At 40.2% G+C, this 60,948-nt stretch overlaps 4 protein-coding genes and 1 long non-coding RNA gene across 8 annotated transcripts; 1 reads left to right on the top strand and 4 right to left on the bottom strand.

Annotated features, from left to right (window-relative positions):
* The first annotated feature begins 2,206 nt into the window (after nt 1-2,206).
* On the top strand, nt 2,207-10,311 carry LOC116161780 (amidophosphoribosyltransferase-like). Its single transcript, XM_031475245.1, has 7 exons — nt 2,207-2,621; nt 2,671-2,932; nt 8,846-9,092; nt 9,185-9,543; nt 9,593-9,698; nt 9,755-9,991; nt 10,037-10,311. Exons 1-7 carry the CDS (start codon nt 2,494-2,496, stop codon nt 10,183-10,185), a joined length of 1,488 nt encoding a protein of 495 aa, XP_031331105.1. The 5' UTR covers nt 2,207-2,493; the 3' UTR covers nt 10,186-10,311.
* A 2,295-nt stretch (nt 10,312-12,606) lies between these two features.
* Nucleotides 12,607-17,566, bottom strand: LOC116161835 (RILP-like protein homolog). Of its 2 annotated transcripts, XM_031475307.1 has the most exons (6): nt 17,185-17,566; nt 16,872-17,126; nt 13,426-13,799; nt 13,329-13,379; nt 13,180-13,278; nt 12,607-13,125 (listed from the first exon to the last, which is right to left on the bottom strand). In XM_031475307.1, exons 1-6 carry the CDS (start codon nt 17,494-17,496, stop codon nt 13,011-13,013), a joined length of 1,206 nt encoding a protein of 401 aa, XP_031331167.1. In that variant the 5' UTR covers nt 17,497-17,566; the 3' UTR covers nt 12,607-13,010. The 2 variants fall into 2 exon arrangements, with proteins under 2 accessions (XP_031331167.1, XP_031331168.1); XM_031475308.1 differs by lacking the exon at nt 13,329-13,379.
* A 2,875-nt stretch (nt 17,567-20,441) lies between these two features.
* On the bottom strand, nt 20,442-38,274 carry LOC116162524 (D-arabinitol dehydrogenase 1-like). 3 transcript variants are annotated; one of them, XM_031476159.1, is made up of 7 exons: nt 38,137-38,274; nt 26,798-27,045; nt 26,623-26,747; nt 21,342-21,508; nt 21,089-21,286; nt 20,796-20,982; nt 20,442-20,742 (listed from the first exon to the last, which is right to left on the bottom strand). In XM_031476159.1, the coding sequence occupies exons 2-7, from the start codon at nt 26,936-26,938 to the stop codon at nt 20,523-20,525; spliced, it is 1,038 nt and encodes a 345-aa protein (XP_031332019.1). In that variant the 5' UTR covers nt 26,939-27,045; nt 38,137-38,274; the 3' UTR covers nt 20,442-20,522. The 3 variants fall into 3 exon arrangements, with proteins under 3 accessions (XP_031332019.1, XP_031332018.1, XP_031332017.1); XM_031476158.1 differs by lacking the exon at nt 38,137-38,274 and adding an exon at nt 32,006-32,243; XM_031476157.1 differs by lacking the exon at nt 38,137-38,274 and adding an exon at nt 27,548-27,696.
* Nucleotides 22,068-26,616, bottom strand: LOC116162525. Its single transcript, XR_004143554.1, has 2 exons — nt 23,390-26,616; nt 22,068-22,606 (listed from the first exon to the last, which is right to left on the bottom strand). It is a non-coding gene; the product is annotated as an uncharacterized LOC116162525 (long non-coding RNA).
* Nucleotides 38,275-38,355: 81 nt separating the features above from the next.
* LOC116162523 (beta-ureidopropionase) lies at nt 38,356-45,102 on the bottom strand. Its single transcript, XM_031476156.1, has 7 exons — nt 44,951-45,102; nt 44,641-44,900; nt 44,438-44,532; nt 39,012-39,218; nt 38,647-38,964; nt 38,516-38,602; nt 38,356-38,456 (listed from the first exon to the last, which is right to left on the bottom strand). Exons 1-7 carry the CDS (start codon nt 45,052-45,054, stop codon nt 38,373-38,375), a joined length of 1,155 nt encoding a protein of 384 aa, XP_031332016.1. The 5' UTR covers nt 45,055-45,102; the 3' UTR covers nt 38,356-38,372.
* Nucleotides 45,103-60,948: the final 15,846 nt, after the last annotated feature.

A 60,948-nucleotide genomic window follows, 5' to 3' on the forward strand; every position in this document is an offset into this window, starting at 1 on the left:
CCCTCGCGAAATCGGAGTAACTACTACAAACATGCTATGAGTAACCAAAATGGGATCGAGCCATTCCCCAGGTATTACAACACATACATCGGACAAAACTAAGAGATGTCAAATATACCTCGCCGGGCGGGAGGATTACCCAAGACCAGTGGAGACCCTGTAGTCCTGGGCTAAAGTTGTTGGGTTCGGAACGAGTGAAAATGTTAGTGTTAGGTTCACCAAGGCCGTATAAACTTGAATAGCTCGATCCCCTCTAAACAAGCACACTTCCCTCTTGATTACTCACAGTCCCAAATAAGCAAATATAATGAAATGCAATGGAATAATCGAGAGTGACTAAAAAGTACAATACACAAATTAAATATCTACACATGCAAGTATGTACAGCACAGATACAGCCCTACCGACAATGAAACATGATTGCCAATACCAACAAAGGTTACACATTAAAGGTACAAGTGGTTGAATTCAGTAAGTACATAAGAAAAGGGTTACAATCTGCATTCAAGTTACACACATTTATAGATTTATGATATAATAAAGCAACAGCACACAGCAATGATTAAGGTATAACAAAATATTTTCAAGACAAGCTGTACTTTACACTTCAGCCGGTTACAAGACAAAGACCATGAACACACATGTTAAATCCTATTTATTTGACCAACCCAAGCCACGCGGTAATTTGATCTACCAATACCCCTAAAAACCACCCGAAAATCGCCCATTCCCTGCATTTCACGCATTTCTAAGAAAAAAAATGCACTGCAGGTGTTTGGAATTGTAAACACATGTGGTCTTCCAAGAAATTCCATCCGTCTCATCTTCGCTCTCTTTCCCTTTTCTGTAATCCCACCAGATTTCGGTTGGCAGCTTGTGTAACTAACATGATGTATAGGGTGCTTCGTATCGACAATCATATTCACAGGGAGAAAAACCTGGAAAATATTTTTAAGTTTCTGCAATGGCCGCTAGGGGGCGTAACTGCAATCTGGAATTTAAAAAAGTGATTTTTCTGTGAATTCCGCTATATTAACCTAACAAAAAAATGTCCAGTCTTTGAAGTTGACGATAATCTGAACCCTTTTTTGTTTGACAATTTTTCATGTATCTCTAAAAATGAAGCGTTGGGGGGGGGGTATTTAAAGGTTTCCGTAAGGAACACCCTGTATCTTCGAAACGACTGAGCCGATTTTAACAAACTCGGGAATTCACACAAACATCACTTTTTTTATATTCCAGATTGCAGTTACGCCCCATAGCGGTCATTTCAGAAACCTAAAAATATTTTCCAGGTTTTGCTCGTGGCCGTTTTAGTATTACATTTTTTACCGCAAGCCTCTATGATGGACAGGTTCCCAGACACAGTACCTTGCATTCTTAGTTAACCACCCTGTACTATAGGTTCCCCCTCTTCCGGTGATGCCGACGGTACTGACTCGTCGGAGCCAGGAACCACCACACGAGCCAAAAGCTCGTCGACGTCTTTCTCGCGTTGAGGACATCGCGGTAATAATCCCGACACCCCTTCGATAACGAGGGATTGAGCCCCCCGCCTCCCCGTTGCAATGGGACTGGGTCCCGCTGCTCCAGTCTCACTTACTTGGCACAGCCGGAGCACTCCCTGAGCCCACGACTCCTTTGGAGCAGGGCCCGCTTGACCCGAGGTTTTACCCGCGAGCCTGCGCTTCCTGGGCATCGCCTTCTGTGCGCCTGTTCTATTCATCCTTGGGAATCTAGAAGCTGGCTCACTACCAGGGCCCTGCTTTGGAGCCGTCCCCTCTTTCGAGGAGGCTGCCTCGTTACCGGACCCGTTTTGAGGACCCGCGCGGCTTGTTGGCTCGCCCTGGCCAGGAGCCCAGAAAGGATTTGTTAAGATTTACGATCATTCAGGTGTCTGATGAATTCTGACTCGATCACCTCTGTTCATTTTTTGTTTCGCTCGGAAAGGTTAGTGGGCTTGATGGTGGCAGGAGAACAGAATATTTGGCCAACCCTATAATAATTCTGAAAATGTTAGTGTGTGGACAAAACCTTTTGTTGGGATGATAATTTTTATCTTTATGTGCCTAATGATTCGATCATCTGTTCTCGTTCACCTTTTGCTTGGCTTATAAACGGTGGTATCAGGAGAACAGCTCAGTGAGAAGAAACTAAAGAATTTGAAGTAACAGGAGAATAGAAATATTTTTAGAGAACGCCACTGTATGAAGATAACGAGCCGGCACTGGTGGGCGATATCACACCACGTCTGACGTTGCCTTAACGTCACAGCGGGCAGTGAAAAGTGAAAGTCCGTTACTTTCGCAAACAAAAGAAAAACTTATCGCCACGTGTAGCGATGACCTTTTAACTGTTTTCAAACTTCCCCCCATTTCCTACCATTTGAAATTGTAGATGGCGCAATTTCGTGCAAAACCACAACCACGCACGTTGTGCACTTGAAATTGTTGCTTTTGCGACTTATTTCGCAGAAAATCCTCCGAAGCGGAAATGAGCAAAAACGCAACGGGACTAACGCACGAATGTGGCGTTTTTGGCGCCATAGGAACCGAATTTTGGCCCGAGAATGTGGACATCTCACAGATAATCATGATCGGCTTGGAGGCGTTACAGCACAGGTGAGTTGTCGCGAGGGGCCCTTGCCCAATATCGACCGTTCTGTTTCAGGGGGCAGGAGTCGTCGGGCATCGTGACGACGAACGGCACAAGCTTTCACACGCAAAAGGGGATGGGGCTGGTACGGAACGTTTTCAACTCGGAAAACATGAAGAAGTTGCAGGGGAGCATGGGAATTGGTCACACGCGGTACTCGACGAGTTGTGCTTCCGACCAGGTCAACTGTCAGCCGTTTTTCGTTCACTCCATTCACGGGTCGTTGGCAGTAGCGCATAACGGCGAGCTTGTCAATAAGGACGGTTTACGTAAAATGGTGAGCATCTTTGTCGGGAAATATTCGATAAAAAAAACCTATTTGAAATGTAACATCATAAAAGTCAGTTAGTGGTAGTGATTTTGGAATGATCTAAGTACAGGGTGGCCGTTTTCTGCAGATCACATCCATGAAGTTAGCCCCCCTATTTAAATCATTAGGTACTAACATTGAATTTAGAACTATCAGCCCATAGAACAGTTTGTGACCAAATCTGACCCCCCCCCCCCCCAAAAAAAATTTTAGAGCTTTTAATAAATCTTAAAATCGTACAAAGACTCTAGAAACAATTGAAAAAAGCAATTTTGTATTTTGCCTTATCTTTTAAATTTTTTAATATGTGATTGTGTTTTTTATTATTTTTCCATTTGGTAAAATTTGTTTTAATTTGTTTAAACGTTATTTTATATTTCAAAAGGTGAAAAATAGCAAAAAGAAATTTGATTCGGTTCAATGGACCAATACCTTATTACGGTTTTTGTAAGTGAATGCATCGTACAGGTGGTAAAAATGTAACAGTACCTTGTTCTTTGGATCTCTGCATTACCACAAATCTTCCTTTCTTGAAATGTATTTGCTTTTGGGCCGAACATAGCACCGGGGGGTTTGAGGGGTAGCAATACCTCCACCCACTCCACTAACACACAGGTAGATTCAATTACCTTTTTTCGAAAATTACTTTGAGACTTCTTGTGGTGAAAAAAGGTAATTGAATGTACCTGTGTGTGTACCGGGAGGTATTCCATATCCCCTAGACCCCTTGGTGCTATGTTCTCCTCCAAAATCTTCAGTCCTCAAGACACTTGTGATAGTTTATAGAAAATGATCAAATCTTTTTTTATTGGTCAAATCTTTTTTTCTTGAGAAGTATTTGTTTTTGAGTCGAACATAGCACCTGGGGGGGGGGGGTAAAAAGGAAGGTTGTACACTCGGTTGTACACTGCCTTTTTTTGAGCCCCGAAAAAAAAATTGTCTCAGATTGACCCGGAAAAAAAATTTTCTTATAGAATGTGGCCTGTAGAATCCATAATTTCAAACAGTTCCAAGATTGGGCTACTAGTTCAAAAGTTACAGCCCTTTGAATTTTTTTTCGAAATTGGTTTCTAGTCTATAACTTTTGATTGCGAAGTCTGATCGAAAAAGTACGAATTGTTTTGGATTCTACGCACCAAAATTAATAAGAAAAAGTGTTTTCCCGAGAAATTTTGGTGCAGTCGATTTTTGGCTAAAAAGGAAGGTTATACACTGCCTTTTTTTGAGACCCGAAAAAAAAATTGTCTCAGATCGACTCGGAAAAAAAATTTTCTTATAGAATGTGGCCTGTAGAATCCATAATTTCAAACAGTTCCAAGATTGGGCTACTAGTTCAAAAGTTACAGCCCTTTGAATTTTCTTTTCGAAATTGGTTTCTAGTCTATAACTTTTGATTGAGAAGTCTGATCGAAAAAGTACGAATTGTTTTGGATTCTACGCACCAAAATTAATAAGAAAAAGTGTTTTCCCGAGAAATTTTGGTGCAGTCGATTTTTGGTAAAAAAGGAAGGGTATACACTGCCTTTTTTTGAGCCCCGAAAAAAAAATTGTCTCAGATCGACCCGGAAAAAAAATTTTCTTATAGAATGTGGCCTGTAGAATCCATAATTTCAAACAGTTCCAAGATTGGGCTACTAGTTCAAAAGTTACAGCCCTTTGAATTTTCTTTCGAAATTGGTTTCTAGTCTATAACTTTTGATTGAGAAGTTTGAAGAATTTTATGCAGCACTTATTTTTTTTTCTAATTGTTTAATTTGTGATTGTGTTTTTTGTTGTTTTTCCCCCGGTTTTTCCATTTGGTAAAATTTGTTTTTATTTGTTTAAACGTTGTGAAAATGTTTGTTTTAAACGCTATTTTTATATTTGAAAAGGTGAAAAAGAGCGAAAAGAAAAAATTTGATTCGGCTCAATGGACCAATACCTTATTACACTTTTTTGTAAGTGAATATCATCGTACAGGTGGTAAAAATGCAACAGTACCTTGTTCTTTGAATACTCTGCATTACCTCAAATCTTCCTTTCTTGAAAAGTATTTGCTTTTGGGTCGAACATAGCACCGGAGCGTTTGAGGGGTAGCGACCCCCCCCCCCCTCCCAACACACAGGTAGATTGTGTGCTGAGGTAAAAAAAGGTAATTGAATCTACCTGTGTGTTGGAGGGTATTCCATAGCCCCTAGACCTCCGGTGCTATGTTCTCTCCCCAAAAATCTTCAATTCTCAAGGCACTTGTGATAGTTTCTAGAAAACGACAATCAAATCTGTTCTTGAGAAATATTTCTTTTTGGAGCGAAAATTAGCCCCGGTTGGGGGGGGGGTATGGACCCAGTCCACACCCAGATATGTTCAATGACCTTGTTTCGTATACTACTTTTGAGAATTATTGTGGTAAAAACAAGTAATTGAATCTACCTGTGTTGTGTCCTGGAGTTATTCCATACCCTCTACATCCCCTACTGCTATGCCCCCCCCCCCCCCATCTTCAGTCCTCAAGGCAGTTGTGTTACTTCATAGAAAATGATGAAATCTTTTTTTCTTGACAAGTATTCGTTTTTGAGTCGAACAACATAGCACTGGGTGGGGGCTATTCCAATACCCCCCAGTACACATACAGGTAGCTTCAATTACCTTTTTTCGAAAACTAGTTTGAGTGCGTGTGGAAAAAAAAAAGGTAATTGAATCTACCTGTGTTGTGTACTGGGGAGTATTCCATAATCCCCACACCCCTGGTGCTATGTTCCCTCCCAACATCCTCAGTCCTGAAGGCACTAACCGAAAAGCTGATCCCATACCACAGTTTGTGACCAAATCTAGACTTGCAGCCAACTAGCGGCAGTTGATCATTAAATGACACTGTGATTTTTTTATTTTGTCGGTCACACAGTAGATGGCAGCATTAATTATTTTTGACCACAGTGTAGATAGTGATTTTGAGCATCCTGGTGTTTCTCTTTCTATTGTTGGCTGTCTGAAGTTAGCTCCTCATTAATTTTCATTAGTGTTCTGACACCCCCCCCCCCCCCTCAAATACAATTTTAGAGCTCTTAATAAATCTTAAAATGACTAGAATTATTTAAACAATTGATTTTATATATTTAATAAAAAGTTTGAAGAATTTTATGGAGCACCCTTTACATACAACATTATTTTGACATTATGCGCATTGGACCAACAAGCAATTTTGTATTTTGACATATTTTTTTTCATTTTTTCTAATTTTTTAATTTGTGAATTTTTTATTGTTTTTCCTTTGGGTAAAATTTGGTTTTATTTCTTTAAGCGTTGTGAAAATGTTTGCTTCAAACGCCATTTCTGTATTTGAAAAGGTGAAAAAGAGCGAAAAGAAATTTGATTCGGCTCAATGGACCAATAAGTGAATGCATCGTACAGGTGGTATAACAGTAACCTTGTTGTTTGGATCACTGCATTACCTCAAATCTTCCTTTCTTGAAATGCATTTACTTTTGGGCCGAACATAGCATTGCGGAGTAGCACTCCCCCTCCCCCAACACAGGTAGATTCAATTACATTTTTTCGAAGATTACTTTGAGAGTACTTGTGGTGAAAACAGTTAACTGAATGTACCTGTGCAACCTTGGGGGTATTCCATACTCCTAGATCCCCCCCCCCCCCGGTGCTATGTTCTCCCACAAAACAATTACAAGATTATGTCGTTTTGAAGACTACTTTTGAGAGTGCTTGTTGTAAAAACAGGTAACTTGGAGGTATTACAGACCCCCTGCTGCTATGCCCCCCCCCCCTCTCCATCTTCAGTCCTCAAGACACTTTTGATTGTTTATAGAAAAGGACAATCAAATCTATCTTTCTTGAGAAGTATTCGTTTTTGTGCCGAAAATAGCACGGGGGAGGGGGAGGGGGTATGGACCCAGTCCACGCACACGTAGGTTTAATTACCTTGTTTTGTTGACTACTTTTGATAATTACTGGGGTAAAAGCAGGTAATTGAATCTACCTGTGTTGTGTCCATACCCTCCACACCTCCTGCTGCTAAGCCCCCCCCCCCTCGCTGTCCAAATGTTCAGTCGTCAAGACGCTTGTAGTAGTTTATAGAAAATGATAATCACATCTTTTTTTCGTGAGAAGTATTCGTTTTTAAGTCCAACATATAGCACCTTGGGGGGGGGGGGGGATTCTAATATCCCCAGTACACAGGTAGATTCAGTTGTCATTTTTTGGAAACTAGTTTCTGAGTGCTTGTGGTGAAAAATGGTAATTGAATCTACCTGTGTTGTGTACTGTGTGTACTGGGGAGTATTTCATAATCCCCAGACCCCCCCCCCCCCGGTGCTATAAATCCTCAATCCTGGAGGCACTTGTGATTGACAATCAAATATTCTTTCTGGAGAAGTACTCGTTTTTGGGTCGTACATAGAACCGAGGGGTATGGAGTACCCCCCCCCCCCCCCCGCCCACACACAGGTAGGTTCAATTACCTTGTTTGGAAGCGCGCTTGTGGGGAAAAAAAGTAATTGAATCAACCTAATGGCCCCCCCCCCCGTGCTGTTTTCCCCCATAACCTCCTTCATTCAGAAAGCAATTCTAGTTATGCGCACCCCTAACTGCTGCGAATTCCTGAAGTGACAACCCCACTGGTCGAATAACTTTTTCAACTTTTTACGGTAACTGTCCTCCCCCCAGGAATGCGATACAAATGTTTGCTCAATGGAACCAAGACGGTACTCCTTTTAGCCGAAGCGGTCTACTCCTGGCTTTTAACGTTTATTTGCCAGAATGCGTTTTGTACAGAAAACTAAAACGGCAGGGGGGGGGGAGGCGCGAGCAATTTTCTTCTTTATCACATATTCTCATCTACTCTACGGCACGATCGTTTTACAAAATCGGAACGTAGAATCTAAATTCCACTCCCCTAGACGGAGCTATTCGGTGAGCATCCGTCGCCGCGCGATCGGTGGTCCACCCGCCAGCGCACTCCTAAGCACATTTTCACCGTACGCCTCTCTGATTAACCGTGAAGCGCGGAGGGGGGGGGCTTGATATCCGGCGCGTTCGAAGCGTCTTGTTCAATATCTCCACACTCTCAACGCGTCCTATTGTTCCATAGGGAAAATCCGTTTCACACCTGAAAAGCGCATTTTTTCTCGAGAAATACCCCCACCTTTCGTACTTTTAAAGTCGAGATACAAACCACTCATTACCACGAGAGTAGCTCTAGGGTCTTCATTGATTACAAGGAAGGAGAAAAAGTTACTGAACATTTTCCAGGAAATACAGTTACTTACTTTTTTTCTTTCCACTTGTACGACGTCAGGGAATTTTATAATCGTGATTTTACAGTAACATTTAAAATATTGTGCCACCGTCTTTCACGGAAATGAGTGTATTTATTAAGGCTGTTATGTAACGGAGCCCGACATTCACATCAGGGTTGCACGGGCGAAGAATATACATGTCTGAGCTCAGGCGCCCGCTATTTTAGCCAGGATAATAATACATAGGGGTGTGTTTAGAACTCAGGAGCCCGCTTTTGGCTCAAACATAACCTATTTGATTATATAATAATAATAATACAAGGGTACGATAGTTGCACACTGAGTAGGGTTTCGAGGCCCATCACATAACAGTATTCAAATAACATAAATAGTCACAAGTCAAAAAATAAATCACATTTGGTACATACGCAAAATAAGATGGTGGAAAATTCCACTGGAAACAAACCCCGTATAAAACAAAAACCGCCGACTCATCACACAAGCCAATCACAAAAGTCGTACTTGAATTCCAAAGCCACCTTTCTACAAGTAGAACGCTGCCATGTGGAAATAATATCTTTACATGAGAACACATTACGTATGTGTCATTTATAGCAACCAAACAAAAGAAAAAACCAATATTATATTCCAGGTACTCGGAAGAGGAGTAGGCCTCTCGACCCATTCCGACAGCGAACTGATAACGCAAGCTCTATGTCTAAATCCACCCGAGGGCGAGATAAACGGTCCCAACTGGCCCGGACGCATCAAGCACCTCATGCAGCTCTCCCCTCTGAGCTACTCGATCGTCATCATGCTCAAGGACCGCATTTACGTCGTAAGGGACCCTTACGGCAACCGACCCTTGTGTCTTGGAAAAATTTTGCCCATTAGCGATCGTAAGTGCACCTTTCGGCTGGAGTGAGACGCCGAGGTCTTGCTCCGATTGATTCCTTTCCCCTGTCCCCCCACTTACCTCTGTCGCTTTCAGGAGTGAACGGCTTCAACGACACGCAGGCGGAAGGTTGGGCCGTAGCGTCGGAATCGTGCGCGTTCCTCACCCACATTCGCTACGTGCGCGAGGTCTACCCGGGCGAGATCATCGAAATGACGAGGGCCGGCATCAAGACGATCGACATTATCGACCGGCCCGAAGGTAAGGCGCCCGCGTTCTGCATCTTCGAGTACGTGTATTTCGCGCGACCGAACAGCATATTCGAGGGCCAGGAGGTGTACAGCGTGCGAGCGCAGTGCGGTCGCCAGCTGGCGATCGAGAACCCAGTCGACGCCGACATCGTCGGGTCGGTGCCGGAGTCCGGGAATGCGGCCGCCCACGGATTCGCCAAACAGGTTTGTCTTTAACCCACAGTGAGTTGACGTTAGCAATTCTCTCCTCTAGTCCAACATACCTTTCGGGGAGTTACTTACAAAAAACACGTACGTCGGTCGAAGTTTCATACAGCCCACGACCCGTCTGCGACAGTTGAACGTCTCCTTGAAATTCAGTGATTATTTTCACTATCCGAACGGGAGCGGTCAACTGATCGTCTTTTTTTTGCAGGTCCAATCGGCGTGAACGTGGCCGGTAAACGTCTGATACTCATCGACGACTCGATCGTCCGAGGAAACACGATCGGCCCGATCATTAAGCTACTGCGCAAGGCGGGCGCGACCGAGGTGCACATCCGAGTCGCCAGCCCCCCGCTTCAGCACCCATGCTATATGGGCATAAACATTCCGACGAAGGAGGAGTTGATCGCCAACTCGCTGGACTCGACCGATCTCGCGTCGCACGTCGGTGAGTATTGGCGTGGGCCAGCATGCGGTAACGATGACGCTTTAGGGGCGGACAGCTTGGAGTACTTAAGCGTCGACGGTTTGGTAAAGGCCGTCCAGCGAAACGCCAAAATGGAAAATAACAAAATCGGTCACTGTACCGCCTGCTTGACCGGGGAGTACCCGGACGGTATATCGTCCAAGGAAGACTGGTGAGGAGGTGCCTTAGATTACGAATCGTCAGTATTTTTTGATAGTGCGTAAGTAAACGACAGTATTTTTTACGTGTAGTTGAACTACATTTTTCACAGTTGAGAGTAAAATGTTTTATAAAACCTGAAACTTTTTTTCCCTTTTCTGCTTGTCTCCAGTTTTCGCTCGAGGGTGGTTTTAACCGCCGTAATTTGAGCTTAAACTTTTTTACAGTTTCTTACAGGTACAGAGAGTCATCTCAATCCTAAACTGTCACTTACCTCAAGAAGACTAACTACATTTTTCCATGTTGGTTGATGTAGTCCTTTAATGAGGTAGGTTAAGTGGAAGAGCAGCCTTAATGAATAAAGGCATCTTATTATTGTTATTATTATTATTAAAGTGTTTTATAAAACTTGAAACCTTTGTTTTTCTACATATTACAACCCTTTGTCTTCGAACCGCTCTCTGTGGTCGGCTTAAAGTTTTTAGGTGCAAAAATCCGATGAATCAAGAGAAATGGAAGGAAATGGAGCGTGCGTAGAGGATTTAAACCGAATATGTCTGTAAAACCATTTATAAGCAAATAAAGAAATGAAATAAAGTTTACGTGTATTATTAAAGATTGATGCCTACCCTCTTCCTTATATGACTACCTTTTTAAATAGTTGAGTCTCGTGTCGCATCGCAGATTCTGCAATGTCGGATTTTAGTGGTGTAACATTCTAACGTTCAGACGACTCAATTTGTTGCTTGTAAAATAATGTTAAATAAAACAATTTTTTTACCACCTCAATTATTAATCATGCCCTTTTTTTAAGAAAGTGGATAAAAATCAAATAACTCAAAAATATATTAAATAAATTTCGACAAAACCATTTTACATTTACTAATTTGACCTTGGTTCATTCGAGATTCCGATTTGTTTGCCCTTAAGGGTACGGTAATGAGTTGAACATACAAATACAAGAAAAATGCGATTACCTTATTTTCCGGCATCGAAATCTGCATTTGAATCAAGAAAGGCTGCTTGTCTTTTCTCGGAAATGTCAAAATTACACACTTACGCTATCTAATTGAAATCGAATTTGGTAATGATAATTAATTAACTGCGAGGAAATTATGAAATTTGACGGCTTACGATTCAAATTCGCGGTGATTTTACGATTTCCGCTGTCTGTAATGCGCGCTTTGTTCCCTTTTCGATTTAGATTCTTTTCTTGCGAATGCGCGCAACCGTTTTACAGCGGATTTCCTTTACTGGCTCGACTGATTCACCACTCGAAGCTAATCGCCTCGCGGTTTAACTATGACGCAAAATATTACTATCTTCCTATAGTTTCTTTAAGTTTTTTTGACTGCGCACACGATGCTCGCAAGGTCTAACGCGTAATACTCCACTTAATTCCCCACCAACTTCAACAAATACGCCCCAAAATGGCTGCTAATCCGTCCCACCAATAGAATCCCTCTTCACCAACTGTTTATGGTATGAATTGGGCATTTCGACCGAGCCACGTTCGCTCGGCATTGGTATGAACTCTCTTTTGTAACCGGAAATGTATACCGACCCCAAATTTCGGGCGAACGGTTGACGTTATTGGTATGAGCTCTGTGCTTTGTGACCGGAACCGTATGACGCTCTACAATTTTGGGCGAGCTGTTGACTTATGCCCCCCTTGATTAATCAGATAAATTGTTCGCAATGCCCTAAAATATTTACGGTGTGAAAATCAGAAATGCTACCGATGCTGCGTAGTAGAAGTTTCAAAGGTTAACGATTTGTAAAGTTCAATGGTTGGCCGCCGTTCAAAGTCCAAAGGTTGGTCGTCAAAGTTTGCTCGCCATTCAAAGTCCAAAGGTTGGTTGCCGTTCAAAGTCTGCAAACTTTCCTTGCAGTTCATAGTGCATAGTTGGTTCAAAGTCCAAGAATTCTCTACCGTTCAAACGTTGCTTATCAAGATTAGCATAATTAGAATGACCTTGAAATCGTAGAAATCCATCTTTAATAAATGTGAGATCCCTTCTGAATATGTTATACATATACGCAGATGCGCTGTATATTTTAATGTCATTGAACTGACCTTCAAAACGATCATTTGGATTAAACAAGAATGAATTAACCTTTGAACTTTGATCTAACTCCTTAATTTAACCTCCAGTTGAGAAACAGAGCGGTGACGGACCTTTGATCTAATTTTCTAAACCACAGCGAAAGGAGGGGCAAAAAACTTCGAACGGTAAGGGACTTTTTGGATTTTAAACGGCGCGCAACTTTTGGACTTTGAACGGAGACCAACCTTTGAACTTTGAACGATGAGAAAACTGTGTACTTTGAACGGTAGTTGTAGATGCCTGCGCTTCACAGATGTGTTACACATTATCAATTACTAAATCTGTAACTATTTATTTTTTTTCCTTCTGCCATGTAATAACAATATTAAATAATATCTAAATTTTAATGTTCAAAATTTACAACGGATGTAAATGTAATTAAACGACAAATAATTTGATACCCTATCATGTAACTTAATTACTTTTACAACCTATAGATCTAACCTATTTTACATCCCTAGGTACATAATACAAATATTTTATACTTTGGCACGGGCCTGTACATAAGTTGTGCACAAACAAAATTGTTACGTATAAATTAAAAAAATGAGTACTTCTGCGACTTTGATACAACAAAAAAAATGGCGTCTTTCAGATCGTGCAGCATGACTTTTATCCATATCACAGAAACAATACGAGACTTTTTTTTGTGAGAAAAATTTAACGGGGAAGATCACAAACGTTGTAGGTTACCCGACAAATCGATATTCATGAACACGCTCAGCGTCGCCTCTCTAGACAGGTATCGGCTCGTCAGTAGCGGAAAGAGCCATCTTTGTGAGCGTGGAAAGACTACGCCGAGGAAAACTGCTCCCGCCGCCGCCGCCCTCGGAAAATAACTTCCGAAAACTGCCGACATAAGAAAACGCTTAGAAAATGATCCGATACCGGTCGAGCACTTACAACTTTCGGATTCCCGACTCGGACGTCGTTCGCTTCCAGGGGGCGTCTTCGGGCTCGTACGGCAGCGGACCTTGGACCGGGGCGTCCTCGTCGAGCGGCCTGAAATGGCGAGCTACAGAAATGGTTCGAGTAAGCTAAGCGCGTATTACGTTAACGGTTCCGGGATGGGTTTAACGGGAGCTTCTACTAACTTAAATTTGCTAAAAGAAAAATAAGAAAAAAACGAAAAACGGGCGAATGGCTTACGATTCGGTGGCGTTCTTCGGACGGTACGTCTCCAGCTCGTCCTCCAGGTCGCTGACGCGCGCCTTGAGCTCGTTGCGCTCGTGAAGGATGTCCTTGAGCTCGGCCGTAGTGAAGCGCGGCCGGTTCGGATCGTCCAGGTCGTACACCGCCTTGTTGCTCGGGTAGGAAACGTCGGACTTGGCGAGGTCCTCGTTCTCCTTCTCGGCGAGGCCCAATCGCTGCCGGAGCGCGGTGATGTCGCGCTGTTGATCCTGCAGCTGCACGAGGAAGTCGGCGCGCTCGTCGCACAGCGTTCGCACCTGGTTTTGCAGCGTCTTGTGCTTGCGGCGCAGTTCTCTGCCGCTATTTGTAAGTCGGTCCACTTGGGAGCGCATCTGTAATTGAATTATGGAGACTTGGGGAATTCTAAATCTGACAAGTTTGTCATTTTCAAATTTTGGGTACCGCTGTCGCCAATATAGATTTTTTTAATAATTTGCTAAAAATTTTTGGAACTCCTTGAATTTTGTAATTTTTTTTAAATTTTCTAGAATTGTTTTACTTCTACAATTTCTTTAGAATTTTCTAGAATTTTTTTTAATTTCCTAGAATTGTTTTATAATCTGCTACAATTCCTTTAGAATTTTTTAATTTTCTAGAATTTTTTGAACTTTTCTTGAACTTTGTAATTTTTTTAAGTTTTCTAGAATTGTTTTAACATCCTCTACAATTTCCCTAGAATTTTTTTAATTTTCTAGAATTTTTGTTAATTTCTAGAATTTTTGGAACTTTTCATGAATTTTCTAGCATTTTTTAATATTTTCTAGAATTGTGCTAAAATCGTTTAACATTTTTTAGAATTATTTTAAGTTTTCTAGAATTGCTTGGAACTTTTCTAGCATTTTTTAATTCTCTATAATTGTTTTAAGTTTTCTAAATTTTTTTGGAACTTTTCTAGATTTTTTCCGAACACATACGCACGCACAATTATTATTTTATACAATTCTGACTTTTCTAGAATGTACTAGTTTGAAGTCGTAAATCCCGAGGGGAAATAACAGTAGAATTTTTGTGTACAACTGTACTAGCGTTTGTAGAATTTTTTTAGAATTTCCTACGATTTCTTTAGAATTTTAATGTATACAAAATGGAATATCCACATCTGTGTAGATTTGAGAGTTTATAAAAATATTCTCTTTGCGTTTATCTGAAAATGCGCATATTTATCTGTAAATTGCTAATTTTGCCATGATTGATAAGAAACATTTGGGACAACTCCTAAAAATTTTCTAGGAATATCCACATTTGTTCAGGAATTTAGATGTGAATTCTAGGTTTATCTTTCTCTACCGCTGTATATAGATACATTTGAAAGTTTATAAAAATATTCTCTTCGCGTTTATCTGGGAATTCGTATATTTATCTGTGAATTTTTAACTTTGCCATGATTGGTCAGAAACATTTGGGACAATTCCTAAAATTTTCTAGGAATATCCACATTAGAGTTATCTTTCTCTACTGTTGTCTGTAGATACATTAGAGAATTTATAAAAATATTCTCTTCGCGTTTACCTGGGAATTCTTCTACAATTTCTTTAGAATTTTTTTAATTTTCTAAAATTTTTTGGAACTTTTCTTGAATTTTGTAACATCTAAAATTTCTTTAGAATTTTTTAAATTTTATAGAATTGTTTTAGAATCTGCTACAATTTCTTTACAATTTTCTAGAATTTATTTTAATTTTCTAGAATTTTTTGGAACTTTTCATGAAATTTCTAGAATTTTTTGGAACTTTTCTGGAATGTTCTAGATTTTTCCGTAAATTACTAGCATTTGTATAATTTTTTTAGAATCTTATACGATTTCTTTAGAATTTTTTAGAACTCCTTTTAGAATTTTAGTGTATACAAAATTTGAAATAGCTTATTCCTCGGGAATATCCACATCTGTGTAGACTTGAGGATTTATAAAAATATTCTCTTCGCGTTTACGTGGGAATTCGCAATATTTACCTGTGAATTTCTAACTTTACAACATTTGGGACAATTCCTACAAATTTTGTAGAAATATCCACATCTGTTGCGGAATTGAGGTGTGAATTTAAGGTTTATCTTTCTCTACCGCTGTATATAGATACATTTGAAAGTTTATAAAAATATTCCCTTCGCGTTTATCTGGGAATTCGCATATTTATTGTGAATTTCTAACTTTGCAACCTTTGGGACAATTTCTACCCATTTTGTAGGAATATCCACATCTGTTGCGGAATTTAGGTGTGAATTTAAGGTTTATCTTTCTCTACCGCTGTATATAGATACATTTGAAAGTTTATAAAAATATTCCCTTCGCGTTTATCTGGGAATTCGCATATTTATCTGTGAATTTCTAACTTTGCCATGATTGGCAAGAAACATTTGGAACAATTCCTAAACATTTTCTAGGAATATCCACATTAGAGTTATCTTTCTCTACTGTTGTCTAGATACATTAGAGAATTTATAAAAATATTCTCCTCGCGTTTAGCTGGAAATTCGTATATTTATATGTGAATTTCTAAGTTTGCATTTGGGACAATTCCTAAAAATTTTCTAGGAATATCCACATTAGAGTTATCTTTCTCTACTGTTGTCTGTAGATACATTAGAGGATTTATAAAAATATTCTCTTCGCGTTTATCTGGGAATTCCTATATATATATGTGAATTTCTAAGTTTTCATTTGGGACAATTCCTAAAAATTGTCTAGGAATATCCACATTAGGATTATCTTTCTCTACCGTTATCTGTAGATACATTTGAAAGTTTATAAAAATATTCCCTTCGCGTTTATCTGGGAATTGGCATATTTATCTGTGAATTTCTAACTTTCCAACATTTGGGACAATTTGTACCAATTTTGTAGGAATATCCACATCTGTTGCAGAATTGGGACACTTCTTTAAAAGTTTTCTAGGAATATCCACATTTATTTAGGAATGGAGATGTGAATTTTAAGTTTACCTTTCTCTACTGTTATCTGTAAATACATTTGAGAGTTTATGTTCGCTTTACATTTATCTGGATATTCATATATCTATCCCTCAACTTCCAATTGTACCATGGTTTGAGAAAATTCCTGTATTTCTGGAGATTGTCCTCTACACCTATCCGAATTTTATGTATAAGTATCTACTATTATTTATAGATACATTTGAAACTACTGTGGGAATATCCACTCATCTGGTATATTCTAAAATTTAAAAGATTTGTTGAGGAATATGAGGTTTTATTCAGGAATATCAATCTGGTAATGGAGAATGTGCAGGCTTCTGGGAGGACTCTTGAAATTTTTCAGGGAGTAAAGCACCGTGCCCTTATCTTGACATTTGTGGATGGTGGAATTGGTATATTCCGAAATTAAAAAGATCTAAGTTTTTCTGGGAATATCCCCATTTAAATGGGAATACTTGGATACAATGTTCTAATCACCTTTTCCATATCACCACACTTTTCCTGCAGCAGCTTCTCCTTGACCCGAATTTCGTCCCTCTGCTTCTCGAGGGTGAGCTGCAGCTTCTGCAGCATATCGCTGTTGTTGACGATCTCGGTGGGCGAGACCCGCTCGGCCACCTGCGAGGTGCCCCTCACCTTTGCCAACTTCCGGTTCTCGTCCTGCAGACGGGAGACCAAAGCGAGCAGCTCCTTCGACTCGGCCCTCCACTGCTCCTCGATGGCCTCCAGCTCCTGCAAAGTGCCTCCGTCATTAACGACACACCCCCCGCCCCCCTCTTGCAGCGTTTACCTTCTCGAACTTCTGCCTGTACTCTGCCTTCTCGATCTTGTCGTTCTCCAATTGGGATATCTTCGACTTCAGCTCCAAAAGCTCGCTGTTCTCGCGCTCGTTGTTCACCGCGAGGTTCTCGAGGAGCTCCAACGCGCTGATCACCTTCGGCATGAGCGACGTGACGGCATCGGCACCGTAAAGGTCGATGATTTTCTCGCATTCCTTGCCGATATCGGACGCGATGTCGTAGACGTCGACTACGGTTACGTCGTCGATTAGATCGTTCGTTTCCTCCATTTTACGATGAACTTGACGATATTTTCTCGGCATCTAAAATGACTCACTGGCACAATTTTTTAAACGAAAATGTTCAAAGGTGTCATTCTTATTGATTACAGACATCGGGTACATTGCAACTACCACGTTGGGTTATGTGAACTACTTCTACATTGCAATGTAACTACGATTGTACACTTGAACTACTTTTAGGAAACTTGTTTCAGGAGTGCATAACATATCCGATGATGCTTTACACTGATAAACAAACCGATACAACGGGGTATACAGATTTTGGTTAGGTTGCAAGATTCTAAGACCTTCCGTGCGAGAGTTATCGTGTACATGTCGACGGACGGACGGAGAAACAATGTCAAGAAGGACCTCTTAACAAACAGAAAACATTATGGTCAAACACGTGTACCCTGATACCTCCTTGCACTTTCGCAATCCTGATTAAGTGAATTTTAAGAAAAGATAAGTCGGTAGGACGTTTTTTAACCTCTTTATATTCCTGCGATCCTGATACATAGAAGTAGCATAATCCAATAATTTGTTTACGATTTCTGGAAGGAACCTTCGCACCAGGAAATCATAATTCGACAACTTTTTGTTGTGATCTTGATACAAGAATTTTTGAACAACTTGACCCACCTTATATCTAAATATGTTCTCCTGATACACATTCATTTCAGTATCACATAAAGTCAAGGAGAATAAAGCGGAAAAATTATAGTTAGACACGTAGGCTGTTATGCTCTTGTGATACCTCTTTGCACTTCTATGCTCCTGATTAATAATTTTCAGACAAATAGTCGGAAAATTTGGTGTCGGTGGAAGGTTTTTACACTGCTAAGGGAACGTAATACTGTAGGAAGTGTATCACTGACTTTTCTTACGCTTCTGTAATCCTGAAACAAAAAAGGATCACGGGTATGTAGACCGCATATCAGAGCGACACCGAACAATTTCCGTCAGGGAAACATAAGATGATTTTTGCATGCCGCATAATTTTTAGAAGAAGAATTTGTATCGGGGGAACATAATACGCTTGCGCTGCAGTGCAGTGACCTTGTTCCTTTGTGATGCTGTGACCTAAGTTTGGACATCAACGTTTGAATCAGGAGCGCATAACACGGTGTAAGGTGTCTAACAATCATTTTTTCTCTGTACCTCCCGTTTCTGTTATCCAACCATTTTTAGAATGATTTCTGTCAGAAGAACTACGTAATAGATGGTATCATCACTCACTTGCTTCAGTTATTTTTTGAAAAAAGTTTGAGAAATCTAAAAAAATTGTGAATGTTTGTATCAAGAGAACATAACACGAGGTAAGGTGTGGAAAGTCATTTTTAGCCTTTATAACTTTTCGTTTCTGTGATCTAACAGATCCAATTTGCTTTGAATTGCTACAACTTTGATAAAATAATTTTTGAAAGGAACGTTAGGCGACCGTTTTTACTCTTACACCTCTTTGGAGTTTCTGTGACCCTGATGCAACGCGAAAAGCTTTTGTCGGAGAACTTAATACGGAGCGTAATCCAGTAGCAGGTCGATTACCAATAAAGTCGTTTCTTCTTTTTGCGTTTCTATGACACTGAAGTGTTCAAGAAAAAATTGTTATCGGGAGAACATAATTAGGTAAAAGGTGTTTGAAGATATTTTTGTCTATTACACCTTTGCTGCTATTGAAACACAAAATCTTCAAGAATTAGTATCAGGGGAACATAACCCGGCGGATGCTGTTTCTCACTGCTCGTGTTACTGTGACCTTTCTACCTAAATATCTCTTCCTGGTACACAATTCACTTCAAAACACTTATGTATCAGTATCACAAGAATAAAGGAAAAAATTATAGTCAATAGCCTAGTGATACCTCCTGCTCCTTGCGCTTCTATCACCCTGATTAATAATTATTAGGAAAACATAAGAGGACAGAATAGCTCCTTGTTGTTTGTACGAATCTGAAACAATAATTTTTACACTAAGAACGTGTATTAGGGGAACATAATACGGTTGTAACAATAAATTTTCTTTTACGCCTCTGTGATCCTGTTACAAGGAACAATTAGGATCAGGAAAGCATAGGACGTTCGGACAATCATTTTTTTCGTTGAACAAATATGGCCCCAGAATTGGTATCAGGAGAACTTGTAACGAGATTTTCTACCTATTTTTGCGTTGCTATGACTTAACTAAAATAATCTCTGGAAGGAATATTTGTATCAGGAGGGCAGAATATACGGTGGAAGGTGTGAGAATTTCTCGTGTACATCTCTTCGTGTTTCTGTAATTCTGATGCAATAATCGTTGCAAGAAAAATTTGTGCCAGGAAAACATAAGACATGGTGTTTGATCACAGATTGCTGTGGCATTTTGAGTTTCTGCGCCTCTGATTATTGTTGGACGGGAAACCTCTGTCGGAGAACGTAATATGGCGGAAGGTGTTTAACAAAATTTTTTTCATTATACCTGTTTGCTTTTCTGTGATCCTGATGCAGAATAATTTGCTTCGCCAAAATCCATCTTGCGTTGCTGTGAACGTGATAAAATAATTTTTGAATTGGATCGGGAGAAAATATACAGGGCGCGTCAAAAGCTAGATTTGAATACCAATGGAGCAGTATTTTTAAAAGGCATTTTCGAATTCTCTGTCAAATGCTACGCGTAATAAAAATAATTCAGAAATGGATTTAAAAAAACTGATTTAAAAAATCAACTACAACAAATGAATATTCATTGGTGTATTTTGTCCAGCTTTAAAAAAATCTTTGGTATTTTAAAGAAATATGACAACATGTAATACGCGTCACAACTACTGGCATCACTGTAATAGGAAAAGGGATGAGTTTCCTTTTAGAGTTAGGAAAAGACAAATTGAAAATTTTCAAAAATATTTACTTAATATAGGCACAATGGACAAAATATAATTTTGTCAAAAATTTAGCGACTAAAATCTATGTACAAATTGAACTAACGACTACCGAACACAAATAAAGTGTTTAAAAATATTTGATTAACGCTACAAATACTTTTGAAGGAAAACAATTTCTACTGAACTTAAAACGATTTAAATGGATCACAGTTTGAATACCGCTTTCGCAATGGCCCCCTTTTTCAATTCCTCTATCGCCTGCTTGTACTCTTTCAGCTGGAACGTCTTCACGCCCAAATTCTCGAACTTGAGATACCTGTCGCTTAGCGACTCGAGGAAACCGAGCGATTTCGGAAAACTGAACGGATTCACGTTGACGCCGACTATTCGGATTTCCTTCTTGTAGATTTCGAAGGGAGAAATACTGCGGAAAAGCGCGTTAGCGGAGTTTCCGGCGACGCGTGCGCGGTGACCTACCTGATTTTCGCGTGGGGCGGGGCTACGCCGAAAATGCACAGGGTTCCGCCGGCGTTTAGCAAGGAGAAGGCGTGCTCGATGGCCGGCGCCGAGCCGGTGCAGTCGATGACGACGTCGAACAGGTAGTCGGCGTCCTTCTCGTGGCGCTGTTTCAGCTCGTCGGGTGTTATGCACTGAAAACCTGTACCTGTAAGGGACAAATCTGTTAGATGAATTTCAAGCGGCAGCACCAGAAGTGGAAAGTAATGAATTAAACGAAAAAATGAAGAAAGTATGAAAAGGAAGAAACTCACCCAGCTTCTGCAATAACTCGCGTCTCAACCCATTCGGCTCGGAAACCGTAACCCTCCTGTGCCCTTGCAAATGTAGTAAAGCTACCCATAAATTACCGATGATACCCGCACCGGTCACTAAAACTTTATCACCCATGGTAATCGGCGAGATCAAGTCCCATCCGTGTGAAAGGCACGAGATTGGTTCGGTTAAGGCGGCTGAAATGAGACATGTACTATCGTGCGTCTCTCTCTCTCGCCGGTCGCAAATTACCGTGCTCCAACGTAATGTGTTCGGTTAGCTTGTGGACCTGTTTCTCGGGAACGAGGACGTACTCGGCCCAGCCGCCGTCCTTGTAGATGCCGATTGTGTTGTTGATTCCGCCGCTTTTGCAGTAATGTGGATCGCCTGAGTGGCAAAAATGGCAAATTCCGCAACCACTAGAAATTGGGATTATTAAAATTAGCTGTTGCGCTATGAACGAGAAGAAAGGGGGGCCCCAGTTTTAAAAAAAAACCTGAAAATTTGGTCAGCCCCCCTTCAACACTTTTTTTAGTAACTCAAATTTGATCACGTGCCCAAAATTGCCACTTTCCACCCTGTATTGCAATTTTTAAATAAATTGTTCAAGTGGGAGCCGTCTTATTCCGCAATTAAGATGATCACAAAAATTGAAATTCAAAAAATACGTTTCTGAGTGATCTATAGCAGTTTTTAAAAAAAAAGTGAAAATTTGGTCAGCCCCCCCTCAACACTTTTTTAGTAACTCAAATTTGCCACTTTCCACCCTGTATTGCAATTTTAAAGAAATTGTTCAAGTGGGAGCCGTCTTATTCCGCAATTAAGATGATCACAAAAATTGAAATTCAAGAAAGACGCTTCTGAGTCTGCTCTTTAGCAGTTTTTTTTTTAAAAAAAAGTGAAAATTCGGTCAGCCCCCTCTCAACACTTTTTTTAGTAACTCAAATTTGATCACGTGCCCAAAATTGCCACAAATTGTTCGAGTGGGAGTCGTTTTATTCCGCAATTAAGATGATCACAAACATTAAAATTCAAAAAAGACGTTTCTGAGTCTGCTTAAGAGCAGCTTTTTTAAAAAAAACGTGAAAAATTGGTCAGCCCCCCCCCCCTCCACCCTCAACACTTTTTAGTAACCCAAATTTGACCACGTGCCCAAACTTGACACTTTCTACCGCTGTATTGCAATTTTTAAAGAAATTGTTCAAGTGGGAGCCGTCTTATTCCGCAATTAAGATGATCACAAAAATTGAAATTCAAAAAATACGTTTCTGAGTGATCTATAGCAGTTTTAAAAAAAAAAAGTGAAAATTTGGTCAGCCCCCCCTCAACACTTTTTTAGTAACTCAAATTTGCCACTTTCCACCCTGTATTGCAATTTTAAAGAAATTGTTCAAGTGGGAGCCGTCTTATTCCGCAATTAAGATGATCACAAAAATTGAAATTCAAGAAAGACGCTTCTGAGTCTGCTCTTTAGCAGTTTTTTTTTTAAAAAAAAGTGAAAATTCGGTCAGCCCCCTCTCAACACTTTTTTTAGTAACTCAAATTTGATCACGTGCCCAAAATTGCCACAAATTGTTCGAGTGGGAGTCGTTTTATTCCGCAATTAAGATGATCACAAACATTAAAATTCAAAAAAGACGTTTCTGAGTCTGCTTAAGAGCAGCTTTTTTAAAAAAAACGTGAAAAATTGGTCAGCCCCCCCCCCCTCCACCCTCAACACTTTTTAGTAACCCAAATTTGACCACGTGCCCAAACTTGACACTTTCTACCGCTGTATTGCAATTTTTAAAGAAATTGTTCAAGTGGGAGCCGTCTTATTCCGCAATTAAGATGATCACAAAAATTGAAATTCAAAAAATACGTTTCTGAGTGATCTATAGCAGTTTTTAAAAAAAAAGTGAAAATTTGGTCAGCCCCCCCTCAACACTTTTTTAGTAACTCAAATTTGCCACTTTCCACCCTGTATTGCAATTTTAAAGAAATTGTTCAAGTGGGAGCCGTCTTATTCCGCAATTAAGATGATCACAAAAATTGAAATTCAAAAAATACGTTTCTGAGTGCTCTATAGCAGTTTTTTAAAAAAAAAAAAGTGAAAATTTGGTCAGCCCCCCCTCAACACTTTTTTAGTAACTCAAATTTGCCACTTTCCACACTGTATTGCAATTTTAAAGAAATTGTTCAAGTGGGAGCCGTCTTATTCCGCAATCATATGATCACATACATTGAAATTCAAAAAAGAAGTTTCCGGGTCTGCTTTAGAGCAGTTTTTAAAAAAAACGTGAAAATTTAGTCAGCCTTACCTCAACACTTTTTTTAGTAACTCAAATTTGATCACGTGCCCAAAATTGCCACAAATTGTTCGAGTGGGAGTCGTTTTATTCCGCAATTAAGATGATCACAAACATTAAAATTCAAAAAAGACGTTTCTGAGTCTGCTTAAGAGCAGCTTTTTTAAAAAAAAACGTGAAAAATTGGTCAGCCCCCCCCCCCCCAACACTTTTTTTAGTAACCCAAATTTGACCACGTGCCCAAACTTGACACTTTCTACCGTTGTATTGCAATTTTTAAAGAAATTGTTCAAGTGGGAGCCGTCTTATTCCGCAATTAAGATGATCACAAAAATTGAAATTCAAAAAAGACGTTTCTGAGTCTGCTTTAGAGAAGTTTTTTTCAAAAAAAAACGTGAAAATTTGGTCAGTCCCCCCTCAACACTTTTTTAGTAACTCAAATTTGATCACGTGCCCAAACCTGACACTTTCTACCGCTGTATTGCAATTTTTAAAGAAATTATTCGAGTGGGAGTCGTTTTATTCCGCAATTAAGATGATCACAAACATTAAAATTCAAAAAAGACGTTTCTGAGTCTGCTTAAGAGCAGCTTTTTTAAAAAAAAACGTGAAGAATTGGTCATCCCCCCCATCAACACTTTTTTTAGTAACTCAAATTTGACCACGTGCCCAAAATTGCCACTTTCCACCCTGTATTGCAATTTTTGAAGAAATTGTTCAAGTGAGAGTCGTCTTATTCCGAAATTAAGCTGATCACATAAATTGAAATTAAAAAAAGACGTTTCTGAGTCAGCTTTAGAGCGGTTTTTTTTTTAAAAAAAACGTGAAAATTTGGTCACCAGTTTTTATAGTTACTCAAATTTAATCACGTGCCCAAAATTGCCACTTTCTACCACTGTATTGCAATTTTTAAAGAAATTGTTCCGAAATTGTTCCGAAATTATTCCGAAATTAAGCTGATCACATAAATTGAAATTCAAAAAAGGCTTTTCTGAGTTTGCTTTAGAGGACGCTCAACACTTCTTTTTTCAAAAAAACATGAAAATTTGGTTTGATTGCAATTTTACAAGAAATCGTTCAAGTTGGGGTCGTTGTGTGTGTTAAGAAATTAAGATGCACATGAAATGAAATTTCAAAAAGACGCATTGAGGCGGCGTTGGAAAACAACTTTTTTTTTTAAAAAAAAAACACAAATTTGGTCACGAGCTCAATATTGGATTAAAAAAGGTGCAGTTTTCTACCATCAGATCTAGTGTCACGCGCGTTGCCTACAACAGACTTGGTTCTTTGGTCTTTTTAACTTGCATTTTTTTTTAAAATAGTTGATTTATTAAGAAATTAATCGGATTTTGAGACTACTTCAGAAGACTACTTAAAAAGCACTTTTTTGATAACTCAAATTTGATCACTTGCCCTATTTTCTTTCAAGAAAGATGCAATTTTATAGCCTACCTACAAACAAGACTCGATCTTTTAGATTTGCAATTTTTTTTACATCGTTGAAGTACTCGTTTCCGTATTAAGAAGAGAGACTGATTACATTCATCGCAATTCAAAAAAGACGTTTCTGATGCTGCTTTAGAAAACATTCCATTTTTTTTAATTAAAAAAAAACATTGAACTTTGGACAGCATCACCTGGACACTTCGTAATAATTTAAAATTGATCTTAATAATGCAATTTTCTGCCACCAGGTGTAGCGTGTCGTGTGTTGAACAGGCACGGTTCAACTTTTTTATCAAAAAATCATGAAAATTTGTTCAACACTTTATTTAACGACCCAAATTTGATCACGTGCTGCAACCCCACCCAGGCTGAAACCCCGCCCACTAAATAAAGACCAAAAATAATAAATAATAATAATACATTGGAGTCATATTAAGAAATCAAGCCGACGAGATTAATCGAAATAAAACAAAAGACGTATCTGAGCTTGCTTTAATTTTTAACTTTTTTTTAAACCGGTTCACGTGTTCAATACTGAATCAAAAAATCGAAAATTAAGTTGATCGCTTCGAAATTCAAAGAAAGACTGCTTCAGAAGAAATTCACCTTTTTTTTAAAAAACATGGAAAACTTGGTACTACCTCAACACTTTTTTGACAACTCAAATTTGATCAATAACCAATATTTGATAGAAAGATTTCATTTTCTAGCACTAGGTGTAGTGTGTCATGTGTGTTGCCTACAAACAGACTAAATCTTAAGAGTTGCAATTTTCCGTATTAATAAATGCAACATTTTTAATTAAAAAACATGAAAATTGGCCTACTTAAAGATAAAGAACAAAAATAGAAAATAATAAAATTGGAAAAAAGTACAATTTTCTACAACCAGCTGTAGTGTGTAATGCGTGTTGCCTACCAACAGCTCCAACCTCTATAATTAATTATTGTAATTGTTTTAAGTTAGAATCGTTGCATTAAACATTAAACGTTCCCACGTTGACATTCAAAAAAGCATTTCTGGGGCTGCTTTAGAAAACATTCAATTTTTTCCCAAAAAACCATGAAAATTTGGTCAGCGCTGTCTTGACACTTTTTTAATACCCTAAAATTAAGCAATTAATTGAAATTCAAAAAAGATGTGTCCGTGACAACACTTTTCTTTCAAGCAATTAAAATTTCGCCACCACCACCTTATTTTAGTAACTCAAATTTGATCACGGGCTCAATATTAGATCAAAAAAGGGGCAATTTTCTACAACTGGGTAGGTACCAACATGTTTGCGTTTTTCTGGAAAAAACCTAAAAATTGAAATCATGGTAAAAATTAATGACTGTCAAAGAACAGCACATTGCAAATAAGAGAATACAATTTTATGTATACAGGGTGGCCGCCTTTTTGCGTAGCTCGCGTGGAAATCTTGATGGGTTAAATTGGAATCGTAAAATGAATTTTCTTTATTAAACCCTATCTATGGGTCCCATTATGTTTTAACTAAAACAATATATACTTATTTATTTAATTAAGAGAGTGCCTTGTAAACAAAAGATGATAATTGTTGTCAAATGCTATTTAATTAGTCGCTTATTTTTCGCGTTTTAATTAGTACTACATTAAACAATTCACAGCCGTTTTTTGTTTCCAAAGCACTCTTGAATATTAAACATTTTAATTAAGCCGCAATAAACAATTATGGTTGTTTTAACTCAAAAATTTTTTTTGGGAAAATCCAAGTGACGACCGTACTTGGTGTAAAAAACAAAGAAATTCGCGCTATGTGTGCTGCCTACCGTACTTACTTATTAGGATCAACTGCCACATTGTCGCCTTTGGCAAACTGAAAAACTTCCGCGCCTACATCAACCACGACGCCGGAAAATTCGTGGCCCAACGTAAATCCGTTGGGGTTACACGGAAAGTGGCCCTGAAAGCGACCAAGTCAGGCGAAAAACGCACCCCCAACGTTCAACTTACCTCGATGATGTGCAAATCCGTACCGCAGATGCCCGAATAGGCGACCTTAACCAAGATCTGGGTGGGCTCCTTTATTTGCGGTACGGGCTTGTTGACCAATTCCAATTTCTTCTCCCCCAAACTGAACTGTATGGCTTCCATTATTTAGGCCGAGCGGAATTTACCTGCGATAATCACTGGACCCCGGTGCCAACAACCGAGACACTTAAAGAATGACTGTACAAATCGTCGTCCTCTTCAGTGGAGTGCTAGAACAAACAAAAAAATGTCACAACCGAACTGATAGCAAGACCGATGGAAATTTTCCAAAGCCTTATAATGGACATTAAATTGGTGCAGTCCTTGGAGGAAGAAGAAAATTTACAATCACCATAAATGGTAAAAAAAAACCTGTTCTACTTGTGCGGCGCGCAATTGAAGCCCCACATTTTGGGTCAGTGAGGAACGCATAGGCGAAAAGAAGGGGCCGTTATCCTTACCCTTGAGGCGCACCCTGCGCGATTGCCACAAATTTAACCTTGGCATGTGTTCTAATTGCTGGCGTTTTATGAATTCGCGATAGTCGACAATTAAATTTGGTCGTTAACATACATCCGGTTACGTAACGCACAGAATTTCGCCCCCTGCGAGAGGAACGCGCGCGCGAGCGCCATTTTGGATCAATTTTAATCGGGATCGATAGCGATTTCCTTCCGTTTCGCCACATTGATAATGAATTTTAGATCGAATAAAGTGAGTGCATGCGCTTACCTGGACTAGAGATCGTGGAACACGTAGCAAACTGGCGTCGGTCTCAGAGAAATTTTTTATTTATACGCCGCGAAAAGTGGGGGGACACACCTTCGGAATGGACGAATCGGAGTGGCGCGACGGGTAAAAAAAACCACAAAACAATCGAGAACTCAAATCCAAGAATGCTGACGTCACAGGTCTGCAGCTGCCAGTTTACGTCACGCGGCAATAATTAAGGGGACACACCCTCGCGCCGCCACCAGTCGAATTCCTTTTAGCGCGTTGACGTAATTACGGTCGCTCTCGTGATTTGAAGATCCCGTGGGCGCCCCGCAATGACGCGTGGCGGCGTCCTGTTGAAATCGCGCCGATTGGCAATTTAGTTCAAAGCGATTAATGTAAAAGGTATGGGTCGGTGACCTACAAATACAGCGAACGTCGCGGAAATGTTGGGCAATCGCCCCCGGCCCCCCCAAAAAATAATAGTGGCGACCTTTGAAACTGGGTACACCGCGGTGACGTTGCAGGGGTGTGTGCGTGAAAGGTGTGAAAACGTCACCTCGCCGTCCGCCCAGTATTAAGTTTTTGTTCGTGTCGCCGCGGGAGTTGGGTTTCTCTCTAAATTTACTTCTCATCCACGTGCAGTTTTTTTTTAGTCAAAATTTACTTCGATAAAATCGAAAACGCATCGAATGCAACTGACGCAATAATTGCATCATGCAACATTGGCAACACCGCTCGCGTCCAATTAAAACCCTGGATTTGTGGGCTATTAAGAAATTGTTACGTAAAGTCGCATTTTTTTGTATATTCAACATGAATTTGCAATTTTTAGACAACTGCTGATCTCAACTGCTTATTTTGCCAGTTGTTCGTCATTTCGTGACCGAAACGCGATTTTGTAAAGTCACGCATATTAGAATATGTCGCGAAACAGAATGAAATCTTCCCTACGCGTTTTTCTTAAATCTTTACCCACGCGAAAGTTCATTGGGCACTTTTAGAACTCATTGGAGGTCGTTTGGAACTCTAATGAGAACTGAGAAGTCCATGCGCCTTTTCCCTTACAAAACGAAGACCTCCCCACGTCTTTTTCTTGAAGCTTTCTCCACGCAAAAGTTCATTGAGCACTTTTAGAACTCATTGGAGGTCGCATGGAATTCTAATTAGAACTGAGAAGTTCATGCGCTTTTTCCCTTACAGAACGAAGACCTCCCTACGTCTTTTTCTTGAAGCTTTCTCCACGGAAAAGTTCATTGGGCACTTTTAGAACTCATTGGAGGTCGCATGGAATTCTAATTAGAACTGAGAAGTTCATGCGCTTTTTCCCTTACTAAACGAAGACCTCCCCACGTCTTTTTCTTGAAGCTTTCTCCACGGAAAAGTTCATTGGGCACTTTTATAACTCATTGGAGGTCGCATGTAAGTCTAATTAGAACTGAGAAGTTCATGCGCCTTTTCCCTTACAGAACGAAGTCCTCCCTACGTCTTTTCCTTGAAACTGTCTCCACGCAAAAGTTCATTGGGCACTTTTAGAACTCATTAAGTGGCATGGAACCCTGATGAGAACTGAGAAGTTCATGCGCTTTTTCCCTTACAGAACGAAGACCGCCCTGCGTCTTTTTCTTGAAACTTTCTCCACGCAAAAGTGCATTGGGCACTTTTAGAACTCATTGGAGGTCGAATGGAACTCTAATGAGAACTGAGAAGTTCATGCGCTTTTTCCCTTACAGAACGAAGACCTCTCTACGTCTTTTTCTTGAAGCTTTCTCCGCGCTAAAGTTCATTGGGCACTTTCAGAACTCATTGGAGGTCGCATGGAACTCTAATGAGAACTGAGAAGTTCATGCGCTTTTTCCCTTACTGAACGAAGACCTCCCTACGTCTTTTTCTTGAAGATTTCTCCACGCAAAAGTTCATTGGGCACTTTTAGAACTCATTGGAGGTCGCATGGAAATCTAATGAGAACTGAGAAGTTCATGCACTTTTTCCCTTACAGAACGAAGACCTCCCTACGTCTTTTTCTTGAAGCTTTCTCCACGGAAAAGTTCATTGGGCACTTTTAGAACTCATTGGAGGTCGCATGGAATTCGAATGAGAGCTGAGAAGTTCATTCGCTTTTTCCCTTACAGAACGAAGACCTCCCTACGTCTTTTTCTTGAAGCTTTTTCCACGGAAAAGTTCATTGGGCACTTTTAGAACTCATTGGAGGTCGCATGGAACTCTAATGAAAACTGAGAAGTTCATGCACTTTTTCCCTTACAGAACGAAGACCCCCCTACGTCTTTTTCTTGAAGCTTTCTCCACGCAAAAGTTCATTGGGCACTTTTAGAACTCATTGAAGGTCGCATGGAACTCTAATGAGAACGGAGAAGTTCATGCGCTCTTTCCCTTACAGAACGAAGAGCCCCCTACGCCTTTTTCTTGAAGCTTTCTCCACGCAAAAGTTCATTGGGCACTTTTAGAACTGATTGGAGATCGCATGGAACTATAATTAGAACTGAGAAGTTCATGCGCTTTTTCCCTTACAGAACGAAGACCTCCCTACGTCTTTTTCTTGAAGCTTTCTCCGCGCTAAAGTGCATTGGGCACTTTTAGAACTCATTGGAGGTCGCATGGAACTCTAATGAGAACTGAGAAGCTCATGCGCTTTTTTCGTTACAGAACGAAGACCTCCCTACGTCTTTTTCTTGAAGCTTCTCCACGCAAAAGTTCATTGGGCACCTTTAGCACTCATTGGAGCTCGCAAGGAGCTCTAATGAGACCTGAGAAGTTCTAGCGCTTTTTCCCTTACAGAACAAAGACCTCCCTAGGCCTTTTTCTTGGAGCGTTCTCCACGCAAAAGTTCATTGGGCACTTTTAGGACTCTTTGGAGGTCGCATGGAACTCTAATTAGAACTGAGAAATTCATGCACTTTTCCCCCTACAGAACGAAGACCTCCCTACGTCTCTTTCTTGAAGCTTTCTCCACGCTAAAGTTCATTGGGCACTTTTAGAACTCATTGGAGGTCGCATGGAACTCTAATTAGAACTGAGAAATTCATGCACTTTTCCCCCTACAGAACGAAGACCTCCCTACGTCTCTTTCTTGAAGCTTTCTCCACGCTAAAGTTCATTGGGCACTTTTAGAACTCATTGGAGGTCGCATGGAACTCTAATTAGAACTGAGAAATTCATGCACTTTTCCCCCTACAGAACGAAGACCTCCCTACGTCTCTTTCTTGAAGCTTTCTCCACGCTAAAGTTCATTGGGCACTTTTAGAACTCATTGGAGGTCGCATGGAACTCTAATTAGAACTGAGAAATTCATGCACTTTTCCCCCTACAGAACGAAGACCTCCCTACGTCTCTTTCTTGAAGCTTTCTCCACGCAAAAGTTCATTTGGCACTTTTAGAACTCATTGGAGGTCGCATGGAACTCTAATCAGAACTGAGAAGTTCATGCGCTTTTTCCCTTACAGAACGAAGATCTCCCTAGGTCTTTTTCTTGAAGCTTTCTCCATGGAAAAGTTCATTGGGCACTTTTAGAACTCATGGGGGTCGCATGGGACTCTGATGAGAACTGAGAAGTTCATGCGCTTTTTCCCTTAAAGAACGAAGACCTCCTTACGTCTTTTTCTTTAAGCTTTCTCCACGGAAAAGTTCATTGGGCACTTTAGAACTCATTGGAGGTCGCATGGAACTCTAATGAGAACTGAGAAGTTCGTGCGCTTTTTCCCTTACAGAACGAAGACCTCCCTACGTCTCTTTCTTGAAGCTTTCTCCACGCAAAAGTTCATTGGGTACTTTTAGAACTTATTGGAGGTCGCATGGAACCCTAATGAGAACTTAGAAGTTCATGCGTTTTTTCCCTTACAAAACGAAGACCTCTCCACGTCTTTTTCTTGAAGCTTTCTCCACGGAAAAGTTCATTGGGCACTTTTAGAACTCATTGGAGGTCGCATGGAACTCGAATGAGAACTGACCTTTGGATGGATAAAACGTCCAGAAAAAGATGTAGGGAGGTTTTCGTTCTGTACAGAAAAAAATGTTGGGAGAAGTTACCCACAAAGGGAAAATGCAATATTTCAGAGAATTTCTCTAACGGCAGTGTTCCCGATGGATTTTGGCGAGTTCTAAAATGTATAATTATACATTAACACTTCAGAAATGCAAGGAGATCTCTGGCCGCAAAGTTTTTGCATCTTTTTCTTGTGGGGGTGCTCGTTTATTGCGACGACCCGTACGTACGCAATAAAACTTAATTGCCAGGAAGCCCCCCGAGTGTATTACATAAGGCAATCTAAATTTGCAATTACAGCAGCACTGCTTCAAAAGGGCTTCCAGGGCAAGTTAATTGAAATTTATTCGGATGATGCGTTTCGCTCAACATGGCCTCCGCTACACCGGCGCCCTCTGGGGGGTCGCTTCGTTCCGCGCAACGTACCAATCAATAACTAAGCTAATAAATAAATATTTACGTTTAGGTGCGCTTACCTGGGGGTCGTCGCCGCACGGGTCTATTTCACAATCGGCCTTCTTTTAGATTTCACCGCGACGAGGTCACTGACTGCGAAACCTACCCGCCCCACAAATTTTTTTGGTGACCAGCTCGGGGGCGACTTCGTCTAATACTGTCGGCCGTGAGGGATGAACGAATTTAACAACCCCCACACACGCGCGCGCCTGCAAATTTGACCGTGAGGTGAATGGAAACTTTAAAGACCAATGGCGTCACACTGCAAATACGCTTAATAGCTTCAGGTGCGCCCTTGTCCGATTTACGACTTATCATTGAATTGATAACACAATTGACGTCATCGCATTGTCACCTGATTTTGGACTTCCTTTAAAAAATCGCGGGACGTGATGCGACTTTATGATACCCGGCACCGGGGATTTACCAACCGGGGTCTAATGGTACTTATGCAACTCAGAAATTTACAAATTTGCGGTCAATTTGAAGGTCGCTAATAACAATACATTTTTATTGTTGTTGATTGTATATTTTATGGAAAATAGGTGCAAACAATGATTAGATTTAAGTGCCACCTTGACATTGCCACTTGAAAAACGTTATGTTATATTTTTAAACACACCAGCTCGTTGTATGTGTAAATTGTGCAAATGATCAGTTCTCGACCTCTGGGTAACTTTGGTTCTGTGCTCCTGGTACAAAAAATTTCATTGCCGAAGGTTGCGGTAATCGGACTCTTATATAATCGCGCTTCTTATACAATAATCGTTTCTGAAAAATATCTTGCACTCTGCTCTCCTAGTATAATCAACAGTTCTTCGGAACAATTTGAGAAGACTTTGGTCCTAGTAACTTGCACTTCTAGTTCGTTTTCGGAAAACGTTATGCTATGGTCTAAAATTGAATCAATTTCTGTTCTCCTGCTACAGTTTATTTCATGCAATCAGGAAAATACAATTTTAATAAACGTAGGATCGCGGATGTTTAACTGTTAGCTGATATACTTCTGCTATAGTAAAACAATTTCGGAATATCAAAGGCGCATAGGAATTATTTTCAATTCTGTGCTCCTGATACAAGAAACGATTTTTCGAAAAAATCACTAAAACCACATAATTTTGTTGAACTATAAAAGGTAAATGCAAAAGATCGCCTTACAGTCTCTATTTCACAAAGTGCGATAAGTATCAGGAGCGCAAATTAATGAAAATATACCTCATGCTCTCCGGATACACACACTGACTCAAAATTATTTGATTGTAATTATATAAGAGGCATGGGCGTGTTTTGGGTTTTAGATGAATTAAAAATTGTGATGTTCTCCTGATACCAATAAATTAGAGACATTTCAAGAGCTTCGGAGCTCCCATTGGAGAAAATCTGCTATCCTGATAAGGGAACCCGTTCCAGCCTTTTGCTGAGGACCCATTTGGTTCAAGTAGCAAGAGCGACGTTAGGTCGGAAGGTACACTCCTAGTCACCTGATGCACAATCCCTTATCAGAATTTATTGTATCAGAGTAACAGGCGCAGTTAAATGGATGTACTATTCTCCTGATACATTAAAACGCAAGTGTTATTCTCAAGATCAAGGAACTGCCATTGGAATAGAAGGAGCTACCATCGTCGGAAAGAAACTTCCAGTTGCCATACTCACCAGGGGCGCAAATGGATTGACATATACCGCATACTCTCCTGATACTCTTAACTGCGTCATAATTTATGAGAAGCGCAGGCATGTTGGAAGCTTTGAATGGATTAAAACATCTGCTCGTGTCATGTTCTCCCAATATAACACTTCATCCGGTATCAGGCGCTTCGAAAAGCACCTTAAAAGTTACGATAAGGAGCAGGATCGCAAATGGATTGGATTAGACCGTATAGCCTTATACCTACTCTCCTTATACATAAACTATCGAAACTAATTTAGTGTATCAGGAACACAGGCATGTTTGAACTTTTACCAATTGTGATATTCTCCTGATAACAACACATTAAGAAGTAATATTACAGAAAGAGAGCTGCCAACTGCAAGAAAATTAAATAATTAGGAAGTGTACCCGCTCAATCAGGAACGCATATGGATTGGCGTATAGGTGATCTCTTAATACACAGACTGTATCAAAATTAGTTTGTCGTATATTAGAAGCGCAGCTTTGATTGAAGCTTTTAATGGATAAAAAATCTCCTAATAGTAACACAAAATCAACACGTAACAGGAGCTCAGATGGATCGCAACATTCCTTTTCATGATTTATACTCTCCTGATATACAAACTCTAGTTTTAAATTGATTATATATACACCTGCTCGGCCTGTAGAATCCATAATTTCAAACAGTTCCAAGATTGGGCTACTAGTTCAAAAGTTACAGCCCTTTGAATTTTTTTCCTCTAGTCTATAACTTTTGATTGAGAAGTCTGATCGAGAAAGTACGAATTGTTTTGGATTCTAAGCACCAAAATTAATTGTTTTCCCGAGAAATTTCGGTGCAGTCGATTTTTGGCTAGAAAGGAAGTATACACTGCCTTTTTGGAGGCCCGAAAAAAAAAATTGTCTCAGATCGACCCGGAAAAAAAATTTTCTTATAGAATGCGGCCTGTAGAATCCATAATTTCAAACAGTTCCAAAATTGGGCTACTGGTTCAAAAGTTACAGCCCTTTGAATTTTTTTCCGAAATTGGTTTCTGGTCTATAACTTTTGATTGAGAAGTCTGATCGAAAAAGTACGAATTCTTTGGATTCTACGCACCAAAATTAATAAGAAAAACTGTTTTCCCGAGAAATTTTGGTGCAGTCGATTTTTGGCTAAAAAGGAAGTTTATACACTGCCTTTTTTGGAGGCCCGAAAAAAAAATTGTCTCAGAACGACCCGGAAAAAAAATTTTCTTATAGAATGTAGCCTGTAGAATCCATAATTTCAAACAGTTCCAAGATTGGGCTACTAGTTCAAAAGTTACAGCCCTTTGAATTTTTTTCCGAAATTAGTTTCTAGTCTATAACTTTTGATTGAGAAGTCTGATCGAGAAAGTACGAATTGTTTTGGATTCTAAGCACCAAAATTAATAAGAAAAAGTGTTTTCCCGAGAAATTTTGGTGCAGTCGATTTTTGGCTAAAAAGGAAGGTTATACACTGCCTTTTTTGGAGGCAAGAAAAAAAATTGTCTCAGATCGACCCGGAAAAAAATTTTTCTTATGGAATGTGGCCTGTAGAATCCATAATTTCAAACAATTCCAAGATTGGGCTACTAGTTCAAAAGTTACAGCCCTCTTCAATCGTCTTTCAAGATTTTTTTGAGAACATCTCAAATTGCTCTCAAGATTCTTTCAAAAATCTATTATTCGTCGTTGAAATCATTTAAAATTATCTCAAAATCTACTCGTGAATTTCTCATTGTCGTTCAAGAACCGTCTAAAAATGCCCTTAACCCGCCTTTCAAGATTATGTTAATGAAATACTTCTTTTAACAATCATTCGTCGTTCAACATTAGTAAAAGGGGTTCAACGCCCCCCTCCCCTCTTTATTCGCGAATTAATTCGTGGGGCCAATCAAGATTAATTAAATTGATTTGCGGTTTCGGTCACGTGGTATTTCTCAGGCAGCAGTATGAAAGTCAAATCCTGCTTTAGGAGTTCGTAGTACCGGTCTGGGAGGCTATCTTCCAGTATCCGAAGATCCAGATTTCCCGAAGTCTACCATGAAAGTGGTAGGGGAACTAAGTTTTCAAGTCTTCGTTCGCTGGGGAGTATTTGTTTACCTCCCCCCCCTCCCCCCGGTTATTTTGAGCAGGTGTATATAATCAATTTAAAACTAGAGTTTGTGTATCAGGAGAGTATGAATCATGAAAAGGAATGTTGCGATTTGAGTTCCTGTTATGTGTTGATATTAGGAGATTTTTAGCTATTCAAAGCTTCAATCAAAGCTGCGTATTAGATTATCATGTATACGCCAATCCATATGCACTCCTGATAGAGCGGGTACACTTCCTAATTATTTAATTTTCTTGCAGTTAGCAGCTCCTTACTTTTCGTAGCTCTTTTATTACTCACTTTTTAATGGGTTGTTATCAGGAGAATATCACAATTGGTCAAAGTTCAAACAGGCAATATACAATAAATTAGTTTCGATAGTTTATGTATAAGGAGAGTAGGTTTAATCCAATCCATTTGCGATCGTGCTCCTTATCGTAACTTTTGAGGTGCTTTTCGAAGCGCCTGATACCGGATGAAGTGTTATATTAGGAGAACATGACACGAGCAGATGTTTTAATCCATTCAAAGCTTCCATCATGCCTGCGCTTCTCATAAATGATAAAGCAGTTTGAGTATCAGGAGAGTATGCGGTGTATGCCAATCCATTTGCGCTCCCGATGAGTATGGTAACTTTTGAAGTTTCTTTCCGAGGATGGTAGCTCCTTCTATTCCAACGGCAGCTCCTTGCTCTTGAGAATAACACTTGCGTTTTAATGTATCAGGAGAAAGTACAATTTTTAATCCATTTAACTACGCCTGTTATTCTGATACAATAAATTCTGATGTGCATCAGGTGACTAGGAGTGTACCTTCCGCCCTAACGTCGCCCCTGTCACTTGTACTACAAATTGCCGTGTGTGTAGCAGGAGAGTATTAAGGTATATCCTAATTCTGAACCAAATGTGTCCCCAGTAAAAGGCTGGATCGGGTTCCCTTATCAGGAACAATTTTTAATCCATTTAAAACCCAAAAGACGCCTGTTCCTCTTATTTCCCAAAAAATGTAACAATAGCACTCACGTGATAATATTCGAGACAAGGTCATTGGGAGGGGGGGGATACCTTCCAGTATTGGGCGATTCGATTGCATTACATTTTCCGAAGTCTACCATGAAAGTGCCAGGAGGAGTAGGGAAAAAGTTTTCGGGTCTTCGTACACTGGGGAGTATTCAATCCGGGAGAGGGACATTTGGGTGACGTAATGTAATGTCTGTGATGGTACGCTGATATCAGTGACAAGGAACAAGAAAAGTCGACATTGATCCGCCTTATCTTAGATACAAACCGCGCGAAAAATTAGCTAAGATAAGAACCCATTCTACTTTAGCCAAGATAAGAACTAGTTTTTTAAGTGAACGGATTATTTCGGAAATTGCAAGGTTCATTTGTTTTTCAAATGCGTCTGGAAATCACTTCCCTTCTACTTTCTAATCTCTGTTAGTATTCGGCTGTCTACAGACGCGTTAACATTTACCGTACTAATTTAAATCTGTTTTATTTGCACCCTTAGTATGCAGTCGAGCGAATCAAATTAAAAACCGCGAAATAAATTAATCGATCGAATCAAAAGTTCAAATTTCACGAAATTATTCCCAGAAATAAGTCCCCGAAGACATTATCGGTCACCTGACCGAAACCGCGCATCAATTTAATGAGCTTGATGATCCCTCGAATTAAATTAATCCCGCAAATTAAACCGAAAATCAAATCCAAGATGGCCGAGAAAGTGTCCCTCTACTACTAACGTTTTCTTAATATCATCTCAAATGCTAAAATTGGATCCTGAATTATGTTTAAGATCGTAGTCTTCCAGTACCAAAAAACAATAAGGGGCCTTTTTCTGATCCACGAGCAACCCCTAACCAAAAATTGGAATGTCAAAGTACGAGCACGAGGAACTGACGTATACATTTAAAACGTGCTATTTAATTAAGGCTTAAATCGCTGACATGTTTACCGTAAATGTAAATAGAGACATTAAAAAACAAGCGCTTTGTTTAAATTACCAAGCGACTGGCTTTGATTAAAATTTAATTGACTTCAAGTGTTAGACATTTACGTTTGATTGGCCATCTCCGTTCTATTATTAAGCAATTTGGAAAGGAAGCGTACGAAGAGAAACTTCGCTTAGCGACAAGACCCAAAATTACTCCCCCACCCCAACCCCGCGAAATTAAAAATTACGCTACTATTTGATTACACCTCGTAACCTACGCTAATTCGGCGAACAATGCACGCTTTGACCTTGAACGTTCTGCCAAAAAAAATGAGGCGCAATAATTTTTTATCTAATCGGGATGGTTTACGTCTGGGCGCTTCGGATCTCCAATTCCCACGTTCCCTTACCAGACGATGAATAAGCAATCGCGCGAAATCAAAATTAAATCATTTGGTACTTACTCCTCGACGATTCCGCCCCTGCTCGAATGCACTAAACTAAATAATGTGTTCCACGGGAACTCGGGAACTGAAGACTTTATCTTGGCCGTGAAAACGACTGGAGTGCAATTCGGTCGGTTTCGTCCTCGCACTCTCCGTCATTGTTCTACCGTCTGATTAGAAAGAGAACAACGCGTTGGTGCTGAACACGTCGAAAATGACAGGTTAAAAATAGACAAGTCAAGTTGATGTAGGTTTTATTTTCGTATGACCTGGGGTACAAAGTCCAATTTTGTGGCCTCGCTTAGGGTGGAAGCGTAGAGGTCGAGGCGTTGGGTTAACTGAAAGAGAGCAAAAATTTGTTACTTGCCCCCGTCCGTAGGGGTGGAGGTCGACGCACCTGAATGCCCCAGTGGTCTCTGACTTGCCGGCAGAGGTTCAAGTCGAGCTCCGTCACGAGGAGACCGTTGCGCAGACGGGAGAGGCCCTAAAATTAGGTTTAGAGGTGGTGGTGCTGTGAGTTGGTCTTACCGGTGTCCGAACTCCGTTGGGGGCCGTCACGTAGCTGGACCCGTAAAAGTTGCCGAAATCGGTGTGCGGCTCCCCACCGTCGCCAGAAGTGAAGGGGTGGGGGAATGTTTCGGTACCGACCCGATTGACCGCGACCGAAAAGTAACCGTTCGCGATCGCCGCATTGCGCGCCTCGATGCCCCACAGGTGCTCGCTCAACTCTCCGACGGTCGCAGATGGATTAAAGACGATCTCCGCCCCGTTCAACCCGAACGCCAGCCAATTGAGGGGGTGGTGTCTTCCGTAGCAAATGTTAATGGCGATTTTGCCAAACTCGGTCTGTGGATTTACTCGATTTTTACTGCGGCAACACTGTAACGCCGTACCTGGAAAACGGGATGGCCGGTGTTGCCCTCCATGTAGTAGGCCGATTCGTTAAAGTCCCCCACGCGTGGGATGTGGTTCTTCCGGTGCTTCCCGAGCACGTCGCCATGATTGTCGATGACAACCGCCGTGTTCCACAGAACGTCGCCGTGGATTTCGTCTCTTTCCAATATTGGCGATATTATGACCATATTGTGCTGCTTTGCCAGCTGTAGAGGACAAGACCAAAACGCATTATTTCTCAAGCCTCAAGATACCCACGTCTTCTGAAGATCATCACCAAATAGTCTAGACCTAGAGATTCGATCAAGCCCTTCAATATGGAATTGGAGTTAATAGGTTAGAATGTATACGCGTTGGCTTTGTATCTCGGGTATCGTGGGTTCGAATCCCAACGCCAATAAAAAAAATTATCCAACAATCACGTGACCGATGGATCCAAGATGGTGCCCATCAAAATGGCGGATTTAAAATGGTGAGTAACAAAATGGCGGACTGATCTAAGATGGCGCCCAACAGTATGGCGGGTCTAAAATCGCGGACCACGCTCATTGGTTGTGAAAGGGGCTGGGCTCTAAAAGCTTCACCACGTATCCCATGGGCCGAGGGGAGAGGTGTAGGGGGTCGCGCTCGTCTCAGATTGGTTGTGACCTCACTTTCGGGGACAGGCTCGTCTCTGATTGACTGTGGCGTCACTTCCTGGTTCAGAACGAACATTAGTCTTCTGGTTCTGAAACCATCTCAAAAGTGCTCTAAGGTTTAGGATCAGTTCTTGAATTTTTCATTCGTTCTATTTCCATACCTCGCGAACTTCTCGCTATTACGTTCTAGCACCAAAACGTTTAAACAACTCGTATGATAATTTTAAAAACAGGACCATTGGGTGCTGGGAGGGGGGGGGGGCACGCAGACGTCGCAGGGGTATAGGATACCCTGGCCTATATATAAGAAAGATTGGATTAGATGGCGATCTCTTAAAACAGAATCATGAAATTGCTGCAGGCTACAAACGTTTTGAAAGAGAACCAAAGCATCGAAAGTGGCGGGGGGCGGGGGAGGGGGGACGAAGAAGAACAGTAAACAGAATCATGAAAGAGATGATTAGAATAAAAGACAAAGACGAGCGTAACAGAGGCGAGAACGGGAGGACGCGAACGAAGAGGAAAAGAAGAAAAATTGAAAACGATGAAGCAGGGGGCACTTAAAAATACGAAGTGGAAGAACACAAATGGTACAAAAAAAAGAAGAAGAAGCGATGGAGAAAGAAGAACAAACGAAAAAAGATGGCGAGATAAGTGAAAAGAAAAGATATACAGGAAAAGGAAGAAGAGGAAAAGATAAAACAGAAGAGATGATGTGAAGGGGAAGACGAACAAAGAAGAGAAAACATGAAAAAGAAAAAGAAAACGGTGCGAGATGAAAGTGAGGTTAGAAGGGAGAATTCAAATGGGAGTAGGGAGGAAGAGAAAGGGGAGTATGAAAAAGGCAAGATGATCAGGAAACGAAAAAGAATAATACAGAATATGAAGAAGCAGAGGAAAATAAAGCAGAGGAAGATGAAGAACAATACTAACTATTATAAAAGTAATGCCGAGAAAAAGGAAGCAAACGGAAATGGCAAGATCAGGACAATGGCGAGGAGCGAGACAAGGAAGTAAAGAAAGAAACGGGTAAGGGGAAGGAAGAATAGGGAGGGAATCAGATTCAAAAGGGAAAAGGGAATAGAAAAAGAAGCGAGGAAGAAATAGAAAATAAAACAGTAAAATGCAAGGTAAGGTTGGGAGGAAGAGGAAAATAGGAACGGAATCAGACTGGGAAGAGGGTAAGGCAGGATTTAGAAATAGTAAGAGAACAAGATGACGAGGAATAAGAAAGAAAGAATGAAGAGGGAGTGGGGAAAATGCTTTTGTTGTATACTGATAAAAGTGCCAATTTATTAATTGAGCGTCAGACTCAAATTAAGCGCTGCTGAACAACATTTATGCGCAATTGGAGCAAAATTTGGCAACATGGCTAAATTTAGAGTCATGGAAAAAATTGTTTTGGACGCATAGAACGCAAAGTAAGCGCTGCTGAACAAAGTTTATGCGCAATTTGAACAAAATTTCACTGACATGGCTAAATTCAGAACCATAAAGTTTAAATCACAATTTTTTATTGTAGAACGCAAATTAAGCGCTTTTAAACAACATGGTTGAGCTATTGGAACAAAATTTGGCAACATGGCTAAATTCAGAGCCATGAAAAGCAATTGTTTTGGACACATAGGACGCAAATTATGCGCTGCCGAACAAAATTTATACGCAATTGGAACAAAATTGCGCCGATATGGCCAAGTGAGAGAAATAAACTAAAAGCACAATTGATTTGGACGCAAATTAAGCGCTGTTGGACAACGTTTATGCGCAATTGGAACAAAATTTGGCAACATGGCTAAATTCAGAGCCATGAAAAGCAATTGTTTTGGACACATAGGACGCAAATTATGCGCTGCCGAACAAAATTTATACGCAATTGGAACAAAATTGCGCCGATATGGCCAAGTGAGAGAAATAAACTAAAAGCACAATTGATTTGGCGCAACATGACTAAATTTGGCAGCATGACTAAATTCAGACCCATGAAAAGCAGTTGTTTTGGACACACAGGACGCAAATTATGCGCTGTTGAACAAAATTTATGCGCAATTGGAACAAAATTGCGCCGATATGGCCAAGTGAGAGAAATACACTAAAAGCACAATTGATTTGGACGCATAGGACGCAAATTAAGCGCTGTTGGACAAAGTTTATGCGCAGTTGGAACAAAATTTGGCAGCATGACTAAATTCAGACCCATGAAAAGCAGTTGTTTTAGACACACAGGACGCAAATTATGGGCTGTTGAACAAAATTTATGCGCAATTGGAACAAAATTGCGCCGATATGGCCAAGTTGAGTAGAATAAACTAAAAGCACAATTGTTTTCGACACATAGGACGCAAATTAAGCGCTGTTGGATAAGTTTATGCGCAATTGGAACAAAATTTGGCAACATGGCTAAATTCAGAGCCATGAAAAGCAATTGTTTTGGACACATAGGACGCAAATTATGCGCTACTGAACAAAATTTATGCGCAATTGGAACAAAATTTCGCCGATATGGCCAAGTGAGAGAAATACACTAAAAGCACAATTGATTTGGACGCATAGGACGCAAATTAAGCGCTGTTGGACAAAGTTTATGCGCAGTTGGAACAAAATTTGGCAACATGACTAAATTCAGAGCCATGAAAAGCAGTTGTTTTGGACACACAGGACGCAAATTATGCGCTGTTGAACAAAATTTATGCGCAATTGGAACAAAATTGCGCCGATATGGCCAAGTTGAGTAGAATAAACTAAAAGCACAATTGTTTTCGACACATAGGACGCAAATTAAGCGCTGTTGGATAAGTTTACGCGCAATTGGAACAAAATTTGGCAACATGGCTAAATTCAGAGCCATGAAAAGCAGTTGTTTTGGACACATAGGACGCAAATTATGCGCTGCTGAACAAAATTTATGCGCAATTGGCACACAATTTTGTTCACGTGGGTAAATTTAGAGCCATGAACTTTAGAAACAATTTTTATGGGTGCATAGAACGCAAATAAAGCGCTGTTGGACAAAGTTTATGCGCAGTTGGAACAAAATTTGGCAACATGACTAAATTCAGACTCATGAAAAGCAGTTGTTTTGGACACACAGGACGCAAATTATGCGCTGTTGAACAAAATTTATGCGCAATTGGAACAAAATTGCGCCGATATGGCCAAGTTGAGTAGAATAAACTAAAAGCATAATTGTTTTCGACACATAGGACGCAAATTAAGCGCTGTTGGATAAGTTTATGCGCAATTGGAACAAAATTTGGCAACATGGCTAAATTCAGAGCCATGAAAAGCAATTGTTTTGGACACATAGGACGCAAATTATGCGCTGTTGAACAAAATTTATGCGCAATTGGCACACAATTTTGTTCACGTGGGTAAATTTAGAGCCACGAACTTTAGAAACAATTTTTATGGGTGCATAGAACGCAAATTAAGCTCTGCTGGACAAAGTTTATGCGCAATTAGAACAAAATTTCACCGACATGGCTAAATTCAGAGCCATAAAGTTTAAATCACAATTTTTTATTGTAGGACGCAAATTAAGCGCTTTTAAACAACATGGTTGAGCTATTGGAACAAAATTTGGCAACATGGCTAAATTCAGAGCCATGAAAAGCAATTGTTTTGGACACATAGGACGCAAATTATGCGCTGTTGAACAAAATTTATGCGCAATTGGCACACAATTTTGTTCACGTGGGTAAATTTAGAGCCACGAACTTTAGAAACAATTTTTATGGGTGCATAGAACGCAAATTAAGCTCTGCTGGACAAAGTTTATGCGCAATTAGAACAAAATTTCACCGACATGGCTAAATTCAGAGCCATAAAGTTTAAATCACAATTTTTTATTGTAGGACGCAAATTAAGCGCTTTTAAACAACATGGTTGAGCTATTGGAACAAAATTTGGCAACATGGCTAAATTCAGAGCCATGAAAAGCAATTGTTTTGGACACATAGGACGCAAATTATGCGCTGCCGAACAAAATTTATGCGCAATTGGAACAAAATTGCGCCGATATGGTCAAGTTGAGAGAAATAAACTAAAAGCACAATTGCTTTGGACGCATAGGACGTAAAATAAGCGCTGTTGGACAAAGTTTATGCGCAGTTGGAACAAACTTTGGCAACATGGCTAAATTCAGAGCCATAAAAAACAATTGTTTTGGACGCATCGGACGCAAATTATGCGCTGTTGAACAAAATTACGGGCAATTGGAACAAAATTGCGCCGATATGGCCAAGTTGAGAGGAATAAACTAAAATCACAATTGTTTTCGACGCAAATTAAGCGCTGTTGGATAAGTTTATGCGCAATTGGAACAAAATTTGGCAACATGGCTAAATTCAGAGCCATGAAAAAAACAATTGTTTGGGACACATAGGATGCAAATTATGCGCTGCTGAACAAAAATTTGTTCGATATTCTCGTGAAATTTTTGAAAATCATGGAGTATATGACCAAAATGAATAATAAATTGCGAATGACGCCAAAAGACGCACAAAATCATTTCGCAAATTAAACTCGGTGTAGTCGACAAATTAAAGTAGATTGACTTTAAGTGGCACGAACAAAAAATCTGCGTTTATTTGATCAAGCGAGCGTCAGAAAGTGACGGGGACGGCGAGCGAAAAAATGGGCTCGTTACCGTTACGTCATCATCGCAAATTATGTAATGAAATAATGACCACGTGCTCGCCCAATTTCGTTTAATGAATCTCGAGGTCGTATCCATTGCTTTCCAATTGAGTTAGAACGCCGAACCTCCACCAGGCGTGTGCGGATCTTACCGTTTGCAAAAACTTGGTCGTCGGTCCCTCCTCCGCCGACTCGGCGTACTCGCACCAGGGCTCCTTTTCCCTCGTGCAAAACGCGAAAGGCATATCTGCAATAACGTTTCACAATATTCACCTTCACATACCTTTTGGAAAAGGCCCAAATGCGCCTTGCCAACAATTTTGGGTAAATATAGCGAAGGAGTTGCTCAACTTACTCCAAGCCTCTTGGAAGCAGAAGACGTTCACTTCCGCCTTAGATGCAACTGCGATCGCGACCTTCGCCATTTGGAACAGGGCGGAACGCTGCTCGGCGATCGGGGCCGTCGTCGCCATCGGGAGCTTGTTTTGAAAGGCGCCCACTCGCACCACACGCGGAGGACGTACCTGCTCCTTTTTCCCCGGAAAACCATACCCCGCGATTTCCATTCCGGCCCTTTCGGCTACATCGCGCACTTCGCCCGGGAGCTCGATTATCCTGGGGGGACCACAGACTTACAACGCGAACAACCCCTCGCCGCCTTTTACCTGCACCCCTTTCCATAGAGCACCCCTTTTATCTTCGCCTGGTCGTCTAAGGACAATTTGCCCAAAATCTCGTCGATATTATTAAATTCGGTCGACGAGGCCATCTTAAAACGTGTGCGGATCAAAGTTCGTTTCTAAACTATCATGGGAATACCATAGGCGTAGATAAAGTTATAAATAAATTATACAATTTTTCATAATATTTTGCGTTACATTTGAAATACTTGGAGCGCTTGGCAAATGCATATTGTTTCATAATAGACGTATGTGAGTGTCGACTCTATTTCTGTCACAAAGCGTACGCTTATTATGACTGCAATTGGGAAGTACAGAACTGCTTCATCTATTTTTGTCACGCCAATAACGTCCTCCAAGACAATACATTGCGATGTAACATTTATGTTACATTGTTACGTAACTCAGTTGGAAAAGACTTTGAGATTGTCTGAGTAGTTTACACCTTTTTTGCACTTATTCTAATCATACAGAGTGATTATTTAAAGAGATAACATCGTTACATTACGGTTACGTAACACAATAGGTTCTTTAAAGAAATTTCTTTAACCCATTCCTCAAGAAATTTACCAAGATACATCTCAGAATATTCCGAGACATGTGTTGAGAGATCCTTCGAAAGATATCTTAAGAGATTTTTACAGACATGTTACTCAAAGGATTCTTCAAAACAGGCTTTACGTTCTTTTTTTTAATTTTTTACGAATTATAGGCTTTTTGGAAATTTGCAAATTTTCAAAAATTGCCTAACCTCCCCATCTCAATCTCAGTACTGGGAGTGCAAAATTCGACTAACGAAATAGGAGAGCTTCGTAGTTTGAGTACCAAGTGCTCCAACCGTCTCGAAACGAGTTGACATGAAATTACCCGCTTTTTGTTCCTCAAGGGTATGGAGCACCCTCCAGTGAACGAAAGTTTTTATGTCAGTTTGTGTAGGTAAATAAAGATTGACTATTTCATTTACCTGGGGGGTATTCCAGACCCTCCGGTTCTACATTCTTCCCCAAAATATTTCGTACCCTTAGCAATAACACAAGAATTTTTCGAAAGTCTTAGGATTGAATGTTTTGATGGTGAACGTATCACCGGGGGGTCTGGGGGGTATGGAATACCCCCCAGTGCACGAAAATCTTTGTCAGTTGGTGTAGGTAAATAAAGATTGACTATTTCATTTACCTGGGGGGTATTCGATACCCCCCCCCACCCCCCGGTTCTACATTCTTCCCCAAATTATTTCGTACCCTTAGCAATAACACAAGAATTTTTCGAAAGTCTTAGGATTGAATGTTTTGATGGTGAACGTATCACCGGGGGGTCTGGGGGGTATGGAATACCCCCCAGTGCCATACCCCCCAGTGCACGAAAATCTTTGTCAGTTGGTGTAGGTAAATAAAGATTGACTATTTCATTTACCTGGGGGGTATCGAATACCCCCCAGACTCCCCGGTTCTACATTCTTCCCCAAAATATTTCGTACCCTTAGCAATTACACCATAATTTTTCCAAAGAGTCTTAGGGTTGAACGTTTTGGTGGTGAACGTATCACCGGGGGGTCTGGGGGGTATGGAATACCCCCCAGTGAACGAAAGTCTTTATGCCAGTTTGTGTAGGTAAATAAAGATTGACTATTTCATTTACCTGGGGGGTATTCCATACCCCCCAGACCCCCCGGTTCTGCATTCTTCCCCAAAATATTTCGTACCCTTAGCAATTACACCATAATTTTTCGAAAAGTCTTAGGGTTGAACGTTTTGGTGTTGAACGTATCACGGGGGGTCTGGGGGGTATGGAAGACCCCCCAGTGAACGAAAGTCTTTATGCCAGTTTGTGTAGGTAAATAAAGATTGACTATTTCATTTACCTGGGGGGTATTGGCCAGACCCCCCGGTTCTGCATTCTTCCCCAAAATATTTCGTACCCTTAGCCATTACACCATAATTCTTCGAAAAAGTCTTAGGGTTGAACGTTTTGATGGTGAACGTATCACGGAGGGTCTGGGGGGTATGGAATACCCCTCAGTGAACGAAAATCTTTATGTCAGTTTGTGTAGGTAAATAAAGATTGACTATTTCATTTACCTCCGGTTCTACATTCTTCCCCAAAATATTTCGTACCCTTAGCAATTACACCATAATTTTTCGAAAGAGTCTTAGGGTTGAACGTTTTGCTGGTGAACGTATCACCGGGGGTCTGGGGGGTATGGAAGACCCCCCAGTGAACGAAAGTCTTTATGCCAGTTTGTGTAGGTAAATAAAGATTGACTATTTCATTTACCTGGGGGGTATTCCATACCCCCAGACCCCCCGGTTCTGCATTCTTCCCCAAAATATTTCGTACCCTTAGCAATTACACCATAATTTTTCGAAATAGTCTTAGGGTTGAACGTTTTGATGGTGAACGTATCACCGGGGGGTCTGGAATACCCCCCAGTGAACGAAAGTCTTTATGTCAGTTTGTGTAGGTAAATAAAGATTGACTATTTTATTTACCTGGGGGGTATTCCATACCCCCCAGACCCCCCGGTTCTACTTTCTTCCCCAAAATATTTCATACCCTTAGCAATTACACAAGAAATTTTCGAAAGTCTTAGGATTGAATGTCTTGATGGTGAACGTATCACCGGGGGGTCTGGGTGGTATGGAATACCCCCCAGTGAACGAAAGTCTTTATGCCAGTTTGTGTAGGTAAATAAAGATTGACTATTTCATTTACCTGGGGGGTATTCCATACCCCCCAGACCCCCCGGTTCTACATTCTTCCCCAAAATATTTCGTACCCTTAGCAATTACACCATAATTTTTCGAAAGAGTCTTAGGGTTGAACGTTTTGCTGGTGAACGTATCACGGGGGGTCTGGGGGGTATGGAATACCCCTCAGTGAACGAAAATCTTTATGCCAGTTTGTGTAGGTAAATAAAGATTGACTATTTCATTTACCTGGGGGGTATTCCAGACCCCCCGGTTCTACATTCTTCCCCAAAATATTTCGTACCCTTAGCAATTACACAAGAATTTTTCGAAAGTCTTAGGATTGAATGTTTTGATGGTGAACGTATCACCGGGGGGTCTGGGGGGTGTGGAATACCCCCCAGTGAACGAAAGTCTTTATGTCAGTTTGTGTAGGTAAATAAAGATTGACTATTTTATTTACCTGGGGGGTATTCCATATCCCCCAGACCCCCCGGTTCTACTTTCTTCCCCAAAATATTTCGTACCTTTAGCAATTACACAAAAATTTTTCGAAAGAGTCTTAGGGTTGAATGTTTTGATGGTGAACGTATCACCGGGGAGTATGGGGAGTATATAATACCCCCCAGTGAACGAAAATCTTTATGTCAGTTGGTGTAGATAAATAAAGATTGACTATTTCATTTACCTGGGGGATATTTCATACCCCCCAGACCCCCCGGTTCTACTTTCTTCCCCAAAATATTTCGTACCTTTAGCAATTACACAAAAATTTTTCGAAAGAGTCTTAGGGTTGAACGTTTTGGTGGTGAACGTATCTCTGGGGGGTATGGAATACCCCCCAGTGAACGAAAGTCTTTATGTCAGTTTGTGTAGGTAAATAAAGATTGACTATTTTATTTACCTGGGAGGTATTCCATACCCCCCGGTTCTACTTTCTTCCCCAAAATATTTCGTACCCTTAGCAATTACACAAGAATTTTTCGAAAGTCTTAGGATTGAATGTTTTGATGGTGAACGTATAACCGGGGGGTCTGGGGGGTTTGGAATACCCCCCAGTGAACGAAAGTCTTTATGTCAGTTTGTGTAGGTAAATAAAGATTGACTATTTTATTTACCTGGGGGGTATTCCATACCCCCCAGACCCCCCGGTTCTACTTTCTTCCCCAAAATATTTCGTACCGTTAGCAATTACACAAGAATTTTTCGAAAGTCTTAGGATTGAATGTTTTGATGCTGAACGTATCACCGGGGGGTCTGGGGGGTATGGAATACCCCCCAGTGCACGAAAATCTTTGTCAGTTGGTGTAGGTAAATAAAGATTGACTATTTCATTTACCTGGGGGGTATTCCATACCCCCCAGACCCCCCGGTTCTACATTCTACCCCAAATTATTTCGTACCCTTAGCAATTACACAAGAATTTTTCGAAAGTCTTAGGATTGAATGTTTTGATGGTGAACGTATCACCGGGGGGTCTGTGGGGTATGGAATACCCCCCAGTGAACGAAAATCTTTATGTCAGTTGGTGAAGGTAAATAAAGATTGACTATTTCATTTACCTGGGGGATATTCCATACCCCCCAGACCCCCCGGTTCTACATTCTTCCCCAAAATATTTCGTACCCTTAGCAATTACACCATAATTTTTCGAAATAGTCTTAGGGTTGAACGTTTTGATGGTGAACGTATCACGGAGGGTCTGGGGGGTATGGAATACCCCTCAGTGAACGAAAATCTTTATGTCAGTTTGTGTAGGTAAATAAAGATTGACTATTTCATTTACCTCCGGTTCTACATTCTTCCCCAAAATATTTCGTACCCTTACCAATTACACCATAATTTTTCGAAAGAGTCTTAGGGTTGAACGTTTTGCTGGTGAACGTATCACGGGGGGTCTGGGGACTATGGAATACCCCTCAGTGAACGAAAATCTTTATGCCAGTTTGTGTAGGTAAATAAAGATTGACTATTTCATTTACCTGGGGGGTATTCCATACCCCCCAAACCCCCCGGTTCTACATTCTTCCCCAAAATATTGCGTACCCTTAGCAATTACACCATAATTTTTCGAAATAGTCTTAGGGTTGAACGTTTTGATGGTGAACGTATCACCGGGGGGTCTGGAATACCCCCCAGTGAACGAAAGTCTTTATGTCAGTTTGTGTAGGTAAATAAAGATTGACTATTTCATTTACCTGGGGGGAAATTCCTCAAAATATGCGTCAAGGGTCCTTTTAAATATCGCTGTTAGAAGAATTTTTCAAAACGTTTTTTTAGGTTTTTTTGAATTTTTAGGAGACCCCCAAAAGAGCTTTTTAAGAATTCTTCGAGATATTTTTCAGATGCTTTCTTTAAAGACCCTTCAAAAAAATTCTTTTAGAGATCCGTAAGAAATTCGTCAAAGATTTTTAAGAGACCTTTCAAACCGGTGATGTACAAAGGAAACATTTCCTAGATGCTTTTTTCAATTTTTAGATCCTTCAAAAGAACTCTTTAAGGGGTTTTTTAAATATTCAGGGGACTCTTAAAAAAATTCCTGTAAGAGATCCGGAAACAATTCTTCGCCGATAAGAAGTTTTTCTTCTCCATACTCTTCAAGAGAGTTTTTAAGGTCCCTTTCAGAATATCATTTGAGAAACTGTCATGAGGCTTTTGAGTATTTCATGAATTTGTTTTATCCTTGACGTTCCACAGATTCCTCCCTTTCCTTCAACTTTTTGGGTTCGCTAGATTTTGCTCAGATGCTTCAAGTTCAGCAAACTTGTCAAACTCTTAAGTTATTTAAAATATTCAAAATCTCTAAATTCCTCCAGTTTTTGAAATTAGTGTTAGAATCATCATCAGAATCAATCACTTTTCGATTCTTCAGTTTCTTCAAATTATCCATGAGATTTTTTGGATTCTCTCAGTCGAATTCTTTTCATTTTCGAGATCCATAAGATCCGTAATATTTTTTGAGTGCTTCATTTTTTTAATTCGGCACAGTAATACCGTGATTGTGACTCGTGTCCTTCAACAAAACCACTTTTTGCCACATTCTGATTTTTTGTTATTTTCCAGCTTGGGAAAAACAATGACCAAATATTAAACAGGCATCTAAGGTTAATTAAAAAAGGGAAATTAAGTTTATTTACTCGACACAATCAACTGGCAGATAATTGGTCGTGTAAAGGAAAATCACTACGTGCGAAAACGAGGTTAATGTTATTGCATTGATAAGAACAGTTACAGCTAGGTACACATGCGACATTGGAACACTAGATAAATTGTTATTATCTGGGTAAACACACTAACTTTAGCGCTACTAATTGCATAATGTAATGTAACTGTAACGATAATCTTAAAGACGTGACTTGAACTTTTGGGGGAAATCAATCCTGAGTGTTCTGCAACCAATACTACATTTGTGTGCTTAGTTTGGCCTACGTGGACGTGAGCTAGTGGCTACCGATTTTGGAATTAATAAAAAAATGTCAAAAGTATAATCGTCCCCCGCAACAGGTACTTACACCCTCGTTCGGGCCTGACGATTGCCACAACAGCACCAGGCGATTTTAACGGTCAGTTCCGATAACCTGGCACAACTCGTAACTGTGGCCGATAATTCCCGATCTTCTAGATGGAAGACCGCCATTACAACCCCTTTCAGACTATTCCAGTTCCCGATTATGCGAAAACTTTCCAGTACAATTCCTAATCAACCGATGGAACTTGGTCTAAAATGGAAGATAAGAAGATCAAGAAAAGACGCAAAGACGAAAAGAGATACGGTGATGGACAAGAAACACGGTGGAGCTGTATAGAGGGAGACTATAGGAACAAGGAGAAGAAATAGAAGGGAATAATATAAAGGACAGAATTTAAAAAGCAGTAACTTAAAACGAGGAGGAGGGAGTGAGAAAAGAAAGGAGTGGTGGGACAAAGAGTGTACGGAAGAGAGAAATGATGGAGAAGACGGGAAATAGAGAACAGAAAATGTAAAGAAAAAAAGATGGAAAAACAGAGAGAATACGAAGAGAAAACCAGGGAAAGAAAAAGAGAACAAGTGGGAGGGAAATACAATTAGAGGAATGGAAACAACTGTTTGTTAAAAATGGAAGAGAAGAGGATGTTGGAGGAACCACAAATGGGCTTCAGAAAAGGGAGGGGTACGATCGACTGCATATACAGGGTGATTCCTATAGTACCTGCCACCGTTTGGGAGCGTATAGGGGGTGCCTAGGGGAGTATTTTGATATGGGACACTTGGGGTCGGAAATCTAAAATAAGGGCGCCAGAACCAAATTTATCTTCTGGAATTTCACGCCTGTATGTAGGCAACCCAACCGACGACGTTTCGCGCGGAGCGATGCAGAGCAAGTTAGCGCGAGGAAGCGACATGGGAGGGAAGGAGGGAAAACGACAGTCAAAAGCAATAACGTTTACAAGTGTTCAATGTGGCCACCGTTGTTCTCAATGCACTTCCTACATCTAGCCAACTATTATTATACTATTGCCATAGTGTTTATTCACTTGATACGCGTCGTTGCAGACGGGATTTCGTGGGTTTCAACAAAATTCTGATCAAGTGTCAGCCACACATCGCCGCCTGAGATCGCTCCGTGTGCACCGCCGGCCGGTTGGGTTGCCTACCTACAGGCCGAAATTCCAGAAGGTAAATTTGGCTCTGGCACCCTTATTTTAGATTTCCGACCCCAAGTGTCCTATATCAAAATACTCCCCTACGCACCACCTACACGCTCCCAAACGGTGGCAGGTACTATAGGAATCACCCTGTATGTAGGTATTGCACCGATTAGTGGAAAAGGAATTGGGAAAAAAGGGCGGAAACGGAGATGGAAAAATTGACAAGAAGTTAAAGGACAGAATCAAGGAACTATATGGAGAGACATGAATGCCCAACTTTATTTCATCGCCACTTAAGAGACATGGAAAAGGTATAAAGAGAGAGCTAAGGTGGAGGGATCGTAGTGGGAGAGAAGAAAGATATGATCTCTGGCATACGCGGACGACCCAGTGAGAACACATGAAGGAATAACGGGAAGAATAGACAGGTATTGGGAAAGGAAAGTTAACATTGATGAGGTATGGGAAGGGAGGTGGAAGGAAAATGGTAAAAAGAATTTAAATAGGGTACCATATGCAAAGTAACAGTGAGGCACGTACGCAGATAAGAGAATTAAGGAAAAAGGGGCCGGTGGTGATGTGGGGAATTGGAGAGAGGGTGTTCAAGAATGTTTTTAGAACCAGAAAGTACCTGTTCGGTTTGAAAACTAAACCATAGGCGTGTATGAAATTAACTATCACTCGGCACTCACAATTTAAAAGTATTGAAGGGGTGGCAACCCTGCCTAGAGGGTTAAAAGCAGGGGTGTCAATTTTGAAGTAAAAGATGTCCCCTCGTCCAATCAAAATCGACGTGATTGGTGAAAATCCAAGGTGCCAAACCGAATTTGGATGATGAAACCTTCAAATTTAAATGAGAATTAGATTTGATATTTCCTTCGAGTTATTCCGTCTGTTTCGTTACCTCGAAACCCTAAAATGTTTCGTCAATACTAATCCCCTTATGATTAATTAAAGAACGCCAACAAAATGGCTTCTCGTTAACAGAGACGGCGATCTTTAATCGTTAATTCGTTTGATTAATTCCCGCCCTACGAATCAAATCGGAGCCAGAGCACTAAATTATTCCAAAATGCTACCAACATACTGCAGTTTCCACGATGCGTGTAATCAAATCGTCCTAATTAAGATAAGACCGGAATATGATTTAAATCCCCGACATACGGTCTGCAGACACCCGGAGTCCATTAAGACAAACATGCTCTATAGGCATTAGAAGATGCAAAAGAACAGTCTTCCATTCCACTGAGTGCTCGCTTATCTTACAATTCCGAACTACCAACTTTACAACAAAAAACTAGATTCAAATTTAGAGCTACCGTTACATCATCAGATTCTCCTGATACACAACTTGTTCAGTTTAAGCGATAATCGATTCATTGCTCTCGAAGGTCGAGTCTCTCTTTCGCCATCAAACATCGCATCGATGATGTTGGCCACTCCTATTTTCTACGTCCTGAGCTCCTTCTATCACTCATCTACGCGAGAAGTGACACCCAACGTGGGGCTCATATTTTGAAAAACGTCGTCTATCACTAGATCAAAATCAAAGATGCACCCCGAAGAAGACGCGGACACTTCTGTTATTCGGATCTCCGAGGCCATTCTCAAAGAACTCCTGAAACCGATCCAGCAGACGAAGCCCACCTCCGGAGGGTCATTTACGAAATGCTTCAACGGATTCGAGAGGTCCAGGGATTCATCGGCATATAAGGACTGCGTATGTCCGACGAAAACGCTCTACGTGGGCTCACCATTCTGCTGGAGGACCACGACTCCACCTGGTGGCAGGGAGTGTAGAAGTCCACCATCTCCTGGAAGGATGCCACTCTTCTACTGGGCAAGACGTTTGGCCCAAACAAACCGGCGCACCAGATCTTCCGAGACCTCTTCCAAACGGAACAAGGCGAAGCTGCCAAGACGGAATTATTTACCGTACCATACTCGCAACGATCACATGTTTACGGACTCCCCCATGGCCGCATCCGCAAAAAGGTGTTACGAACATCCTTCGCGGAACTACTCGAAGAACTTCGTAAGGTCGAAGGGGACGACACCACGACGTCGACCAGCAACCCAGAACCCAGACTGTACAAAAACCGCAACACGCCCCAAAGAAACCACACTGTGCCTGGTACTGCAAATACCTAGCCTACACGGACTCGGACGAGTGCCGAAAACGTAAGCGCACAGAAGACCTGCACGTTATTTGCACTTCCCCGAAAATCTATTACCTATTACCCGTTGAAAACGTTAAGTTAGCCCCCCCCTTTTTAAAAATTTTTTTATGGCTTAACCGTAATGGCGCTAGCTTTAATTCAAGTGGCGCAATTGAGCGCATAACCAAATGTATCAGGTGACCTAGTTACAAGGGACAAAATACGTACTGGGGGGGGGGGGCTACGTTCACTTGGCCCCCCCAAATGTTTTTTCGGATTTCTAAAAAACGATAATGGCGCAAGAGTTATTATCGGTGGCGCATATGAGCGCATTCATTTCAAAATAATACGACTATGAAATCTCTCAGTGGGGGGGCCAAGTTAACGGACCCGAAAACAATGCGTAATTTATCAGGCTTATTAGGATTAATTATACCAAAATGAGGTAAATACCAGACTTTGAATTGATCTCCACATATCTCACTGTTGTTCAATTTTCGTATATACTTCTTTTTCACCAGTTCATCGAATTTCTGACAATGTCTTCTGCCATACTGTTCATTTTTGTCCATTTTTCTTTCAGTGCAAATAAGTCTTCTCACTTGCTTCCGGAAAGTACTACATTTTCATCTCTCCAGAAGAGTCCGGTTTCAATTCTTCCTCCTGATCTTGTCATGGTTCTATCTATTATAGACTGAGCGACCATTTCTTCTTTGGACATTGCTTTTTCAAGCTTATATACTCCAGACGAGTCTATTTGCCATTGTTGTTTAACTAAGTCATGTAAAACATCCAAGTCATCCTTATCTTCACTACTCATGTGACATACGTGACTAGTAGTATGCTTGTTTGAAAATGTGTTAGCAGTCTGGCTTACATTTCCATGAAGTACCCTTCCCAGCAGTGTCTTGCTTAAGGCAGGGCCATTCCAAGGTCCAGAAATAATCCTTTTGTTAACTAGTAGGGGCCAATTGTCCTGTCCGAAGGTGCTACCTTAGGTTTTGCATTTGTCATAGACAAAACCACATTACCTAAGTAACGAAATCTTTCCATCATTTCTGAACTATTAATGGATTGAGCAGGTAGGGAGTCCCCAACTGTTAGTAACTGTTGTGTCGTATGAACGAGCCCATTATTATTATTTATTCTTCCACAATTACATTGGTATAACTATTATAAATTATGGGGGTAATAACCAACCATAACTTACTTTTTGTATTTGAGATATTTACCTATATACATAAACTTTTTTAAAAAAATATTATTAACTCGGTAAAAAAGAAAAATCAAATTTACATATCAAATATACTTTAGATTTTAATTTAAAAATTTCCGTACAATGTGACATGTTTGTAGTAAGACAGATCTTTGTATTAAAGTAAATAATTTTGGGTTTAAATTTAATTGTATTAGATGTTTTTTAAAATTGCACGATACTATACCAGTAGCAGACATTACAATTGGTATATAATATTGACTTTATTGAAATTCCAAACTGCCATCATTTCAATTGCTAAAGCTTCATACTTTTTAGCGCATTTCAAAATAAAAAAAAATGCGCTATTGTGGCCACTTTGTCCGTCCGTCCGTCCGCTCGTTTTGAGACGCTACTAGTTTTTTATCTTAAGAGCTATTGTTCTACTTTTTTCACTATTTGGTTCGTTATGGTGTCGAGTCTTGTACCAAGGAAGGAATTTTTTCTGTACCGCTTACAAAAAAAGTTATTGTAAAAAAAACAAAAAACCGTTTTTTACATGTTCCATAATTTTACACTTTTGCCGTTTATTAACGATTCTAGAGATCGTTTATAATTTTGCATTGCTGTCTGTCGTCTGCCTGTTGGTCTGTCCGTCTGTTCCTTTGTCTGTCTGTCCCTCTATCTGTCCGTGTGAACGATAACTTTGTTGAGAAATGTCCGATCGCTTTTACATCTCCGTTAGTTATGAACTGAATTGCATGAAATTCAATATGGGCATAGCCTTAGCCATATAATACGCAATGCCAAAAGTTGAGTCGAATCGATTCCAAATTCACAGTGCCCTTTTCGCATCTCGACCATTTATAAACCGAATTGCAAACTTTTTTTCTTATAAAAGTATTTTAATGAAATTTTATACATAGCCACTTGAAATAAAAGCAAATTTAACGCCAATTTCAAAATTTGGTTTTATGCATGCGCAGTGCCAACTTTCTTATTTATGGAGGGATTTAAATGAAATTTGATACATAGCCACTTGGAACAATAGACAATCTAACGTTAGCTTCAAAATTTAGGTTTGCGCATGCGCAGTTCCAACTTTCTTATTTAGAAAAGCATTGAAATGAAATTCTTCTTATAAACTGAAATTGAAGTAGGACATCAAAATGGATTGCATATTATGCAACGCTATCTTTCATATTTGTGGCCGGATTTTTACAATTTTAACAAAAGTTGCATCTTACAAATAGGAAATCAATGCAAGTTGAAATGCGCTTTATGTAAATCGTTTACGATTACTTTTTAACTTGTTAGTTTTTTCCTTTTGAGTGGATTCAGTGGAACAGCAACATCTATGATTCTATGATGACAATGCGTTTTTCAATTTTATTGATAATAACAATATCAGGTCCCCGCAGGGGGTTTGGTTTCCAAACTTTGGGGAGTTGCGACCCCACGGACCCGAGCAAAACGGAAGAGGCTAGTCCACCCTCTTTTCGTAGTTCCTGATCGTCAAACTTGTAGATGGGACAGACTTTAGTAAAGTCTCTCCATTTTTAAAAGCGAAAACTTGATATGGTATCGTTGGTGAACTGAAACAAATAAAAAAGATTAGAGATGGACTGCTTATTGAGCAGCTGTTACAAAGGACAACTAAGTTAGGTCAATTTAATGTAAATGTAATCGCTCACACTACACCAAACCAATCTCGAGGAGTGTGGTGTGTCGTGATCTATTGAATTGTACCCTCGAGGAAATAAAGGAAGAGATGGCGAGTGAAGGAGTCATAGATGTTAGGCGTATTAAGACCAGAATCAATGGTAGACACTGCTACTCATATACTGACTTTTAATAGACCCAAAACACCTGAAAAGGTTAAAGCAGGATTTTATCGTTTAGCAGTACGTCTATATATCCCGGCTCCAATGAGATGTTTTAGATGTCAGCAGTTTGGACATACTGCTGTCAGATGTTCAAATAAGCAGATGTGTATGCGGGAAAGATATGCATGAAGGCAAGTCATGCGACCCACCCATAAAATGTGTGAACTGTAATGGAAACCACAATGCTAGGTATAAAGACTGCCCTGTATATAAACAAGAAGTGGTCATACAGGAAATTAAAGCGAAGGAAAACATATCGTAGATTGAAGCAAAGAAGGTAGTCAGACCAACTACAATTGGAAATGTGTTTTATAGCCAGACTGTATCATCTGTAAAGAATGTAATAGAAGTCAAAGAATTGGCAAAAGAACTTCTAGACACATTAAAATCTGTGTTTGTTACTAAAAAAGACAGCACAGAATATACAGCTACACGACCAGGACTCACAGTCGATACTAATAAGACCAATAAGAGGAAAGAAGATCAGAGAACGCCCTCCGATGAGCACAAATCTTGCAAAGAGGCCTAGGGGATGGCCCAAAGGGAAACCCAGGATTATTAGACATGCAGAACAAGTTCAAGATCCATCGAGATCTCGATCTACATCAAGGGAATCCACCAAGAAAGGTGGATAAACTGATCTGTGATATCTTCTGTGATAATACCTGTGATTTCTATATATTTTTATTTATTATTTTGTCTGTATATGTATTTAAGATTATGTATTTACAAATCCATGTTCTTCAAAACACAACAAACTAAATAATTAAGAAGAAAAGCCCCGGAAAGCGCGATGCCCTCCATCTCCATCAACCCCGTCGCCATCTTCTTCGTTCTGCCACGCTCTTTTTTTCCTAGCTTCGTTATGAAAATCCCCTAGTATTCGGTATCTGCGCAAAACGGTCGATTGGTTATATACAGGGCATATCATATTTTTATTTCAGATGTAAAGGTTGCCTAACCATAAGGGTGGATTATCACAACTTTTTTACAAACATGCTCCTTGTCTCGGAGGTTTGTCCCTCGCAAAGTCTCTCACCAGACTATTCAAGAAACACGCCTCCTGGTAATGGATGCCAGCCCAACAAGACCAGATGTCCTAAAAATCGACAAAACACTAAGACTCATCTTAAAATTCGCGTTAATTAAACGCGCTTCATTTGACACAAGACACAATCTACTCGGACGAGATTTTTCCAAAACTAGCGCAGTCTGAGACTGTCTTTTCATTACTAGTTGAGGTTTTCTCTCTTTGGCCCCATATATATGGTTTCATTTTCAGATCACACTATTCTAAAAAGCAGTAAACAGTCGAATCATATGAATACAAAATACAATATGAATCAAAAGACGAAGTAGGGAAAACTCGCAAACTCATAAAATAGCATAAACAAAATAGGGAAATTAAAGGGAAATGTACTTTGATGACATCTACCGGATAGTGACAGAACAGACACGAACTTCATAAAATCGTAACAAAAGTTGCATCCACTTTCCTTGCCTAACGCATAACATGCCACGTTAGTGGCTCTCATTCCTTATCTAAGACTAATTCATGGCATACGTTATTATGTTAATTTGATAAACACAATCTGTGTAGAATAAAGACGGTAGGAAATTGGTATTTCGATGATACAATCGACGCGTAACGTCATACCCGCAAACCAACGTGAACGGATTGTTTTAAATTAGCGAAACCGCCGCATTCGATTGCGCCAATTAGCGATAGATGGCGCGCGCCTCTCGCACCGTCGATTGCATTTGTCAAAAAAAAGAAACAATAATAATATGGCCGCGACTTAAATAACTCACAACCGTACGTGCTGGTATTTACCTCAATTTCGCCTAATAAAAGACAATTTCGCGCGCGTGCAACGCGTCGGGAACGTAATAATGTATAATCTGCGTGAAAGTGGGTGTCGCCTTCAATTTACATAAACAATTCATAGAGGTACGTTATAATTTCTCCTTTCCTCGTTTTTGAATAAGTAAGTAAGTGTCGTTTTTAAAGACGACAGATAACTGTTTCTTTTAAATGCCGTAATTAACAGCCGATTTATGGGTAACCCCCAAACTCGATTACCTAGGTTTGTTTGTATTTCGAATCCGGAACGCAAATCATTGGGCCCAATTAGTCATTCATATCCGTTCGATGGAGTGCAATTTGTTTCTAATTACACCGGTAAACGGAGAGCTATTTTAGGTTGTCCATTGCAAGTCTGACCTACTTTACTTGTGCAAAGTGAAGAAATTGGCGAGGATTTGATTGAAATTTGATTCTTCAATAGGAACAGGAAGGTATCGAGTGTGGTGGTATTTTTTAAATTAGGGGGAGTGCATGAAGTGGATATTGTGTGTCACTTTTGTTAGAAATTTGTGAGGGAATGACATGAGTCATTAGTGGTGGAGATCTTCATCGCATTGTCTGGGTGAGTGTTACGAAAATAGGTTGCTACATTGTGTGGGTGCCGACTAGGTAAGAGCAATTACATGTTTTGCTTCGGTACTAGTACTTTTGCATAGGCGAATGAGTAAATCAAAATAGCTCGAGTTGTCGCTCTTCCACTTAACCGTAACGATGCACTTCTCGAGGTGATTCTTTATTGAAACATTGCACTTCGAGAAACATAAATGCTTCTGCCCTCCTAATACAATCGATTGAAACATGAGAAGTTATGCTGTCTCACCTTTATATTTAGTGATAAACTGATAAGTAATGGTAGAATATGTAAGAGCAGGTCTCGGAGCAGGTAATTCATTAACCTACTGTGTTCCTGATACTGTGCGATGATAATTATGTATTAGGAACTTAAATTATCAAGAAACTGTCCAAGAAGCTTCCTCTATACTCTCCTGGTTTCCAGAGGAAAGTACAATACAGATGTACCTACTTGCACATTATATTCTCTGGTTGAGGAGAACCTTCTCCTTGTGATTGGAAAAGGTTACTTTATTATGTCTCCCTGATACAAACCTGCTGAAGGTTTTAAGCGATAATGAATTGTTGAAAAAATCCCATTTATTATGTTTATTATTTTTGTAGGTATTCTGTGAATTAGGAGCATATTATGTTCTCCTGATTCAAACTTCCCGAGAGTTTAATAAGAAGGAGGAAATTTACATTTTTCTCACGTGTAGGTATTCTATGTATTGCGCTCGGTATTGTGGCAGAAATAGATCCATACGCATTTTACTCTCCTGATACGAAACTGCTCGACAACTAATTGTTTAAACATTCTTCTTGTACTCAGAATAAAGCATTGTTAATTTTGATTTTTTTTTAGATATTCTGTGTGTTAGGACCCTTATATTCTCCTGATAAAAACTGCTCGAAAATCCGTTGTTAAAACGTTCCCCCCTGAAACCATTTCTTATGCTCGTTTTTTTGTAGGTATCTTTCTGATGTTAAACTGTGTATCTCGCTGTT

The sequence above is a fragment of the Photinus pyralis genome, unplaced genomic scaffold, assembly GCF_008802855.1.
Source record: "Photinus pyralis isolate 1611_PpyrPB1 unplaced genomic scaffold, Ppyr1.3 Ppyr1.4_LG10, whole genome shotgun sequence".
Classification (NCBI taxonomy): domain Eukaryota; kingdom Metazoa; phylum Arthropoda; class Insecta; order Coleoptera; family Lampyridae; genus Photinus; species Photinus pyralis.

What these genes read in the sequence shown, in the direction of transcription:
- LOC116161780 (XM_031475245.1), top strand. Translation starts at nt 2,494, where the DNA reads ATGAGCAAAAACGCAACGGGACTAACGCACGAATGTGGCGTTTTTGGC. An exon ending in TTGGAGGCGTTACAGCACAG is followed by an intron (nt 2,622 to 2,670) that starts GTGAGTTGTCGC and finishes GTTCTGTTTCAG; the next exon opens with GGGGCAGGAGTCGTCGGGCA. An exon ending in AGGACGGTTTACGTAAAATG is followed by an intron (nt 2,933 to 8,845) that starts GTGAGCATCTTT and finishes ATTATATTCCAG; the next exon opens with GTACTCGGAAGAGGAGTAGG.
- LOC116161835 (XM_031475307.1), bottom strand. Translation starts at nt 17,496, where the DNA reads ATGCCGAGAAAATATCGTCAAGTTCATCGTAAAATGGAGGAAACGAAC. An exon ending in AGTGTGGTGATATGGAAAAG is followed by an intron (nt 13,800 to 16,871) that starts GTGATTAGAACA and finishes ATTCAATTACAG; the next exon opens with ATGCGCTCCCAAGTGGACCG. An exon ending in GAGTCGGGAATCCGAAAGTT is followed by an intron (nt 13,126 to 13,179) that starts GTAAGTGCTCGA and finishes TTATGTCGGCAG; the next exon opens with TTTTCGGAAGTTATTTTCCG.
- LOC116162524 (XM_031476159.1), bottom strand. Translation starts at nt 26,938, where the DNA reads ATGGAAGCCATACAGTTCAGTTTGGGGGAGAAGAAATTGGAATTGGTC. An exon ending in GTGGCAGTTGATCCTAATAA is followed by an intron (nt 21,509 to 26,622) that starts GTAAGTACGGTA and finishes CCCAATTTCTAG; the next exon opens with TGGTTGCGGAATTTGCCATT. An exon ending in ACACATTACGTTGGAGCACG is followed by an intron (nt 21,287 to 21,341) that starts GTAATTTGCGAC and finishes GTCTCATTTCAG; the next exon opens with CCGCCTTAACCGAACCAATC.
- LOC116162523 (XM_031476156.1), bottom strand. Translation starts at nt 45,054, where the DNA reads ATGGCCTCGTCGACCGAATTTAATAATATCGACGAGATTTTGGGCAAA. An exon ending in CTCTATGGAAAGGGGTGCAG is followed by an intron (nt 44,901 to 44,950) that starts GTAAAAGGCGGC and finishes TGGTCCCCCCAG; the next exon opens with GATAATCGAGCTCCCGGGCG. An exon ending in CCAACGGAGTTCGGACACCG is followed by an intron (nt 38,603 to 38,646) that starts GTAAGACCAACT and finishes ACCTAATTTTAG; the next exon opens with GGCCTCTCCCGTCTGCGCAA.